The sequence below is a fragment of the Henckelia pumila genome, chromosome 3 (genome assembly GCF_033568475.1).
Source record: "Henckelia pumila isolate YLH828 chromosome 3, ASM3356847v2, whole genome shotgun sequence".
In the NCBI taxonomy this organism is placed as follows: Eukaryota; Viridiplantae; Streptophyta; class Magnoliopsida; order Lamiales; family Gesneriaceae; genus Henckelia; species Henckelia pumila.
In genome coordinates, this window is record NC_133122.1 from 26387995 (window position 1) to 26460083 (window position 72089).

At 35.2% G+C, this 72089-nt stretch overlaps 5 protein-coding genes across 6 annotated transcripts; 2 read left to right on the top strand and 3 right to left on the bottom strand.

The window, feature by feature from the left end:
• The first annotated feature begins 20008 nt into the window (after positions 1-20008).
• On the top strand, positions 20009-23175 carry LOC140886650 (nucleosome assembly protein 1;2-like). The gene is made up of 12 exons (XM_073293347.1): positions 20009-20119; positions 20203-20246; positions 20345-20428; positions 20802-20894; positions 20974-21061; positions 21140-21201; positions 21297-21481; positions 21570-21747; positions 21823-21866; positions 22317-22518; positions 22627-22644; positions 22741-23175. The coding sequence occupies exons 1-12, from the start codon at positions 20071-20073 to the stop codon at positions 22807-22809; spliced, it is 1116 nt and encodes a 371-aa protein (XP_073149448.1). The 5' UTR covers positions 20009-20070; the 3' UTR covers positions 22810-23175.
• Positions 23176-27360: 4185 nt separating this feature from the next.
• LOC140893440 (NAC transcription factor 32-like) lies at positions 27361-28943 on the top strand. Its single transcript, XM_073302512.1, has 3 exons — positions 27361-27604; positions 27930-28186; positions 28303-28943. The coding sequence occupies exons 1-3, from the start codon at positions 27439-27441 to the stop codon at positions 28804-28806; spliced, it is 927 nt and encodes a 308-aa protein (XP_073158613.1). The 5' UTR covers positions 27361-27438; the 3' UTR covers positions 28807-28943.
• Positions 28944-29123: 180 nt separating this feature from the next.
• Positions 29124-30702, bottom strand: LOC140891790 (biogenesis of lysosome-related organelles complex 1 subunit 2-like). Its single transcript, XM_073300437.1, has 3 exons — positions 30613-30702; positions 30048-30187; positions 29124-29525 (listed from the first exon to the last, which is right to left on the bottom strand). The coding sequence occupies exons 2-3, from the start codon at positions 30141-30143 to the stop codon at positions 29259-29261; spliced, it is 363 nt and encodes a 120-aa protein (XP_073156538.1). The 5' UTR covers positions 30144-30187; positions 30613-30702; the 3' UTR covers positions 29124-29258.
• Positions 30703-31038: 336 nt separating this feature from the next.
• LOC140891789 (biogenesis of lysosome-related organelles complex 1 subunit 2-like) lies at positions 31039-33178 on the bottom strand. Its single transcript, XM_073300436.1, has 3 exons — positions 33126-33178; positions 31946-32085; positions 31039-31423 (listed from the first exon to the last, which is right to left on the bottom strand). The coding sequence occupies exons 2-3, from the start codon at positions 32039-32041 to the stop codon at positions 31157-31159; spliced, it is 363 nt and encodes a 120-aa protein (XP_073156537.1). The 5' UTR covers positions 32042-32085; positions 33126-33178; the 3' UTR covers positions 31039-31156.
• Positions 33179-36643: 3465 nt separating this feature from the next.
• Positions 36644-40049, bottom strand: LOC140886672 (nucleosome assembly protein 1;2-like). Of its 2 annotated transcripts, none has more exons than XM_073293389.1 (12): positions 39940-40049; positions 39813-39856; positions 39563-39658; positions 39061-39153; positions 38893-38980; positions 38752-38813; positions 38475-38659; positions 38211-38388; positions 38092-38135; positions 37375-37576; positions 37248-37262; positions 36644-37150 (listed from the first exon to the last, which is right to left on the bottom strand). In XM_073293389.1, exons 1-12 carry the CDS (start codon positions 39986-39988, stop codon positions 37082-37084), a joined length of 1125 nt encoding a protein of 374 aa, XP_073149490.1. In that variant the 5' UTR covers positions 39989-40049; the 3' UTR covers positions 36644-37081. The 2 variants fall into 2 exon arrangements, with proteins under 2 accessions (XP_073149490.1, XP_073149489.1); XM_073293388.1 differs by having other exon boundaries at positions 37248-37265.
• Between the last annotated feature and the right edge of the window lie 32040 nt (positions 40050-72089).

Below are 72089 nucleotides of genomic sequence, written 5' to 3' on the forward strand. Positions count from 1 at the left end.
CTGATATAGGTTCTAGATACAAAATTTCACTCGATTTTCATTCATGTAAATCATATCAATTAATAATATTTTGTATTCTACTAGCTACTCCAAAGTCAAACCAATAATATCATCACAGAGGCAGAGGTAGGGGATGGCAAGCCTCGGCTGTAGCCCAGGCATGTATTGCCCAAAATATTATATATATATTTTTTATAAAAATATTTTTTTCTATATATATATATATATATAGTCAAAATTAATTGAATTTTAGCCTAGGAATATTTGATTCAAATCCAATTTTAATTTCTTGTGCTTGGATTTATAGACTTGAAATTCATTGATTTCGACTAGTTTTATGATTTACCTTAATGATGATTCGTATCTGTTATTCGTTCTTTGGCAATAAACGGGTAGGAGTCCGCCTAACCCCCCATCACAACAGGCGGCTTTGGAAAAAAAAAAGATTAATGAAACAATAAATCAAATCTTATATTCATTTAGTAATGTAAAATAGAATATATTTCAAATGACATCATTATTGGATGAACTTGAAATTTATCAGAATTAAAATGAAATATTATATAAGCATATAAGGTTAATTAAATTTGAAGTTTACGGATTTACTTATTTAAACAATAAACATACATTTTAATATATTTGAAATCTTTGGATTCAAGTGCAACTTTATATCTATATATAAATGCCACAGTTTACTTCATTGTTCTGAGTAAAATCTCCAGCAACAATTCAGTGGCGGAGCTAGCCCACCACCTCAATTGGTAAATTCATTGATCTCTTGATCAAATATTAACAATAAACTTAAATTAATTGAAGATGTAATATGAATTCATCAATACGTAAATATGTATTTTGTATAGTTTAAACCACAATATTTAAAATCACATATTTTAATACTTTATAATTTATTTGTCATAGATAATTATTTTAATTCAACATATCAATAATTATTCTAATTATTAATTTTTATTTACCGGATAATTAACTTCAAGATCTTACAGTGTGTCCTCTTTTATTTATGGGGAAATTGCATATATCACCCCTGTAAAATCGCGTGTTTGCTGATAACCCCCTATGAAACTTTTTTGAGCTAGAAGCCCCTTATGATTCTAAATCTGTAGCATACACCCCCTTCTGGCTAAAAAATGACTAAAATGTCCTTAATGTTATAATACAATTTAATATTAAAATATATTTCGGTATGACAAATATTATGATAAAATAATTTTATTTAATTTTCATAGTTATTTAAATAAAATTTGATTATTTTACTCAATTAAATATAGAATTATAAAAAAATTAATTTAATTATTTATTTAAGTAAGGGTATTTTTGTCAATTTTTAACTGGAAAGGGTGTGTATGCTACAAATTTTGAATCACATGGGGTTATTAGCTTAAAACAAATTTCACAGGGAGTTATTAGCAAACTCGGGATTTCACAGAGGTGATATATGCAATTTCCCCTTTATTTATTTTGGGTTAAACTTGACCCAATCTAAATTGTTTAAACTCATGTGTGTTATAAAACTAAATATGTATTTTAATCTTTGCTAATAAATATTTTTAACACACGATTTAATTATTTGACTTAATTATTTTAAATTAGCACTTTAAAAATATATATACAATTGGTTTTGACTTTTCTTTTGTTGCATGGTTTTCACTCGCAAGCGCAAAATGTCAAGTTTTAATATATGATGAATAAAGTATCGGTCTCACGAGGATTGAACATTTATATTCACAATAAATACTGTAGTTGAAACAATCTCAAATTTATTTAGAAATCAAAGTTAAAAATTTAATAAACTAAAATAAATTAACCAATGTCAATTTCGATATTCCTTTCAGAAATCATACATAAAAATAATTTAATCAAGTTCAATGGTTCGATTTCAATGACCTCAAAGGAAATTGTAGGTCTCTCAAACTCTACAAATCATAGGTTGTGTTTTCTTATGATGCTATTCAAAATCCTCTCTCTCGAATGTCAGATTTCAAATAAATTTAACATTCAATCTATGACAGATAAATTAAATGACAATGAAAAAAATAAAACACAAATAATTTTTAAAAACAAATAATAGTAAGAAAAATAATATTCAAATTATGATAATCAAATCAAGTTCCGCCAATCTCTAAGTGTTGTCACACCCTGAAACTGGGCCTAGTTGACATCGACGTTATTTAACGTTTTCACATTAAACAAAAAACCTCGGATTCCAGAAATTCAAGAAACCAGTCTTATTCATTCATAAAACTGAAATACGTTGTCTATCATAAACTTGAATTTAAATTCTCTTTACAATCCTTAACTGGAAACAACTAAACCTAATACTTTGCAGCTTAATACAATTAAATGGAAAAATAAACTAAATGTCAATTTATTGGTCTTCTTCACCAACCCCAGAACTGGTTTTGCTCCTCAACACTGGGCCTAGCTGACATCGGCGTTATTAACGTTTTCACATGAAACAAAAAACTTCAGATTTTAGAAATTCCAAAAACCATTCTATTTATTCATAAAATTGAAATACATTGTTTGTCACAAACTCGAATTTAAATTGTCTTTACAATCATTAATTGGAATCAACTAAACTTAATACGCAGTGGCTTAATACAATTAAAAGGAAACAAAAACTAAACATCATCAATTAACTGGTCTTCTTCACCAAACCCAGAACTGGTTTTGCCCGACATCCTCATCTCTTCTTCGTTCTTGTCTGAAACTGAGAGGGTGGTTTGGTGGGTGATTGATATGAGTGTCACTCAGTAAATGGGAGAAATATCTCACTTTTTTAAATCATTTCAGGAAACTTACATACACATACAGAAACAGAACGGAACTAAAAATTCATATACTTAGCAGAATATAGATTCAAGTTATGCACCAGTTTACTTAGGTGTTTCGTGACTAACTGATATCAGCCCCTTATATGTTTATCCTCTAAAGGGTGATGAATCAGAACATAACATAAACAGAGCAGAATATTCAAAATATATATTCCTATCACTAGTTCACAAGCATCAATGCATCAAAATAAATGATATCAGCTCATAATACTAGCTACTCAAAATTCAAACCAATAATATCATGAAGTGTTGATTTACAGAGGTAGAGGTAGGGGATTGCAAGCCTCGGCTATAGCCAAGGCTGTTTGCCCCAAAATAGTTGGGGTTTTTTTTTATAAAAATAAATTTTTTTTCCTATATATCTTTAGTCAAAATGAATTTTAGCCAAGGCATTGAATCAAATCCAATTTTAATTTCTTGAACTTGGATTTATAAACTTTAAATTCATGGATTTCGACTAGTTTTATGGTTTATAATGAAACAATAAATCAAATCTTAAACTCACAACTTAATTTTAATTTTTACACTTTATTAATACAAATTATAATATATTTCAATTGACATCATTATTGGGTGAACTAAAAATCCATCACAACTAAAATGAAATATTATATAAACATATGAGGGGTGAATATGAAGTTTACGGACTTACTTTTTTAAAAAATAAAAATATATTTTAATATATTTGTGAAAAGATTGGTTTAGTGTGTAGAGGGGGGAGGGTGAATACACCTCCAATCGGGTTAGCGACTGAATTATTTTCTTCTTGGCTGTCGATGTAAATTTAGAAACACGTGGAGTGTGTGGAAGATGCCAATAAAAATATTCTGAACACTAAGTAAAAATGAATGCGAGATTGAATGTATGAAGTAAACTGAAATGAAAGACATGCTTGGATATTTCTGGATGTTCGGAGATTTAAATACTCATAGTCACCCCTTCTTCCTCCTTAGAAGGATAGCACTATAATATTTTGAAGTTTACAACACTTAGCGAAATCCCACTCCAAAACTAGGACTTACCACAAGCCTATCTCAGAACATTTAGTAAATACAATCAACAAAAATAGTCCTAGACTGAATAAAAAGTTTTTACAACTCGATTACAAGTGCAAAAATTGATCCTTCAATGATCGGATAATATATGCAAATGTTTGCTTTGATTTCTTGAAAAGTTTAGCTTGATGAACTTTGAAAGCTTTTTGGTAGATTGCTTAAAATGCGAGTTCGTGTGTAATACTTGCTAGAGCTTTCCAAAACTAATCGAGCAGCCTATTTATAGGCTTGGGTGCCAACGATCGTAAATTTAAATATTATCTGATTTATTCAAGTTATTCCCGTTGCACTGTTTTTATATGCCACATCATCATTCTCTCCCACAGCAGTACAATCTGAGTGCGCATAGGTTGTTGGAGATTGTCAGTGTACGAAAGGCACTATTTGCTAAGGTAAATTGACAGTCAACTGAATATTCTCAGAATATTGGTAAACTATCTGCGCAAACTTCAGTTGAATGACGAGAGCAGTTTTGTGGCAAGACGGTAAACTGAGAGCAGTTTGGTGATAATAGTTGTTCAGCAACTTGAGTAATCAGCCTGGGTAAGTAAGGTGTTATAACCTTTAGCAGTTTGGGTGCAAGATCAGTTTACTTATCCTCTTCAGTTCAGTGATGCGAGCAATTCCGTAACATGGACATTTTACTAGTTGATTCAGCTTAGCAATGTAGGTTGGGTATGCGATTGACAAATATACGCAAAACATCGAAATTTAAAATCTCCAAAAATTTCCCCCTTTTTGGTGTTTGACAAAACTTAGCTTTAACAAAACTTAGCTTTTTTTTTGTCGAATTTAATCAATTCTTTTAGTTTTCAACTAAACTGTTAACTGAACTATTATATGTCAAGATATATGAAGAATATTCACTTGTCGGAGAAAAAAATGTCATTCAATAGTAGTAACAACGATAATTCAACGAACATGTGTGGATAAAATAAGCAAAGCTGAATTTCTATCGGGTACTTTTAACTTTTCATTTATTTCATGGTTTTCACTCGTAAACGCACGATGTCAAATTTTAATATATGATGAGTAAAATATCGTTTCCACTAGAATTGAAAATTTATATTCACACAAAATACGATAATTAAAATAATCTCAATTTTTCAGAAATCAAAGTTAAAATTAAATTTATTAAACTAAAATAAATTAACTTTACCAAAATTTAAAGAACAGTTTTGGGTACACGATCTGAGACAGGTTCTAGATACAAGATTTTACTCAATTTTCATTCATGTAAATCATATCAATTGATAATATTATGTATTAATTTATAAGCCAAGAACCCTTAATTTTGATTTACTTTCTCTCTCGAGTGTCGAGTAAATTTTTTATTTTAATTACAATTTCCATATCATTTTCAGCAATCAAGCATAAAAATAATTTAATCAATTTCTATGGTTCGATTTCAATGACCTCAAAGATAATTGTAGGCCTCTCGATCGAACTCTACAAAAATCATAGGTTGTGTTTTCCTATGATTCTATTCAAAATCCCTTCTCCAGTGTCAGATTTCAAATAAATTTAATATTCAATATATGATTGGTAAATTGAAAGACAATCAAAAGAAGAATACACAAACAATTTTTAAGAACAAATAATAGTAAGAAAAATTATATTCAAATCATGAAAATCTAATCAAGTTCCGTCAATCTCTAAGTGTTGTCACCCCCCGAAACTGAGCCTAGTTGACATCGACATTATTTAACGTTTTCACATCAAACAAAAAGCCTCGGATTTCAGAAATTCTAGAATCTCGAGTGATAATCTCGATCCAAAGGATGATTTGGGGATAGATCAATGAATCTCCTTTACTGTTCAGAGGAGGATCAGCAACCTCTGGGTGATCAATCCACAAAGAGAGGACGTGGCGGTCCACCTAAAAGAAATAAATCGGTTCCTCCGATGCGTTCTAAGAAGAATATTATTAAGCAAGATACTTCTCCGTCCAATATTTTTCAATGAATGGTCTCATATGGAATGTCAGGGGTATTGGAAATAAAGCAGCCCAGCGTAGGATTAAATTCCTGAAGAATACTAATTCCCTTATTTTTTTGGCTATTGTTGAACTTGAACCAAAAGGACAGCTTGAACAAGATTGGAAGCTTAAGAAGTTTGGTTTTTCTTTGGTGATGTCAAACTCCAGCAATAAAACTTGATTTTACAATACTATGGATGTTTCGATATCTGTAGAGAATGATCATGATCAGTTTTTACATCTTAAACTTGCCTCTGGTATTTTCCCGAGAGATATCTATTTATCGGTGGTGTATGCAAAATGTGATTGGAGTGAACGGCGATTGCTTTGGGAGGGATTATTGGATTGTAAACCGTTGGATGGGAGCCCTTATGTGGTTGGAGGAGATTTTAATATTATAGCAGAGGCTAGTGAATGCTCCCTTGGTACGGTTAGCCGCCCTGGAGTTATGCATGAGTTTTCAAAATTTATCACAGATGCTGGTTTGATCGATGCAAATTTTGTTGGATATAAGTTTACTTGGACCAATTCTCATATATGGAAGAGACTTGACAGAGTACTTATATCTTCTTCTTGTTCGAGCTACTTTGACTCCTTTAAGGTGGAGCGTCTTCATCGGGACACTTCGGATCAGTGTCCTCTACTGATTTTTGCCCCCACTTTGCTGCATCTTGCTGGTTTTTTCCGATTTTAGAATATGTGGAGACTCTATCCGGGGTTTCTTCAGACTGTTCGATTGAACTGGAAAAACCCATGTGCCGAGAGGGGTCTGTCCCATTTGGTGATTAAATTGAAACGACATAAGGGCCATCTTAAATGGTGGAATATGGATGTGTTTGACAACATTCTTGATAAAGTGAAGGATCTTGAGGCAGCGGCTGTTCAAGCCAAGATGGCCTTTGATTTTTTGCTCTCGGATCAACATAGAGCGTCTCTATCTTTAGCCCAAGAGAATCTGTCGCTTGGGTTAGCCATGGAGGATTATTTCTTGAAAAAAAGGCTTCTTCCAGATGGATTTTTGATGGGGAAAGGAATACCAGTTTTTTCCATAATTCGATTAGCAGACAGAGATTTAAAAATAAGATTTTTCGGGTTTGGGAGGATGGTTTTGCATTGGAGAAACAATTTGATATTCAAGAGTCTAGGGTTCGTTTCTTTGAAAATTTGTTGACAGGGGGAACACGCTCCATTAAATAAATCAGATTTCGGCCATATACCTTCTGTAGTGATTGCAGAGGAAAATTCTTCTCTTTCGAATCCTATTTCTGAGGAGGAGGTTCGACAGAGCATATTCTCTATTCATGAAGATAGTGCTGCTGGACCTGATGGGTTTTCAGCTGGTTTCTATCGCAGTTGTCGGGTGATTATTAAGGGTGATGTCATTGATGCAGTTCAGAAATTTTGGAACAATTATGCACTCCCGAGGTGCATAATTGACACGACTATTATCTTGATTCCCAAGAGTGTGGATGCGCAGAACTGGTCAGAGTTCAGGCCGATTAGCCTTTGTAATGTAAGCAACAAAATCATTACCAAAATTATCACTTTTCGGATGTGGCCTATTCTTTCTAGAATTATTTCTCCATCTCAAAGCGATTTTATTTCTAGGAGTGTAATTTCAGACAACATTTTGATGGCCCAGGAGATGGTCAATCATCTGAATTACAAGACCAGGGGAGGTAACATGATTGTGAAGATTGATATGGCCAAAGCTTATGATCGGGTTCAGTGGAGTTTTTTGATTCAGATGCTTCAAGTGTTGGGTTTTTCATATGGGCTCTGCAGTCAGTAATTTCTGGTTCTCAGTTAACATCAATGGGAATATTTTTGATTTCTTTGCTTCTAAGAGGGGTCTCAGGCAGGGTGACCCTTTATCTACCTTGCTATTTGTGATTGCGGTAGAGTATCTTTCACGCGGGCTGGACTCTCTTTTCCAATGATACAAAACTCTGGTGTACCAAACTGGACGGCCATTTGTATTATCTCATCTGGAGTATGCTGATGATCTGATCATCTTTTCCAATGGAGCGGTCCCGAGTGTGAAGCGTGTTCGAGAATTTCTTTACCATTATGAACAGTGTTCGGGGAAACTGATTAATAATTCCAAGAGCGTCATTATCACTGCTATTAATTGTGCAACGGCTAAAAGTTGTCAGTATTATTCTATTACTCGCTTTGGAGAAGGGGCATTTCCATTGCATTATCTTGGGGCACCTTTATTTTTGGTTCCTCGCAAGAGTCTTTATTTTGATCATATTATTGTCGGTGTCAACAGTAAATTGCAAGGATGGGAGTCTAAGATGTTATCATTTGGTAGTAGGCTGGTCCTGATAAAAAGTGTGTTGTGTTCCATGCCGATATACTTATTTCAGGTTTTACAACCCTCAGGAACTATTCTTCGTCGGTTGGAAATGATTTGTGCTAAGTTTCTGTGGGTTTCAAAGATTAGGGAACATAAAATTCACTGGATCGCTTGGAAAAAAGTGTGTTTGCCTATTTCCAAGGGAGGGCTTGGTATTCGGAGGTTTAAGGACACTATTACGACTTTTCTATCAAACTTTGGGTCCGGTTCAGAACAGTGAAGTCCCTATGGAGTGATTTCTTGCATCTCTGATATTGCAAGAGGTTGCCACCGGCTGAAGTGCGGCTAATGCAAAATGTTTCTCCTATATGGAGAAGAATGATGAAGATTAGACATAGAGAAGAGAAGGAAATCGGTTGGGTTATTGGAAAGAGGGATCTGAGTTTCTGGTTTGATTCCTGGTCTCCGAATGGTCCGTTGGCTTTGAGGGCTCCGATTCAGGGGCTTCCGTCCAGATTGGTTAAGTGGTTTTGTGATGGGAGAGAATGGAATTTTGTGCGGTTATGTTCGGTGGTTTCAGAGGAAATAGCTGCTCAGATTATGAAGGTTCCTAGTCATCATACAGATGCGGATAGAGCATTCTGGATTCCGTCTCTGGATGGTAGATTTTTTTCAAAATCTGCATGGGAACTGTTTAGGAACAAGTGTCAACCTGAGGGGTGGTTCACATGATGTTGGTCTAAACTTCTTAGGCCATCTATCTCGATGTTTTGTTGGTTTTGGTTCTATAAACGATTACCTAATGATGATATTTTGCAAGCTAGAGGACTGTCTTTGGCTTCTATGTGTCAATGTTGTTGGGGCCAGGAGACATTTGATCATATTTTTTTATAGTGTTCCGGCGTCGGTCGTTTGGAATCACTATGCTCGAAATTTTAATGTTCAGTTTCCTTATATTTTTAATCATTGGAGAGTTGGGTTGGATTGGAATAAGAAGGGACATATCAGGGAATTGATTTTGTTCATCATTATCTGGTTTCTTTGGAAGACAAGAAATGAACAAAAGCACAGAGGGATTTGGATTCTGGCCAACAAGATAATCCGTAACATTGATGAATTTATTTTTTCCATTGATCATGCAGGTTTATTGAGGCCGATTCATTGGAGGGGGTTCGGTCATACTGCTAATAAGTTGGGGTTGACGCCTCGCTTCATTCGAAAAATTTCTATTCGGATGGTGCATTGGATTCCGCCTGCAATTGGTTATTTCAAACTCAACTCAGATGGCTGTTCGAAAAGGGAAGGAGCTTTTGGGATTGGAGGCATTGTTAGAGACCATCTGGGGCAGCCCATCATTTCTTATCACGACTCTATAGGGATAGGGACGAACACTCGGGCGGAGCTGTTGGCGATCTTAAAGGGTCTACAAATTTGCAGGTTATTTAATTTGTTTCCTCTTTGGCTTGAGGTGGATTCAGTGGTTTCACTAAATATTATTGATGCTAACACTACTTGTTGGGAACTAAGTTCTACGCTCACTAGCATTCATCATATTCTTCATGGTTCAGAGGTGCGGAAGTCTCATGTTTTTAGAGAAGCTAATGCGGGCTGCAGATGAATTGGCAAACCTTGGGCTCGAATTCGGTTCGGCTGTGATTCACCCAACAGATTTTAAAGGGAAGCTGAAAGGAATTTCTAGGCTTGACAAAGCTGGTTTACCATATATTAGGACTAGTTCTAATTTTTGTAACTTTTAATTTTTGATTTAGGTTTGGTGGTTTTTTTTTTGGCTAGTTCTTGTAACTCGAGAGTTTTTGGCCTACTCCCCTCTCTTATTTTTTTTATTTTCATCTAATAAACAAGTAGGGGTCCGCCTAACCCCCGCCACAACAGGAGGCTTTCGAAAAAAATAAAAAAAATAAAATTGAAATACATTGTCTGTCATAAACTCGAATATAAATTCTCTTTACAATCCTTAACTGAAAACAATTAAACCTAATACGCAGCGGCTTAATACAATTAAATAGAAACATAAACTAAACATCATCAATTTATTGGTCTCTTCACAAACCCCAGAACTAATTTTGCTCATCAAAACTGGGCCTAGTTGAATTTTATTTAACGTTTTCACATTTAAAAAAAAACCTTGTATTTCAGAAATTTCAAAAACTAGTCTATTCATTCATAAAATTGTTGTCTGTCACGCCCCAAATCTGGGCCTACTTGACATCAGTGTTATTTGACGTTTTCAAATCAAACAACAAGCCTAAGAATACAGATTTCTAGAATAATCAGTCTTTTCATTCATAAACTGAAGATACATCGTCTTTTACAATGCTTGATCAAATAATAAACTAAAATGAAAAACATCAAGGTCTAATGCATCGACTTATTTGTAATCATAACTAAACATCAGGATCTTGAACAGTTTCACCAGCCCCAGAGTTGGTTTTGTTCATCTTCTTCTAGCTCATCTTCGTTCTTATCTAATATGGGTGATTCGGGTGGGTGAGTGATATGGGTGTCACTCAGTAAATGGGAGAATTTCCTAGAAATTGCTTAAAATCATTTTAATAAGATTTCTTATTTATACATATACAGATTATAACATAGTACTGAGACAGAGACGCATTATTCCAGAATTTCAGAAAATTATAAACTTCAGGCAATGTACCAAGTTTCTTGCAATGTTTGTAGCTAACTAATATTAATCTCTTATAAGGTATTCCTCTAAAGGGTGAGACTAGAGATTCAAAGATTTCAGAGTAACAGAATATATATTCCTATCACTAATTACAAGTTTTGGTAAACCCTATGAATATTTGGTATATGCTATATATATTTTAAAAGTAAACTTTATTATTAAATTAAATTAAATAATAAGTTTAATTATTTATTAAATAAACTTTAATATTAATTAAAGTGATTGTATAAATTAAATTAATTGAAAATATAAGTTCATGCATTGATGTTTTAATTGAAAATTTTAATAAAAGGTGAAAAAAGAGTTCATAAAATCATTTAAGAGAAGTTTAGTCATTTTTTAGCCGAAGGGGTGTGTATGCTACATATCTATAATCACAGAGGCTACTAGCTCAAAAAAATTTCATAGAAAGTTATCAGCAAACCTGGGATTTCACATGGGTGATATATGTCATTTTTAATTTTAATATGTATTTTAATATTTGCTAATAAATATTTTTACCACACGATTCAATTTTTTGACTTAATAATTTTAATTTATCACTTTAAAATAACCTTTATTTTAAAATATGCAACAGGTTTTTCTTTTCTTCGATTTCTTGGTTTTCACTTGCAAACGCACGATGTCAAGTGTTAATATATGATGAGTAAAATATCGTTCTCATGAGTATTCAAAATTTATATTCACACAAAATATTGTACTTAAAATAATCTCAATTCTATTTAGAAATCAAAGTTAAAAATTTAATAAACTAAAATAAATTAACTAAACCAAAATTTGAAGCACAGTTTTGGGTACACTGTCTGAGACAAATTCTGGATACCAGATTTCACTTAATTTTCAATCATGTACAGAATATCAATTGATAATATTATGTATTCTAATTTATATGCCAAGAAACCTTAATTTTGATTTCATATATCTCCCGAATGCCGAGTAAATTTTATTATTCTAATGTCAATTTCGATATTCCTTTCAGAAATCATACATAAAAATAATTTAGTCAAGTTCTATGGTTCGATTTCAATGACCTCAGATGAAATTGCAGGCCTCTCGAACTCTACAAAAATCATAAGTTGTGTTTTTTATGACGCTATTCAAAATTCCCTCTCCTGGGTGTCAGATTTCAAATAAATTTAACCAGTCCTCATTTTGATGCTTTCAAACTTCTGTACAGCTACTGAAAGTTTGTTTTCATTGGTTTTCTCGTTACCTTCACAGAGTTGCATCAACTTCTCCTATATCTCCTTATATGTGTTGCACATTTTTTATTTCGCTGAATGTAGTCTTATCCAACATCTTGTACATAATATTCTTGGTCACGTTGTTTATATCCGCATTTTTCTTATCTTCATTCGTCCATTCGCTCTTGGGTTTTTCAATCATTTGTGGAGCGTCGTCTGATATGGCTACGTCGTGTTGTCCTTCACAATTTTGAGTGGTCCATCAGTGATTACGTACCACATATCATCATCTTGTAGCAATATGATCTTGCATTCTGATTTTTCAATCATCGAAGTCTTCTCGGGAAAAGATAGGAATTTTGCTGAAGGACGCCATTGGTGTGAGCTTCTCAGAGACAAGATAAACCCGCTCTGATACCACTTGTTAGGACCGTTGAGGAGTGTTTAGAGGGAGGGTGAATGAACACTTCTGCTTTTTCTGCTTTTTTCAAGGAGCTGGAGTTAGCAGCAATCCAAGCGTATCTTGTCAGCTTGAAATAGAGGCACCAGTCTACTGATTTAGTGCGGAAACAGACTGCTTGACGTACCGAAGCTCAAGATAGTAATAAAGTTGACACCAAATTTGTTTATGAAAGTTAGAAAGATAAAACCTTCTACATCTCTCTTTCTTCTGTTTCTAGAAGGTATCCACTAGAAGCTTTGATTGGTACTCTAACTTAGTACAAACCCATTTCAGAAGGAATTATCCACTGCCTACTGAAACTCCTAGAATTCTTATAACTCTAAATGTTTTTGGATAGACTTCGTCCAAAAACTTACAATACTTAATATTTGATACTCAGTAGATGATTACAAATATAAAAGTATATTGATGATCTTGAAGATCTGATATATCGATAAGTGTGTGCAAGATTATTCTTTGAGTTAAGACTTTCGATTTCTAAACTAGAAAGCAGCAGAGCTTTCTTGTAAGTTTTTCTTTTTGAGTCTTTTTTTTCGAAGTAACGGAAGATCTTTATATAGCTGCTCGTTCCAACGTTCACAAACGGCTACATTAACTCTTTCAATGATTATCTCTAAAACACGAAATATATGTATCAGATTTGTGTGCTCAAAAGGGATATACATTAAATGTTCATTTAATGCTTGGTACGGTGCATTAAATGCGATATCATATCATATCAGAACGACTATTTAAAGCATGTTTTACTGAACCTTGCTTACTGATTCTGCTTTTTCGTAGGTCTACTGGTTCTGTTCTACTAGTTCTGAAGTTCTTAAAGGACAATTCTATATGAAATCTGTTACGCTTCAATTCTACTGGTTCGGGATATCTACTGTTTTATACCAGTCTACTATTTTTAGACTAAGCGTATTTTTCTTATCGTTTATATGGTTGTCTGTTCTGTTTGATCTACTGTTACTGGTTCGCTCATCGCCAAAATTAAAAACCTTAACACTCGGTATTTTCACAAGGATAGTGTATGCAATTAACCCTATATTTTAATTTATATAAACTAATTACTAAAGATAATATTTTTTTGATACTTCCACTTAATCTATATGCATATACTACATATAAATGATATTATTGTTGTGAAAAAGTAAAAATTTACGGTAAAAAGTAAATACTTCAAAACTCAAAATATATCAAACTCTACACTTTATAATATTTTTCTCTCAACTCAATTGTATTTTTCATCATAAATGAAGACCTATTTATAGATCCACATTTGAGATTAGTCCAAAAATTAATACATCATCATCTACATCATCACACACTAATTTTTCACATTTTACAACTCAATATTCAACATTCAACATTCAATATTCAATATTCAACATAATAATAATAATAATATATTTTTCAACACTCCCCCTTGTGATGATGATCGTGATATGATGACTGTCTTCATTACATGTTTTATACTGCCTCGTTAAAAACCTTACTAGGAAAAACGCAGTGGGATAAAAACCATAGTAAGGAAAAAAGAGTGCAGCCACGTAAACTCCCCCTCATGTTAACATGAGTGATTCTTCACATATTCCGTAGATTGCGCATCCCAATGTTGTATATATGCTTTCTGAATATCGTCGTGGGAAGTGCCTTTGTGAAGAGATCTGATGAGTTCTCACTTGATTGAATGTAACAGATATGCTCTTGAGTGTAGGTAAAGAATTTTGGGGGGATATGTTTGGTTCTGTCACTTTTGATGTATCCTTCTTTCATTTGAGCAATACATGCAGCATTATCTTCATATAGTGTCACAGGCTTCTTGTCTACTGTCAATCCACAGGATATTTGAATATGTTTGGTCATTGACTTTAACCATACACATTCACGACTTGCTTCATGTAATGCAATAATCTCGGCGTGATTTGATGAAGTTGTTACGAGTGTTTGTTTCTGTCAACGCCAAGAAATTGCGGTGCCTCCACGAGTAAATACATATCCGGTTTGGGAACGTGCCTTATGTAGATCAGATAAATATCCAGCATCAGCATAACCAATGATACTTTGATTGATGTCTTTTGAGTACAAAAGTCCCAAATCTGTTGTTCCTCGTAGATAACGGAATATATGTTTAATTCCGTTCCAGTGCCTCTTTGTTGGATATGAACTAAATCTTGCCAATAAATTTACAGCAAAGGATATATCAGGTCTAGTGCAATTTGCAAGATACATAAGGGCATCAATGGCACTTAGATATGGTACTTCTGGACCAAGAATAACTTCATCATCTTCACATGGACGGAATGGATCCTTTTCTATGTTTAATGATCTTATAACCATTGGAGTACTTAATGGATTTGATTTATCCATATTAAAACGTTTAAGGATATTTTCTGTATAATTTGTCTGGTGAACAAAAATTCCACATTCTTTTTGTTATATTTGCAAACCCAGACAGTACTTGATTTTTCCAAGATCCTTCATTTCAAATTCTTCCTTCAAGTACATCATAACCTCTTGAATTTCTTTATTCGTTCCAATGATGTTTAAATCATCAACATATATAGCAATAATTACACATCCGGATGTTGTTTTCTTGATGAAAACACAAGGGCATATTGGATCATTTACATATCTCTTTTTCATCAAGTGCTCACTTAGCCGATTATACCACATTCGGACGGATTGCTTTAACCCATATAATGATCTTTGCAATTTTACAGAATAAAATTCTCCGGGTTTTGAACTTTGTGCTTCAGACATCTTAAATCCTTCAGGGATTTTCATGTATATATCACTATCAAGTGATCTGTATAAGTAAGCTGTAACAACATCCATAAGACATATTTTCAAATTTTCAGACACTGCCAAACTAATTAAATATCGAAACGTAATTGCATCCATAACAGGAGAATACGTTTCTTCATAATCAATTCCAGGCCTTTGAGAAAAACCTTGTGCAACAAGTCTAGCTTTATATCTTACTATTTCATTTTTCTCATTTTGCTTTCGAATAAAAACTCATTTGTATCCAACAGGTTTTACACCTTCAGGTGTGAGGACTATAGGTCCAAAAACATTACGTTTATTCAGCGAATCCAATTCAACCTGGATGGTAGTTTTCCATTTTGCCCAATCATGACGAGTTTTACATTCACCAAAGGTTTTTGGTTCATGATCCTCGTTTTCATTTATGATGTCACATGCCACATTATAAGAAAATATCTCATCAATATCTTCTATATCTTTCCGGTTCCATATTTTTCCAGTATTAATATAATTGATAGAGATTTCACGATTCTCGTCAGTTTGTGGTTCTGACAGAACATTTTCATCATCAGGTGTTTCTTCTGGAACACCATTTTCTATTTTATGATCATCGTGTTTCTCTATGCCTTTTCTTTTCCGATGATTTTTATCCTTGGAACCGACTGGTCTTCCATGTTTCAAGCGTTTTATGACATCATGAGTGTCTTCAATTTGTTTCTTTGGAATTTCAATTCGAGCAGGGGCATTTACAGCATGAAAATATGATTTTGTTACCCCTTTTGTGTCTGCAAATGCATCTGGCATTTGATTTGCAATTCTTTGCAAGTGCACAATTTGCTGTACATCTTTCTCACATTGTTTGGTCATTGGATCCAAATGTAACAATGATGGTACATACCATGTGATTTCTTTTTCGATGTGTTTCTTTTCTCCCCTTAACATTGGGAAGATTTCTTCATTAAAATGACAATCAGCAAAACGTGCTGTAAACACATCGCCTGTCTGAGGCTCAAGATATCGAATGATTGATGGGCTATCATAACCGATATAAATACCGATTTTTCTTTGAGGACCCATTTTTGATCGTTGAGGTGGTGCAATAGGCACATACACCATACATCCAAAAATTCTCAGATGAGAAATATTTGGTTCTTTACCAAATGCAAGCTGCAATGGGGAGAATTTATAATATGCACTTGGTCTGATGCAAATTAATGCCGCAACATGTAAAATTGCATGTCCCCATATAGAAATAGGGAGTTTTGTTCTTATAATCATTGGTCTAGCAATCAGTTGTAGACGTTTAATCAATGATTCAGCTAATCCATTCTGTGTATGAACATGAGCAACAGGATGTTCAACAGTAATTCCCATTGACATACAATAGTCATTGAAAGTTTGGGAAGTAAATTCTCCAGCATTATCAAGTCTTATTTTCTTGATTGTATAATCGGGAAATTGATTCCGCAATTTTATTATTTGAGCCATTAGTTTTGTAAATGCCACATTCCGAGTTGACAATAAGCATACATATGACCATCTGCTGGAGGCATCGATCAATACCATAAAATATCAAAATGGTCCACATGGTGGATGAATTGGCCCACAAATATCACCCTGAATACGTTCAAGAAATATGGGTGATTCTGTTTGGATTTTAGCTGGCGATGGTCTTATAATAAGTTTTCCAAGAGAACATGATTTACATTGAAACTTATTATTCTGAAAGATCTTCTGGTCTTTCAATGGATGACCATGCGTATTTTCAATAATTCTTCGCATCATTATTGAACCAGGATGTCCCAATCGATCATGCCAATTGATTAATATTGAAGAACTATTAACCACCATATTTGATTCGATTGGACTTATATGTGTATAATGCAATTCAGTAGGGAGCATTGATAATTTTTCAACCACATATTTCTTTCCTGATTTATATGTGGTAAGACACATATATTTTTGATTTCCATCAGTTATCGTCTCAGTATCATATCCATGAGAATATATGTCATTAAAACTCAACAAATTTCTTTTCGATTGTGGTGAATATAAAGAATCATTTATCAGAAATTTTGTACCATTTGGTAACAAAAATTGTGCTTTACCACAACCTTCAATCATGTCTACAGGACCTGATATTGTATTCATCATTGTTTTTGTTGGTTTTATTTCCAAGAAATATCTTTCATCTCACAGAATAGTGTGCGTTGTACCACTATCCCGTATTCAAATTTCCATGATATTATTTTCATGTTTGCTCATAGCATTTTCCATATCAAACATCACAAAAATGCAATAAAAAAAAATTAAGTTCAATACAAATGCAAAATATAACATGCTTTATAATACAAGAATGCATGAAAAATACAAATTTGTTACAATCTAGTTCCACCAATCTTTAATCAATGTCTTCAAAATCATTCAAAAAATCTGCAGCATTGAAACTAGTTGAACCAATTAAATGGTCACTATTTTCAACAAAATTGGTCTCTTTTCCTTTCCCCTTTGTCGATTCTTTATAGAGCTTACATAGGTGCTCAGGGGTTCGACAAATATGTGACCAATTTCTTGGAGTGCCACATCTATAAAAAACACTCTCAGTTCTTTTTGAGTGATTTTCATTTTCACTCGTATTTTCATGCTACCTTTTTGGTGGGTGGTTCGTGACGTTCTTTTGAGATGAGTTATTGAAGTAACTATCTCGATTATTTTCATATCCACGGCCGCGACCACGACCGCGATCATTTTTACGTCCACGTCCACGCCCACGTCCTCGACCTCGTCCACGACCAAAATCTGGTCTATGCCTTTGATTTTGATTTTCATTTTTCATTACGACATTTGCTTCAGGAAATGCCGTTGATTCAGTGGGTCGGGATTGATGATTTCTTATTAACAATTCGTTGTTCTTTTTCGCCACAAGAAGACATGCAATGAGTTCAGAATATCTCGTAAAACCACGCACTCTATACTGTTGCTATAGAGTTATATTTGATGCGTGAAAAGTGGAAAATGTTTTCTCAAGCATTTCCATCTCTGTGACTTCAAGTCCACAGAATTTTAATTGCGAGACTATTCGATACATCGCAGAATTATAATCACTGACTTTTTTAAAGTCTTGGAATCTCAACGTATTACATTCATCACGGGCGGTCGGGAGTATCACTTCCCTTATATGCTCAAATCTTTCTTTCAACCCTTTTCATAAAATCATTGGGTCTTTTTCTTTGAGATACTCACATTTCAACCCTTCATCAAGATGTCGGCGTAAGAAAATCATTGCCTTTGCTTTATCTTTTGAGGTTGATATATTAATTTCTTTGATGGTATCACTTAGATCCAATGACTCAAGATGCATCTCAACATCAAGAGTCCATGGCATATAATTTTTTCCAGTGATATCGAGTGCAACGAATTCAAGCTTTGCCAAGTTTGACATGGTGGTGCTAGAAAAATAACAATGCATTTTATTAGTTAATTTTCATTAATATGACAATACAAAATAATGAAAAAATGAAAATTACAAGTGCGTATACAAATAGATAAAAAGTATGTGATGGAAAATCGCTGGTGAGTACAAGACTCGTGAGCATGATGATCATAATCGTTATGAAAAATAGCCTTATAAATGTCATCATCTCCATCTTCGAAAAATCGAGTAAAAATATTTTGAGAGAAAGAGTGAATTTTGGTGTGATTAAAAATAAGTTTGAGTGAACATATTTATAGGCCAAAAACTAGCCGTTTGTGATCGTTGAGGGTAAAGAAAAAATCGAGTTATGTTGAATAAAAATTCGTGATAATGATGCAATGCATATAATGATAATCATAATTAAATAATTATGTATATCATATCACATTATTATAAGGTCAGTGTCGTAGACAGCCTTTTATATAATATTGTGAAATTATACCAATATAGTTAGTATAAAGTCAGGTATAGTATATCATATCACATTATTATAAGGTCGGTGTCATAGACAACCTTTTATATAATAACATGAAATTATACAAATATGATTATATTGTTTAAGAACCTTAGAGGCTTTTATACTTGTCGTATCCCTTATCGGGAATGTGGGATGTCGTCTTAACATTATCCCAGGATTTATAACAAGTTTTGAAAAAAACTTTTTTTTTTCATAACATGATATAATATATTAATATATACACAATAAAAATATATAAACAGTAAAATAAAAATTCTTACTTGTTGAATATTTTTGACTTCTTCTTGTATTTTGGAGCGTCGAAAATTATAGAGAACCTTCGAGCGATCGTGCTGATAACGTGTTGTGAAAAAGAAAAAATTTACGGTAAAAAGTAAATACTCCAAAACTCAAAATATATCAAACTCTATACTTTATAATATTTTTCTCTCAACTCAATTGTATTTTTCATCACAAATAAAGACCTATTTATAGATCCATATTTGAGATTAGTCCAAAAATTAATACATCATCTACATCATCACACACTAATTTTCCACATTTTACAACTCAATATTCAACATTCAACATTCAATATTCAACATAATAATAATAATAATAATAATAATATATTTTTCAACAATTATATTTATATCACCGCCCATTTGTTTTATGATTAATTTATTATTTTTCCGTGGCCAAATGGAAGCCCAATTCGGGGAAATGGAAAAGCCCAAACACAACCAAGCCAAACAGCGGAATATATGTATAATTTAGGATTATCACATCTCCTGCCTACCAGGGGTTTATTGCTCTCTATCTTAGGGTTTTTGGTCGAAAATGAGCAATACCAACAAGAACTCCTTCAACGTCGCCGATCTCGACGCCGGTAATTCACGTCCGTTAAACCCTAATTTCAGTTTTGTGTTGATTGGTTTGAGAATTTGATTTGAATTCGATTGATGTTTGCAGCTCTGAATGCGGAGGGTAGAGCTGAACTTGTCAGTGTTCTCAAGGTGATTTTGCCTTTTTTTAGTTGTTTTCGTTTTTCTTGGTTCATTTCGGCGTGTGAAGTATGGTTTGGAATGATTCGGTGTTGTATATGTTACTTCAGGATCTTGCTAACAAGCACTCCGATGTGCTTGAGAATCTTTCCCCTAGTGTCAGGAAACGCGTGGACGTGCTAAGAGAAATTCAGGTTATATTTTTACCTGAGATCGTTATGGAATTCTGCTGTAATGCTCTTTGATGTTGCATTTTGAGGGCAGAAATGTGGCTAGTTAAACTATATTAAAATTAAGTTGCACTAGATCAGGCTATTCAAATGGCTTGATTCAGTTCTCAGTTCATAGGTTTGTGCCAGTCCTTATTTTTATTATACGCTTGTATAGCAGTGGAAGTGCGGAACTCATAGATGTGAACCCGTTTTATAATCAAAATCTGCTTGGTTACTTCTAGCAACTGTGAATTGCTGATATTTTAATTGTAGAATAAAAATCTGTGCTGCCATTCTTTGTTGCTGTTAATCCCTCTTTTTTTGGTTAAATATCATTCTTATCTTATGTTCTCAGACCCAACATGATGATTTGGAGGCAAAATTTCTTGAGGAAAGATCAGCTCTTGAAGCTAAATATCAAAAGTTGTATCAGCCGCTCTATGTCAAGGTGATATTTTTTGTTTTGGCTTTTTTGCTTTGTACGTTGATCTTTGTTTATCGTTTTCTCACTAATTAAATATTTGCAGAGATATGAAATTGTAAATGGTGTTGTTGAGATTGGAGGTGGCACAATTGATACAGAACCAACAAAATGTGCTGACAAAGCAGGCAAAGGTCTGTTTTGACATCAATTCAAATTTCATGTAAACATGGGAATCCCCTTTTTTCCTAAAATTTTATGAACTTCTGCAGAAAAAGGCATTCCTGATTTCTGGCTGAATGCTATGAAGAATAATGAAGTGCTCGCGGAAGAGGTCAGTTGTTTCTGAAAACCATTGTTCATTCTCTCTGAATCTTAATCACCTTTTTATTCACTACTTTTTTCTTTGATATTGTATTGTGGTGACAGATTTCTGAGCGTGACGAAGGAGCCCTCAAATTTCTCCAAGATATAAAGTGGTCCAGAGTGGATAATCTCAAAGGGTTCAAGCTTGAATTTTATTTTGATACTAATCCATTCTTCAAGAACTCTGTTCTTACAAAGACTTATCACATGATTGATGAAGCTGAGCCCATTTTGGAGAAAGCAATTGGGTAAAATTTCCTTTGCACCGCTATCGTGCAAGCCCTCCCTTAATTGGAAACATCTATTCAATGTTTTATGAATTATGATACGTTGTAGGACGGAGATAGAATGGTATCCTGGAAAATGTTTGACACAAAAGATTTTGAAAAAGAAGCCTAAGAAAGGGTCCAAAAATGCCAAACCAATTACTAAAACTGAACAGTGTGAAAGTTTCTTCAACTTCTTTAGTCCACCACAAGTCCCTGAGGAGGATGAAGATATCGATGAAGATGCGGTAAGAATGGCTTGTTTTGTTTTGGGTATTTCGTATTTGGTTGATTTATTGTCTAAGATTTCGTGTTTTTGACAGGCTGAGGAACTCCAAAGTCTGATGGAACAAGATTACGACATTGGGTGAGTTGACACTTGGGAATTCGTTTGAATCTTTTTCACTACCTTCCTTATAGAAAACTCTGGAACTCTCTAATAGGGAGATAAAACTTGTTGGCTAGTTATTATCTGATTGAAACTTTAAAAAATTGCTCTATTTTTTTGTTAAAATATGGAATGCGAAGATCTAAATCTTTGTAAACAATAGTCAATGTTTTTCTAAATTTTCTAAAAAAAAAATCCTCGTTTAAATCACAGAGATTTGATGAATTGAAACCACCTAACTGAAATAAAATAGCTTTTCCCACTTTCTTTTCCAATTTATTTCTCTAGATAAGTTGATGTCATGCTGTACAATATTCATGGCCTTTTCCTACAGTAAGTCTTTGGATTATTACTCTTTTGGTGTTCTTGGTGTCTATTTAACTAGTTACTATGGTGTAGTCTCCGTTTAAGTGTGTCAATTTTGTGTAGGTCAACTATTCGAGACAAAATTATTCCTCATGCAGTATCATGGTTCACTGGCGAGGCAGCAGATGAGTTTGATGATATTGAAGAAGACGAAGATCTTGATGAGGATGACGAAGAAGATGATGACGAAGAAGATGATGACGAAGAAGATGAAGAAGACGAGGATGATGAAGAAGAAGAAGAGGAAAGAAAGACCCGGAAAAAGGTTTTGTAACATTTATTCTTACAGTTATCATTTTGATAAAATTTATCCCCATCAAATTCTAACACGTTAATGATCCGTTGTCTTTGTTCTATTGTTTCCAATTTACAGCAATCAGCAGCACGAAAGGTGTGATTGTTCATTCTCCTCTCAGCACTAATCTTTTCCATTTTATTTGATGTGTCACAAATATATCATGATATTTTTTTATGTAACAACTTACAGAAGAGTGGAAGACCACCTGCTACTGATGCACAACAAGGTGAGAGACCTCCCGAATGCAAGCAGCAGTAGCTGTTGAGTTGTGTCTATCTGAATTCCATACCATTGTGGCCTCATTTGTGTGAGAACATGCGAGAGGTGGTTACAACTCACCATATATTTACGCAAATACAAGCAGCCTTGAGAAGTCCATTCCTCCATTTTCTTCGGATCAACCGAAATTTATTTCTTTGTTTCTTCTTCCTTGTTGTTCTGTGTGGAAATGATTGAGCAGTGGAGATGTCTTGTGCCCTGCTTGGTGCATTCTGAATCTTGATGAAGGCTGAAGCATAGTGTACTGTTATAATTTTATTTTCATGATGGTCGAGGTTTCAGTTTGGACTTCTATTATTGTATTGTGGTTCATATATGATATTGAGATAGCATATGTATGAGTTATTGTTGGTAGTTGTCGGGGTAAAGCCGAGAATTTGGCACAAAATTGGAAATTTAGAAAAACGAGTGTGTTTTCATTGCGGGTCAGTTCAAACTTAGACTCAGGGAAGTTTTGGCACTTACCAGTTAAGTTCTCACAGCTAATTAACATTTAGTTATTTTTATTATTATAGTTCAAAAAGTATGTGTATTTCTTTCTTTTATTACGCTATTACAATTTATATATAGCTAATTATGTATTTTAATATGATAATTTCTAGGGACAATATACTAAAAAAAATGGGCGGGGATATATTAGAATCTGGTAGTAGTAGCAATCTTTTTTTTTTTAGAGTGAATCTAGTAGCAATCTTAGTAAATCTATGTCTAGGAAAAATATCGATTCAAATATTTAGATAAAACATTGAAAGTGGACAAATAATTTAAAATTTTATAGATAACTCAAATTAAATTTACATTATCTATTTACATACGCATAAACATAATTAATATCCCAATATATATATATATATATATGTGTGTGTGTGTGTACGTATGTATATATGCAAACTAAAAGCATTCTAATTTTCTCATCTCACAAAAAAAAAAAAAAAAAAACTTTGCTTCACCAACTTTCAACTTCAACTGAGCAGCTAGCTAGCCATGCATACGATCGGATCAGGAGTGATGAATCGTGTACCGGTTGGCTTTAGATTTAATTCGACGGACGAATTATTGATAGCTTATTATTTGACACTCGAGGTTAACGATTTCTCGCTGCCCAGCGGAATGTACCATGTTATTCCTTAGGTCAATTTCTACGATCACAACCCTCAAGAACTCATCGTTATGTATTGATTCTTTTCAATCAATTAACTATTATTGTTGTTTATATGTTCACGCCTGTAAATCCGATTGATCTTGCTCATAAAATAATTGACTACTCGTGGATCATCGTGAACCATTATTAAAGCTTTAAATTTTTTTAAAGAAATTGGCTCCTCGGTGAAATACTTCTCAAAGAACGCGGTCCTGAAGTCCCTCCATGTCATCCTCGTCACATCAAGTCCAATCACGACACCCTCCCACCAAAGGGCTGCGTCATCTTTCATCATGCAGATGGCGCAACGAACCTGATCAGCATCATGGATCCCCATATACGCAAAGATCGTCTCCAACGATCGGATCCACTCCTCAGCAGCTAACGGATCACTTGGGTCCCTGCTTGCGGAACCTCTCAGCGATATCCTCCTCATGGGTCTTCCTAGGCTGACAAGCCTGATGCTCCAGTAGCCTGGTGATACCAGCTAGCATGTCCACGTTAGCCCTCTCGAAAGCTGTGAGTGGTGGAGCTGGTGGTGGAGGAGGTGGAGGTGGATCCCGACGATCTCCACACTGGCCAACATCCCCCTGATCGGCATCCTCGTGGTCACCCCGATGCAAAACACGTCTCGATACCATACTGCAATTCCCAAAAATCCTCACGTAACCATATTGTATAACTAAGTATTTTAATTTAAAATGTTTATAAAATAATTTCAGTGAAAATTTAACTCATGGGTCCCAATAAAAAACATCTACTTGAAAACATTTTAAACTCACAGACTGACACTGCGACTTCTGAGCTCCACGTAGCAGACTAGTTTACCCTCCAAGGACCTTGCACTGATAGCAAATGAAACAACCAACACTCAGAAGGATTTTTTTTAAAAAAAAAATAAATACATTTTATTTATTAATTACATATATGTCCATACATATATATATATGTGTGTGTGTGTCTATACTTAAAATAGATTTAATTTGGGTAATAAAATATATAATAATCTTTTTGTATTACGGCAATTCAAAATGTACGAATACTCAAGGAAAAAATCATGCACGAGAATACGATGACGCAAAATGCGGTAATACGTAGTTTAAATCCCAACCACAACCAAATCATAATGTAAATAGAAAACATGTGCGGAAAGTAATTTAATTACAACCCTCAAATAAAATCTCATAAAAAAAAGGCGGAAACATGAATACTGCAAGGCTACGGGTACGCTAGTTCACCACAGATGCTCAGAGGTCCTCGCTACCAGTCGGGACCACATCCTCATCACTAGCATCAAACTCACTTACACACTATTTAGATTTAATGAGCCTAGAAGCCCAGCATGATCTACCTTTAATAACGAGTACTACATAATAAACTGTATGCAAGCATGTAACGAATATAAAAATAACCTGAGGAGTCTAATGCATGCATGATCGTAAAATATATGCATAATACTGAGTTGTAAACATAATCATAACATAAATACGTAGCACAATTATGACATGTTGTAATCATAAAATCTTTTACGGTGTGGGTCATATTAGTGAAGTGTAATCATATTCAATTGATCAATATATAACCAACGTACGTGGCGGCGAGATCCACCCAACTTTTGTGGCTTTCCTACGCCTCTTAGGCCAAAAAATTCGGTTTTTTTCGGTTCAGTTTATTTTGCGACATCGTATTCTCGTGCATGAATTTTTCTTGTGTATTCGAATGTTTCGAATTACCGAAATACAATCAGATTATTATATATTTAATTACCCAAATTAAATCGATTTTTTGTATAAGCGCATATATGTATGGACATATATGTAATTAAATAAATAACATGTATATTTTTTTAAAAAAAAAATCCCTTGAGTTCAGTCGTTTCAATTTCCCACCCTCCAACACATTCCTTTTCTAATCAACTCTCGACTCCAAATTAAGGACCTCCAAACATAAGATGGGTTCGATCCTAGCTATATATACCTACATCCAAAATGTCTTTTTGCTTGAAATATCTGCCTTTTAGTACTTTTGCCATCAAAGAGTTAGGTGATTGAATAATACGCCACACTTGTTTAGTGTGAAGCGCTTTGTTGAAGGCAACTAAATCTCTGAAACCCATACCTCCAATAGATTTCGGCTTACAAAAGGCTGCCCATGCACTTCGTCCAATGCAATTCTTTTTTTCCCAGATTTGTCGTTTCACCAAAACTTGGCGCAGAGCTGTTCAACTCTCCTACACAACGTCACTGGTAGCTTGAAACAAGACATAGCATAAGAAGAGATAAGTGTTTTCTTGCATATCTTTTTTCTTATGTAATCAAACTTTAGTCTTTTCTTGCGCAAAGAGAAAGTAGAAATACCCAAGTAAATATCATGACTCTTTACCACGTACGGGAATCATGAGGACCTCCTTTATCTCTTCAATCGACCGAGGTGATCTATTGCCCAGAGGCAGAGGCCTTTTCATACTTCTGGAGGCAGTTATATATGCTCTTCGTGTACATTGTGAAACCTTAAATTATTTCATATTTGATAAAATATAAATGTGTTATTTCGTAAAACGTAAATTACACATATTTTATAAAATATAATATAATGTATATTTATCGTCAATTACAATCCTAAAAGTTTTAATTTCTTTTATTATTTTCAAATAATATTAATTGTTAAGAAGAATAATATATAGTAAGTAATATTACCGTAAATTTTTAAAATTAATTGTAGGGATTTTTTTTAATGTCATGACCGACACAGCATATCAAATACATAAAAAATTTTGAACATAAATCTTGAAAATAATAAATGTAAAAAAAAAAAATTTAAAATCTCATTCTAAAACTTGTGCACCAAGAATGACATAAATATATCTTTTCAAAATGGAAATCCTATCCAATAAATTAAGATATTCAAAAATCGAAATTAAACGATTTAAACATAGCATATAATACACCGAAAATTTCTTAAATAATATTTACAGTTTATAGACGTAGAAAAAAAAAACCTCTTCACAAATTTTAATCAACCAATAAAATTGATGGGCCTAAATCATTTTCCATGAAAACACAAATACGTCATCCATGAATAAAGAAAAATTTAAGGCTCGGATAAGTTTTGGAATAAAAATCCGTAGAATTTTTATGGGATGGAAAATTAAAATAATAATACACTAATCATAAAACAAATGGGCCGGGATATTAGAATCTTTTAGCAATCTTACTAAAATCTTTATCCCGTAAAAATCGATTCAAAAAATCCAAAAAAAGTGGATAAATTAATAATTTAAATTGGATTATGGTCACCTTTACGTTTTTTATTGAAAGGAGGACTCTCTAACTCAAATTTACATTATATTATTATATATACATCAACGCCATATGCGTAAGAATTAAAATCATTCATTGTAGCTTAGCTTTCTCAAAAAAATCTTCACCAACTTTCAACTTGCTAGCCATACGATTGGATCTGCAGGAATGATGAATCGTCGTGTACCGGTTGGTTTTAGATTCAATCCGACGGACCAAGTATTGGTAGCATATTATTTAACGCTCAAGGTTAAGGATTTCCCGCTGCCGAACGGAATGGAACATGTTATTTCTTGTGTCAACTTCTACGATCACAACCCTCAAGAACTCATCGGTATGTATTCATTCATGATTCTAATTTTCAATCAATATAATTAACTATTATTGTTGTTGTTTATATATATGTTCACGGCCTGTAAATCCGATTGATCTTGTTCATGAAATTAATAATATTTGGCTCGTGGATCATCGATCGCCGCCCATGCATGTAATTTTAATTAAATAATTAATACTCACCGATATTTACTTTCTTTCTTTGACATTCGATATCTTGAATACAATATGCAATTTTAATACCAATTATATATATATATATATATAATTCTATAATTTAACTGATCATATATAATTAATAATATTGCTTTTGATGATATATCCAGGGATGGCAGAAATCAAGGAATCGGAAGAATATTACTTCTTTACGGAGATGGAGGGCAACGGGAAGCGGTCTTCCCGCAAGACCAAGGGCGGGTTTTGGAAAGCAACGGCTAAGGATAAACCGGTGTACGATCGTGCGGGCTCATTGATAGGATACAAAAGATCCCTTGATTTTTACCAAGACAAGAACAAGAGAACGGAATTTAAGATGAATGAATATACAACCACTTCTGTCAAAATTAGTAGTTCAAACAACAAGGTACGTAAGTTAAATCATAATTAATTTTCATGTCTTGGAATAAATTTCCTAGCTTGTCAAACACATGCAATGCATATATAATCTAACTTTTGCAACTTTTTTTTTTTTTTTTGCAGATCATGAAATATTGGGTTATCAACAAAATATACAGAAACAAACAGACGGTGGGCATGAAGAGATCAATCAAAGATGATGCCGACTGCGTGTGGCCGATTTCTGTCAAGAGAGCGAAGAAAGATGATGAAGTAAATGATCACATTCACTTGGAGGATGGCCAATCATTTGAAGAATTTAAATATCTCGAAGATATTACAGATGATAAGATTTTTGAAGATGATCGAGTGAATCACTCTAATGGCCAAGCAACTAATTTTAATATGGATGATATTACAGTTGCAGCAAATACTAGTATTGGTCATCATGATCAGAATTATATGTTTGATGGATATACGCCCAACAACAGCAACGTGTTCGTAATTCTTCCAGACGATCACTGGCAAGTCGACCCATTTCACGATGTGAATCATTCTCAATACGGATTCTATTTTGGCCGACCCGAAAGCAGCTTCGTAGTGCCACAACAGTACTCACTTTTAAGCAGCAGCGGGAGTAGTTGTTAGGGCTGCAGGTATTATATTACTTGTTACGTAGATGGGATATATCTCAAAGTTTATGAATCAGCAATATTAGTATATTGATTTTATTGTTAAGATTTAAACATTTCTGAAATGTAGTTGAGTACTTATATATAGTTGAAGGTGTTTATTTTGCCTCTAAATCATTATGATAATTAAACCCCCAAAAAAAAAATAGAAAGGAAAAGGATTAAAGGAATGACGGCACAGATTTTTAGTCAACGACCAAAATATCAAATCCAAATCAATTATGATTATTTATTCACAAACTATAATTAATGTATTCGATAACACAAGAGAACCAAAGACTGACTTGCGACATTTTGCTCAACTCTAATGTCTCTAAAATCTAAAATAAGTGCTTAGGTAGAACTTCTGTTTTTTTTTAAAAAAAAAAAATGATGATATGATCATTATTTTGAAAGAATGAACAAAATCTATGAAGGTGGAATCTGGTAGATAGATTTCATCTTTGTTTCTAACAGAGAAACGTATTTATCAAGCATAGAAACTACAGCTTCAAACTTGGTGACTTGTTGCTCTATCGAATCGATCTGTTGAACATATTGGTCGAAGCCATTACTTTTTGATTTCAGTTGCTCCACATATACTCTTAAACCAGAAGCCACATCGCCAAAGCTTGTGTATTCTTCCGAGACCCTTATATTCATTTTCTCCAAAAGTTTGAGCAAGTCATTTGTTCCCTGAGACATTTGAACAGTTTCAGGCTTTCAGCTCGCAGGATGAGTCATACATAGCAACAAGAGCATTGGGAAAAAGGTTCGAGGAAATAAGAATAAGAAACCATTTAAAAGTCGTTATGCATGTATATTAAGCTAAGCATGATCCCACAACATTGCCAGAATTTCCCCAAAAAATCTTTACCTAGACCAAAGGGAATAAGCATCATTTGCATTGATTTCAAACTCGCTAGAGACACTAACCTAAGGAGCAAGGGCTGATCCAATAATTTGGGAGAAGATCGACTGGGCAGGCAAGATGGATTGACTGGATTTATTTGGAATAACAAAAGTACTGATCAAGGTTTTGAAAATAATTACCCATTGAAATATCATAATTCTTGAACAGGATGGAGCAATTGTCCCACGCAAACGAAGTATACGCATATATATCACCAATTCACCATATAGCACTTCTCCATGAACTCATTCACTCCTTCGTATTATTTAAATTTAAACCAACAAAACATCTCATGAAGCTATTACCTGAAGGTCGCCTTTAATCATATTAGAGACACTGGTGAAGAGATCATTGAGGGACTCGGCCAGATAATCTTGCTCCATCTCCTTCCCAGAAGCCATTAGGAGACACACTCAGGTTCCCACTAGTCGCTAGACTAGTTAGCCTATATCGATCAGCATGTAGAGGTAAATGTTTGTTAATGAAATTGTCAAATATTTCCCACCTTTTCACACCTTGCTATCCTTAAACTCATTCTTAACAAGAAGAAAAAGTTGAGTCAGATCACAAAATAATTTGGGTGCTGCAATCATACAATTTCCTTTCATGCAGTGATCACTTTCCCATTAGCCAGATAAGAAAACTACTGGAGTCACCAAGTGCAACACTTATTTTTGGATTACAGATAAGATATGCACAACTAAAAGATACCTTTCATCTATGTACCAATTTTTTTCCAAAGAAAGATACAATCAATATGGTTAGGCATCCAAGGCAATCTGATAAGTGCGATCAAAGATCCAAAGTAATCTTGCAATACCATGTAAGTCAACACAAACTACGCACCCAAATTTCTTGTAAGAATTTTACCAGGTGAAAGAAGTTGAATATCTATTCTTAAGTACGCTTCAGCATCGGAGTATGTCAGTAAATATTCTATCAACCTAAGAGACATGGGAACTTCTCCTGTGAATCAAAATAAACTTCTGATATAAAATCACCCGGGTAATAGCCTATGCCATTTCACCAGGCAGACCTGAAAATGCTGAGTAGATCTCTCTAATCAAACATATATGGAAAGATTTGATTTGATTTGATTTGATAGATATTTTCAACAAAATACTAAAACTTTCCTCAAACTGACATATCAAACCCAATTGTCAAGTTGAGAAAATTCAGCAAATTTTTTAATAAATCGTCAATAAAAAAGAAAACCAAAAAAATAAGTGCCAAGGTAGAACTTCAAGTTTTTTGCTCAACTCTAATGTATTCGATAACACAAGAGAGAACCAAAGACTTGCGACATTTTGCTCAACTCTAATGTCTCTAAATTCTAAAATAAGTGCCAAGGTAGAACTTCAAGTTTTTTAAAAAAATGATGGCATGATCATTATTTTGAAAGAATGAACAAAATCTATGAAGGTGGAATCTGGTAGATAGATTTCATCTTTGTTTCTAACAGAGAAACGTATTTATCAAGCATAGAAACTACAGCTTCAAACTCGGTGACTTGTTGCTCTATCGAATCGATCTGTTGAACATATTGGTCGAAGCCATTACTTTTTGATTTCAGTTGCTCCACATATACTCTTAAACCAGAAGCCACATCGCCAAAGCCTGTGTATTCTTCCGAGACCCTTATATTCATTTTCTCCAAAAGTTTGAGCAAGTCATTTGTTCCCTGAGACATTTGAACAGTTTCAGGCTTTCAGCTCGCAGGATGAGTCATACATAGCAACAAGAGCATTGGGAAAAAGGTTCGAGGAAATAAGAATAAGAAACCATTTAAAAGTCGTTATGCATGTATATTAAGCTAAGCATGATCCCACAACATTGCCAGAATTTCCCCAAAAAATCTTTACCTAGACCAAAGGGAATAAGCATCATTTGCATTGATTTCAAACTCGCTAGAGACACTAACCTAAGGAGCAAGGGCTGATCCAATAATTTGGGAGAAGATCGACTGGGCAGGCAAGATGGATTGACTGGATTTATTTGGAATAACAAAAGTACTGATCAAGGTTTTGAAAATAATTACCCATTGAAATATCATAATTCTTGAACAGGATGGAGCAATTGTCCCACGCAAACGAAGTATACGCATATATATCACCAATTCACCATATAGCACTTCTCCATGAACTCATTCACTCCTTCGTATTATTTAAATTTAAACCAACAAAACATCTCATGAAGCTATTACCTGAAGGTCGCCTTTAATCATATTAGAAACACTGGTGAAGAGATCATTGAGGGACTCGGCCAGATAATCTTGCTCCATCTCCTTCCCAGAAGCCATTAGGAGACACACTCAGGTTCCCGCTAGTCGCTAGACTAGTTAGCCTATATCATCATGTAGAGGTAAATGTTTGTTAATGAAATTGTCAAATATTTCCCACCTTTTCACACCTTGCTATCCTTAAACTCATTCTTAACAAGAAGAAAAAGTTGAGTCGGATCACAAAATAATTTGGGTGCAATCATACAATTTCCTTTCATGCAGTGATCACTTTCCCATTAGCCAGATAAGAAAACTACTGGAGTCACCAAGTGCAACACTTATTTTTGGATTACATATAAGATATGCACAACTAAAAGATACCTTTCATCTATGTACCAATTTTTTTCCAAAGAAAGATACAATCAATATGGTTAGGCATCCAAGGCAATCTATCATTCTTAGGCTGATAGATAAGTGCGACAGCGAGAAGCAAGATCAAAGATCCAAAGTAATCTTGCAATACCATGTAAGTCAACACAAACTACGCACCAATAGTGGATAGGTTCCTCAACAAAAACAGTTCTGTACATCCATGCAATATTGTATTTCCAGACATGAACTTGGCATGATTGACCCAAATTTCTTGTAAGAATTTTACCAGGTGAAAGAAGTTGAATATCTATTCTTAAGTTGAATAGCCTATGCCATTTCACCAGGCAGACCTGAAAATGCTGAGTAGCTCTCTCTAATCAAACATATATGGATAGAGTTGATTTGATAGATGGATATTTCGACCAATGAGATTTTAGCAGTTCAAATAAATCATAAAATTACTTTCCTGAAGAATCTTGAGGTACATTCATGATAATCCTCTACTAAGACTCCGATGAATTCACAGTTTAGAACTATAAATTTCCAGGAAATGAATCGGGTAAGCATTCCAAACTGAAAATCATGCATCACCGGTATTTGCGTAAATATTCTAGCCAATTCAGAATTTTTGGACAAAATACTAAAACTTTCCTCAAACTGACATATCAAACCCAATTGTCAAGTTGAGAAAATTCGGCAAATTTTTAATAAATCGTCAATAAAAAAGAAAACCAAAAAAATCCGAAACTTCAATGCCCATAGATGAGTAGAATGAAAGAAAGAGCTGTACCTGTAATGGCAGATTCGTGTTTGAAAGAGAAGCGAGGCGGTGATGGCGAAATGGTCTTCAATGGAAAACTAAAAGTAGAAATACTGCATTGGGCTCCCACAAATTTCTAGTTAAAAATTTATCATAAAAATTAAAAACTTCGTAATTCAAAATATTTCAAACTATACTCTTAATAAAATCTTTTCTCTTAAATTATGTTTTTATACATATGAAGATTAGTCCAAAAATTCATACATCATCAGCTACATCATCACACACTAATTTTCAAAATTTTACAACTCAATTTTCAACATTCAAATAATAATAATAATAATAATAATAATATATTTTCAACACTCTATCTTGTGATAATGACATCACAGATTTTTAGTCAACTACCAAAATATCAAATCCAAATCAAATTCGCAAACTAATCAACACAAATGAACTTTATGGCCATTTGAGATTTGTACAGGCAGAAATAATATCAAGGAATAAAAATGGCAATTTAATTACTTTCAAGTGCGTACCAATGATCATTATATTTTGAATTAAAAATAGTGTTCTGAAAAATGCTAACTTGATTTTATTTTGGTTTCTACCTCTTTTTTACATTAAGACGAAGCATCAACGGGTTTGATTTTTTAATTACTTTCATGTTTCAAGTGCGTACCAATGATCATTATATTTTGAATTAAAAATAGTGTTCTGAAAAATGCTAACTTGATTTTATTTTGGTTTATACCTCTTTCTTACATTAAGACGAATCATGAACGAGTTTGATTTTATTTTGGTTTATACATCTTTCTTACTACGTTTCGATTGTTATATCGAGTAGAGATAATTATTGCACTTAAAAACTATAGTTATTGGCAAACATATGGCTCAAATATTTTAAAAGACGCAATAGTTCAAGCGTCATGTTTTAATTGATTTACCCAATAGAGACAATTATTGTACATCAACAAAAAATCGATAAAATCCAAAAGTAGATTATTTAAATTACAATTTACAATTTTATAGAGGTCATTAATCCAAAAATGTTTGGATGTCCCCTTTCCGTTCACTTCAAGTTGAATTCATAACAGAGTCCTACAACATAGGATGAGGAAGAAGAAATGAGAAATGTTACATATTCTTTAACATCTGGAAGTTTGATACATGCATGGTATGTATTCAGTCGGATTTAGCTCACCTCTAAACACAAAGTGAGTTTTGAAGGATCTAGAATTGAGCTCGTAGGCAGTAGGCAGACATGACATGAGATATTGACTCCCGAAAGTCAAGTCAGGGGTAATTATTTATATTTCACAAAAACTCATGTGAGATAGTCTTACAAATTAGTTTGTTGAGACATGTCTCTAATTATTTGTATTATCCATGTAAAATATTACACTTTAGGCCATAAATATTATTTTTTTTACTGTATGTATGATATAATAGACTCGTTTTACTGATAAAAATCCGTGAAACGGTCTTTTAAGAAATGTAACTCATATTTCTTTTATTATATAATATGATATAATAATATTTTTTTAATAAACGAGAAGAATAAAGTCTCCAATATTATTAGGATACTTAATCTCAATGAATGGTGAAAAAATAAATTCATCGAATTAATATTAAATACTTAAATTTTTACCCCGATAAAAGATACCCAAACTAACAAAACCCGACGACACCCACCACTACGTACCTACCTATTGTCTCAATCTTTTTCGAAGCTTGGAGATGTTCTACGTCATGTTTCAAAATCGGATCGGATCGGTTGATTCGACCAAAAACCGATCACTAGTCTGATCCAAATATACTCCCAAACACCGTTTTAATGGTTGAATCGGTTAAAAACCGCCCAAAAACCGATTCAACTGGTTTTTTGAATTTTTTATTTTTTATTTTTTTGAAAATTTAGTTTTTTAATATTAAAACCTTAATTTAATATTTTATTTTATATATACATGATTATTTGGAATTTATATTTCATTAAAATTATTATTTTAGTAATATTAGAGTTTTTTAATTAATTAATTAATTTTTAAAATATACATAACTATAATTAATATTTTTGAATATATTTAGGGTTTTAAAAAATTTTAAAAATATTATTAATTATATTATATTATATAATAGTTTTTCGCTCTAACCGTCCGGTTAAAACGGTCTGATCGGTTGGACCGTTTTTTAAGATAAATCGGTTCGATCACTGGTTCTATTATGAAAATATTGATTCTACGAAAATATATTAAATACTAGGGAAATTTAGGTATTTAATATTAATTCGATGAATTTAAATTTTTTTACTATTAATTGATGAACTTTTGATATATGATATTGTCGAATTTTACGCTGTTACAAACATAGATTTACATATATCTCTATGCTATATGAGTCTTTGGTATGTTGGTACATCTCATGTTTTTTACAATATTTTTATAATTGGACCGATTCTCGAACCGGTTTACTTTAAAAAAACGGTTCAATCGGTCGGACCGTTTAACCGGACGGCCGGATCGAAAAACCGTTTATATAATATAATATAATTAATAATATATTTTAAATTTTTAAAACCTAAAAAGATGTATATAAATAGAAAAATATATAGATTTATCATAGTTTGAAAACTAAATAACCATATAAATATATTCAAAATATTAATTTTAGTTATATATTTTTTTAAAATAAATAAATTAATTAAAAAAATCTAATATTACTAAAATAATATTTTTAATGAAGTACAAATTCCAAATAATGTTGTATATATATATATATTAAAATATTAAATTAAAGTTATAAAATTAAAAAAATATTTTTTCAAAAAAAAAATTCGGACCGGACTAGGCTGGTTGTTTGATCGGTTCGAAGCCGGTTCGACCGATTTTTGACCGGTTTTGACCGTTTCTTATCGTAAAAACGGTTTTTAGGAGCAATCCGAACCGGACTAGTGACCGGTTTCCGGTTGAACCGGCCGGTCGAATCCGATTCTAAAAACATGTGTTTATTATGCTTTGATAGCTATGTAATGACAAAAATGTCACTTTCATTTTTTTTTTTTTGCCCTTTTATTGATATTTATATTTACAATTTTTTTTATTTCACTATTTCTTATTATTTTTTATTTTTAGTTTAAAAAAATAAACAATAGAATGCACACGTCACACGACCGGATGCTAGTATGATATAATATATGATCCATCTAGGCTTAAAACATGTATATCCGTGGAACGGTAATGTCGACGCCACCTTGAGGGTATTGTCACTTTGTGATTGACTACTCATGTGGGTCCCACACACGCCACCTTGAGGGATAGTACCCTCAAGGTGGCACCGTGGAACATCGTAATAATATAATATATAATAATTATAAAACATTGAAAATGGGAAAAAAATTGAAGTGAAATTATTGATTGAACTAATAATGATTTGAAAAAATATTTATTATTGCATTTATTGTCTTTAAAAATGAAAGTGTATTTTTATTTTATCATAAATGCACTTTTATTTTAAAAACGAAAATAAATAAATAAATAAATAAAAATACATGGTTCTAACTTGTCACCCCATGTAGCATAGAAAAAACCAACGTCACCAGCTCAACTTAGCTCCTATACAGTCCAAAAACAAACTTGCTACAAAAACTCATCTGCAATGAAAACAATCTCGTCTTTCAAAATTTCAATTTCGCGCACTGCCAACCATAACTCATACATATGCTTTCCCAATATCATACATGCACGACGATATAATCATAGCATGATGATTATATTTAAATGGCACAAGATATCTCCACTACTCGATCATTTCCACACACAAGGAAGAAGAAACAAAGATATAAATTTCGGTTGCTAGAAAGAAAATGGAAGAATAGACTCTTAAGGCTGCTTGTATACGCACAAGTTATATGGCGAGTTGTATCCACCTCTCGCATGTTCTCACACAAATGACACGATGGTATGAAATTCAGAAACACAACTCAACAGCTACTGTTGCTTGCATTCGGGAGGTCTCTCACCTTGTTGTGCATCGCTAGCAGGTGGCCTTCCACTCTTCTGTATGTTATCAAATAAAAAATTATCATGATATATTTGCAACGCATCAAACAGAATGTATAACATCGAGTCCTGAGAGGAGATTAAACAATCACACCTTTCGTGCTGCTGACTGCTGTAAATTTGAAACAAAAGAACAAAGACAATCGATCATTAACATGCTAGAATTTGATGGGGATAAATTTTATCAAACCGACACCTGGTAAGAATAAATGTTACAAAACCTTTTTCTGGGGCTTTCTTTCCTCTTCTTCTTCCTCGTCCTCCTCGTCTTCCTCATCCTCATCCTCTTCCTCTTCTTCGTCTTCTTCTTCATCGTCCTCGTCAAGATCTTCATCTTCTTCTTCAATATCATCAAACTCATCTGCTGCCTCACCAGTGAACCATGATACTGCATGAGGAATAATTTTGTCTCGAATAGTTGACCTACACAAAATCACCACTTTAAAAGGAGAGTACCACATTAACTTAAATAGACACCAAGAACACCTAAAGAGTAAAAATCCAAAGAGAGGCATGGACAACATAGCATGACTACAAAGAATAATAATTTCAAAAAGGTCAAGAATATTCCCTTTCACACCAGAACCAAGAAAACTCCCCCCTACATTTCGAGTCCACCCAAATAACATTGTACAGCATGAGATCAACTCATCTAGATAAATAAATTGGAAAAGGTGGGGAAAAGCAATTAAATTTCAGTTAGGGCATTCCCATTCATCAATCTCTCTGATTTTAAACATTGATTTTTTTTTTAAGAACATTGAATTTTTGGGGGAAAAAATTTAGATCTTAGCATTCCATATTTTGATGGAAAAAAAGTAATTTTTAAAAGTTTCAATCAGATAATAACTAGGTTATCTCCCTATTAGAGAGGTCCACAGGTTTCCACAAGGAATGTCGAGAAAAGGATTCAAACGAATTTCCAAGTGTCAACTCACCCAATGTCGTAATCTTGTTCCATCAGATTTTGGAGTTCTTCAGCCTGTCAAAAACACGAAATATCAGACAATATATTAACTGAATAAGAAATACACAAAACAAAACATGCCATTCTTACAGCATCTTCATCGATATCTTCATCCTCCTCAGGGACTTGTGGTGGACTAAAGAAGTTGAAGAAACTTTCACATTGTTCAGTTTTAGTAATTGGTTTGGCATTTTTGGACCCTTTCTTAGGCTTCTTTTTCAAAATCTTTTGTGTCAAACATTTTCCGGGATACCATTCTATCTCCGTCCTACAAAGTATCGTAATTCATAAAACATTGAATAGATCTTTCCAATTAAGGGAGGGCTTGCACGATTGGTGGGAAGAAATAATTACCCAATTGCTTTCTCCAAAATAGGCTCATCTTCATCAATCATGTGATAAGTCTTCATTAGAACAGAGTTCTTGAAGAATGGATTAGTATCAAAATAAAATTCAATCTTGAACCCTTTTGGATTATCCACTCTGGACCACTTTATATCTTGGAGAAATTTGAGGGCTCCTTCGTCACGCTCAGAAATCTGTCACCACAACACAATAACAAATATAATAGTTAAGAAAAAGGTGACTAAGATACAGAGAGAATGAACAATGGATTTTTGAAACAACTGACCTCTTCGACGAGCACTTCATTATTCTTCATCGCAGTCAGCCAAAAATCAGGAATGCCTTTTTCTGCATGAGTTCATAAGCTTTTAGGAAAAAAGGGGATTCCGATGTTTAAAATGAAATTTGAATTGATGTCAAAACAGACCTTCGCCTGCTTTGTCAGCATATTTTGTTGGTTCTGTATCAATTGTGCCACCTCCAACCTCAACAACACCATTTACAATTTCGTATCTCTGTATATATTTAAATTAGTGAAATGAGAACAATAAACAAAGATAAATGTACAGAGCAAAAAGCAAAAAAAGATACACACCTTGACATAGAGTGGCTGATACAGCTTTTGATATTTAGCTTCAAGAGCTGCTCTTTCCTCGAGAAATTTTGCCTCAAAAGCATCATGTTGGGTCTGAGAACAGAAAACAAGAAAGATATTTAACCAAGAAAGGGAAGGGATTAACGGCCACAAAGAATTACAGCATAGATTTCTATTGAACAACTAAAATATCAACCATTCACAGACGCTAGAAGTAACCAAGCGGATTTTGATTATAAAACAGGTTCACATACATGAGTTCCACATTTGCACTTCTATACGGGCATATAACAAAACTAAGGACTGGTACTTAGTACACATCAACTGAAACAAGCCAAAATTTAAACATTTTAATACACTTAACCTAATGCAAACGTGATTTCAATACATTTTTTTAACTAGCCACGCTTCTGCCCTCAAAATCAAACATCAAACAGCATCTACACGAATTCCATCACGATCTCAGGTTAAAATAAAGATGCAACTGCAGACGAGAGCAAACCTGAATTTCCCTTAGCTCGTCCACACGTTTTCTGACACTGGGGGAAAGATTCTCAAGCACATCCGAGTGTTTGCCAGCAAGATCCTGAAGTTTGTTCTGCAAATCCAAAAAACATTTACAACACTGAATCATTCCAAAATCCAAACCATACTTCACACTTACAACCTCACCAAATGAACCGAAAAAACAAAAAATAAAAATAATGGTTGACGACAGTTTACGAGCCAAAAGTTAAAAGGAAAAGCATTACCTTGAGAACATTGACAAGGTCAGCTCTACCCTCCGCATTCAAAGCTACAAATATAAATTGAATTCAAATCAAATTCGCAAACTAATCAGTACAAAACTCAAATTAGGGTTTAACGGAGGTGAATTACCGGAGTCTAGATCGGCGACGTTGAAGGAGTCCTTGTTGGTATTGCTCATTTTCGGTCAAAAACCCTAAGATGTAGAGGAAAAAAACCCTGGGAGAGAGGAGGAAAGATAATCCTGATTATATAATTATATATATATATATACGATAAACAAGCCGAAGAGAAAATAAAAAAATCCCTAGCCGAATTTGGGCTTCATATGTTTGGACTTTTCCAATTCCCCGACATTGGGCTTCAACTTCGCCGAGTTTTATGTGGATTTTTATCGGATGCCCATAGACGTAGATGAACTAAATCGTTACAGTTATTTGAAATTTGTTTCGGTAAAAGTTTGTTTGAGTTTTTTAATTAAGTTTAAGATAAACAAACCGAATTCGAGCATCATGATATTCGACTCGTTAGCTCGTGAACAAGTTCGTTAGTAGCAGGGGCGGTCCAAAAAAAAAAAAAAAAGGCCCGAAGCATAGTTTAAAACAAGAGTTTCTTGCATTAATTTAAAAAATCAAATATAATTGAACTATACGAAATTATTCTTCACATTTTGTAAATATGATTATGAAATTATACAAAAAAAAATCACAATGAACTATCAGAAGTTACAATTTAAGGTGTTAATATAGTTTAGAAGCAGTTAATTTAGGTATTCAAAGTTAAATTAATTTATCTCAAATTTCAAAATAAGATTTCAAGATTCGTACCTCCAATTCATAAAAATAACAATTAATATTAACATCTAACATGAAATTAATATTAAAATAAATGAGTCATAAGCCAAATTTTAATTCACACAGAGGCAGAAAAAAAATTGGTTGAACAAGTATAAAACTCAAAACTAAGAAAATCGATGATAAAAAAGAGACAATGTAAAGTGATGATCGATGACAAACAACACCAAATTAGGATGTGAAAAATTAAGCGAAAATTAAAATTATCAGATTTGACCATAGCTTTGTTGAAAACTGTGCATATGTATTCTTATTTTCTTAGTAATATTATAATATATTAAAAATTAATTAAACTCAATTAATACATAATATTTATAATATATATGTACATTAAAAAAATTAAAAAATTTGAGGCCCCACCCTGGGCATGGGCCCTACCGGCCCTGGGGCAGGGCCGCCCCTGGTTAATAAACTCATAAGTCAGTTTTTAGATTAAAAATAATAATAATTTTGATATTTGATATGATGTAGATTTTACATTTTTACCCATGACAAATATTTAAAAAAATAAATTTATTAAAATAAAGTGCAAAGTTTAATATTATATTATATTTTTCTCTAAATGTAAAATTTAATTTTTAATGAATAGTAAAATTAATAATTTATATTTATTAAGTTTGTTTACGTTCGATAAAAATTTAAATAAATTCATGAGTTGTGAATATATTTATTAAATAAGATCTGACCCGAATCACCTAGTAGATATAACTTAGAAATGCAATTAACTTAAACATAAATAAAATCAAAGTAAACAGCGAAAACTTAAAACAAATATGAACCCAACATAATACAAACAGAAAGAACTAAAATCACAAACCATTAATTATACAACTCAATCAAATCAAGATAAATACAAAATATGAACTTAATCTAAACCATCGGCGACCTCTGCACTCCAGCCCTGGTCACCGACCAAACAATGATCCAGCTCTTGGTCAACCTGCAAATATGTCTCGTCGCATGGGGTGTTCGAGATAAAAGAATGGGCATGTAACATGAATGATCTCGTACACTGCTATCGAAATCTGGAATAACATGCACATAACGTAGGCATCACCAATATGTGCTCTCTGCTCCCGCATGATCCAGTGGTGCCACACGTACTGAAATTGATCTTGGACTGTCATCATCCTAGGTATAACTGCACACTATGTTCCATCGATCCAGTTGATGTCACATGGTCACAACAACAAATATGCTAATTAACCACACTAAAAATACAATGATTTTATACACAAACTGTTGTCTTTTGACCTTTAAAACCGATTTTTACGAAAACAATTGTTGATGGCCCCTTTTTAATGAAAAACAACAACGGTTTTTAAAAAACTGTTGTCTTATATATGTCAAAGACAATGATTTTTTAAAGTCGTTGTCTATGAGCGGATTTTTTATGGCCTACGACAATAGTTTTTAATTAATTGTTGTCTATGAATGGGTTTTTATGGTCTATGACAACAGTTTTGATTAACCATTGTCGTTTTCTATTGTTTTATGTAGTTTAAGACAACACTTTTCTTAAAATGTTGTCATTGATTTTTTTTAAAAAAAACATACATATATATATATATACATATAACGCTAAAAAAATGAAAAATAAAAAGAGAAGGGAACCCAACCCCTAGCCCAACCTGTCGCCCTTCGACCTAGCTCATCTCGTCGCCCTATTCTTAGATCAAACACCGGGAACATGTCGCTCTTTCTTTTTCTTCTTTGTTTGGTTCTCCGAATTTCGGATTTTGTGTCCAAAAAATAGTGATTCCAGCTTCTCATGATTGTTGGAGTCTTCACATTTTTTAGAGATGAACCCTAGTTCTCCATTCTCTTTGAATGGCTGATTGGGAGTAAGCTGATGTGGTTTTGGGATCATTCTATTTCACAGTGGGTTGTGTGTTTTTGAATCCTAGGATGATTTTGCATCGTTTTGTTACTGGATTTCGAATCATTTAGCTTTGGGTTTTTTGCTCGCGTTGTTCTTCATCTGCGAAGGAAGCTCTTTGTGTGATTTGCTATTTTATCTTCCTTGGATGATCTGGTGGGTCTTGAGCTTGTGGGTGTGGTGTTTTGTTGATTTCCTCTTGTTGCAGTGGCTAGGATGCCTACGAGATAGGGCAATTTGAGGGGTGCTTACTTCTGCCCCTCACCTATTTGTGCAATTGCTTTAGTGGTTCAATGCTTGCACGTCCACTATTTGTAATTAGTATTTGGCTATCTCTGATTATTTTGTATTGTATATTGGTGCTTGAATCACTAACCAAATATAAGTTGTACTAAATCGTGAAATCATTTATTTCATGAAGAATAGTTCTGGTGGAGCACTGGAGAAGACCGAGTCATCGGAAAGGCAAGCAAGATTCATCACTCAATGCCTTATTTTAACTTCAAGATCTTTCACTAATATGCATCGCGATCTTGGCTATTACTGGGCTGGAAGAATATATGTCCAACAAAGTTTTCACAATTCTTCCAAATTAAATGATCTTTAATGCCAAGTATCTAGCATAGTCGACCAGGCCATTTTGGTATTATATTAGTTGTACATGTGATTTCAACCTTCTATGAATCAATATAATGCATGTTATATTCAATTAATTCATTCAATGTTACGGATATATATATCATGGAAATTAAAGTTGGTTTCATTTTGTGAAATTGTGCAAGACTTGAACTTTTGGCCTATAATTATGTTTCGGTCGTTGTTTAAACCACAAACCTATTTATGATCAGTACTAGACTTTTCCTGTAGCATTGTTGTAGTTTTGGTCGGAGCTTCCGATCATGCTTCTCATTGTTCTCCTCCAACCACGTGTCTCCTATTTGACCACTCGGCTACCAACTGTAGTTCGGAATTATTGATCCTAGTTTGGAGTTTTCGTACACTTTCTTGTCCAATCACCCAATCAAAGCTCATGCCCTGCCCGACTGTCACTTGATCGGAGCTTCTGATCTCATGTTCGGAACATTAGAACTGTTCGTAGCTTCAAATCAACAATGCTAGCTTTTGAACATGATCAAAACTTCCGATCCTCCTTCGGAGTTCCTGATCTGTCTCGAATATTCGAAGTCTTAGAAACCATTTTTTTTTTATCGTTTTGAATCTGATTTTCAACTTCTTGGGTTCAATTTAGTATCCCTTAATTATGTTTAAAGCAATATATTAGCTCAAGTAGGAGTCGGGCTACTACAAAAATGCCTAAAACTAAACACATGGTAAGTACTTACAATTGATTTACTCAAACAATCTACGAGTCACAATAGTTGAAAAATAAAAATCAACTAAAAACAATCACTGAGATCGATTAAATAATCCGATACTGAAACAATAAATCACTGAACCAAGTGTAATGAAATTCTCATTACAATTACTTAGTTAAAACCACTAAGAAATTTCCAAAAATCTAGTATCAATAATATTAAAATGACTCAATCGCTTGCAACAAAATATCTTACAATCTAACTGAATGCGAAAGTCTTACATTCTATCTATGATACCTCGTACAAATAGTTTTCGTATTCATCCTGTATCTGCTGATTTGAACTTGCAGTTTCCCGTTTGCTTCTTCCAAGTATCAATACAAGCATGTTGAAAAAACTCTTTCCGCACGAGATTTTACTAATCTACCTGGATCCTTCCAATATTTTGAAGTTCATTATCTAGTAGATAAGGCAAGATTTTTATGATAATCTCTCCAACTACTTGTGGAGAATCTTCATAAATGCTCTCCCAGGTTATAGCATAATGGACAGTAGAATCCCATGTGTTCCAAAAAATCTTCTACTACTCCTGGAATCTCGAACACAATTCTTCACTCAGGTCCCATCCTATTGGAACCTACATAAATCGAGTCTCTGATGATCATCTTGATGACGACAACCTTGAGAAACCCTAGGTGTCTCGTCATCCCCACATCTGACATCCAATCGTCACTCTACAAAGATAACCCAATAATTCAAGCACTATCTCCCAAAGACTCATATTGCATGCTGTAACGCCCTGCTTTTATCTTAAATGAGTTTAATTGAGTTAATCAGAGATTACAGAGTTCTCGAGCCGGTTTGATTTTGATCAGGGTCCTTTTTGCAAATTTTGGAAATTTCAGGGACTAAAACGCAAATATGGGATTTTATATATTATCTACACTTGTATTGACTTGGTCATTCATTTTTCATCTTCCTCCCAACCGAGAAACTCCATTGAAGTGCCCCTTTTGAGCTTTTGAGCTTTGTGATTTCATTCCGAGCTCGATCCGTCCGTTGGAATTTATTTCTGAAGGCAGATTAGTGATCACTGCAGTGAGAGCTCCGTTATACCGTAAGTATTTCTCCGATCGGATATGTTTTGTTTTTTGGAGGTTGTTAGAATCGATTTAGATTCTAGTATGTTGTTCTTAGCAGAGTTCTGATCGTTTATTATCTGTTGGTTTTGAATTAGAGCGACGTTCGAAATTGTTACGATTTTTGGAAGCTATTTTCGAAAATCATGATATTGAGATTTGATGGGTTTTTCTTGTTGTTGTTGTATTAGCATTGAATTGAGTTGATATCGGTATTGAACTTCTGTCTGCGTTGCCGGTTTGTTCAGTTATAGCCGTTATGCCGTCGGTTTGAGTTTTGGAGTTTCGAACCGTTTTGAGTTATGAACTTGGCTTGAAAGTTGATCGTGGCTATTGATCAATCATCTCTTGTATTCGTACAGATTCGTTGAAGTTGTCGAGCCCTGTGTTAGCAGCATTGGATCATCGAGAGTTGGACGAAGAACGGTAAAGAGATTTCCATGAACCGTTGATTGTTGTTTAGGTTGTATAGTTATTGATACAATCTTTTGTTGTAGCTTTCCAGAAGTTGGAACTACTGCCTTGAAAGGTAAAAGCAGTCATCGTAGCGGGATAGCATACTCGAGACTGTTGGTTCTCGAGTTTCCATTTTTAAATCACATATTGCATCGATACTTGTTCTAGCATGAGGAACTTGTATTTTGTTGATTGATTGAGTTTTGTTATGTGGCTTATGTTTATGTTTCTGTTATGCATTCATCTTGAGCCTACTTTGATTTCAGCGGGCAGAACTGCTCTTTTTGTTTAGACGTTTGGGAACTAAGATTGAGTGGCCTAGGTTGTAGTATTTCGCCTAGTGCTAGCATACTCGTTATGGTTGCTCAAAGTCTAGAGGAGTGGGATACGTGGCACCACCTCGATTGGGAGAGTCGGTGGGTTGTTTCGTGATCTCATCCTCGGGATCCCAAAAGCACAGCAGCAATCCCTTGTTTATCAGAATCGATATCCTGGTTTTTAAAGACATGCATATCATTAACCTTGACTTGAATATGTTGTCTTGATAGCATGATGTTTATTCAATATTTGATATGTTTCTTTTACTGAGATTATCATTCTCACCGGTTATCCGGCTGTTGCTTTGTTTTATATGTGTACTTGGCAACAGGTGGGGCAGGATCAAGTCAGAAGAGGCATGGTTAGCTCCGAGGGAAAGTTGTAGAAGTGAGACTCGGTATAGAAGTCGTGTCAGCATGTTCATCTAGTTTAGATTGGAACATGTTTAGATATCGAACTTCATCGTTATGTTGTTGTTGCATATCCTCTACTTTGAACAGTTGTTGAACTCCAGAATTTTATGTACTAGTTGGAAGAATTGATTTTGTATCAAGTAGTCGATATTATGTTGAATTTGGATGGATGCATGTTGTTATGAATATTGTTGGTTTGAGTTGGTTAGCTTGCCCTGTTCTGATTTGTTTCTGCTGCCCAGGGTGTGCTCGATCCTAGGAAAAGCCAGGATCGAGCGCAGCCCCTGTTTTGTTTGAGGCAGAGGTTTCAAAAAAATGGTGCGCTCGATCCTGGCTTTTTGCCGGATCGAGCGCGGCACCTTAATTTTTATCGGCAGAGAGTTGAGAGAAGTGGTGCGCTCGATCCTGGCTTTTTGCCGGATCGAGCGCGACACTGTTCTCTTTTAAAAAAAAAAATTCTTTTATTGCTTTAACCTTTGGTTATTGTATGTCTTAGTGTTGTCTAATCCCAAGATTAGTTGTTTAGAACCGAGGTCTCACATTAAGTGATATCAGAGAGTTAAGATTCTTGGTCGAACTAGAGTGAGCGGGTAGATCGAGTCTGCATGTATTGGCTCCTCGCATGTGTTTGAATTATTTTATTGTGTAGTTAATTCCATGCGAGCATGCTTTATTGTTTGAGCATTATTTGAATTACATGGTTGTGTGATTTAAATTAATAAAGCATGATCTACTTGAGATATATCTGTTTCTGTTATCGACTGGTATCCGGTATTCCAAGCGGTTGTAAGGGCACTGATTGTAGCGATTGAGATATATCGCGTCCTAACCTTTGATTATCAGATGGGTCCTCGTCGAGTGATAAACAGAAACACACCGCCAGTTATCCCTGCAACTGAGCAAGCTAGCACTGAAGTTGATCAGTTGGATGCTTCAGCAACGCCTATGGAAACCTTGCTGAAGAGGTTTCAGTTTTTCAATCCGCCGTTGTTGTTAGGTTCAGAAAATCCAGTTGAATGTGAAAGTTGGTTGGATGATATTGATCAGCTGTTTGATTCCATTGATTACACAGATGACCGCAGAATCAGGTTAGTCATTCATCAGCTACGTGGGGTTGCTAAGAGCTGGTGGATCATGACAAAGAAAGCAATAGAGAATAGAGGTACGGAAGTTACTTGGACTCTTTTTAAATCTGAATTCTATAAGCAGTTTTTCCCTATCTCGTACCGTAAGGACAAGGGAGCAGAATTTGCCAATTTGAGACAAGAGAATCTGAACATCGAAGAGTACGTTGCCAAGTTTGATAGTCTGTTGCGTTTTGCACCACTAATTGCCGGAGATGAAGAAGCTAAGGCAGATCACTTCATAAATGGCTTGAATCCTGACATCTTCACTTTGGTGAACACTGCTAGGCCAGACAACTTTGCGGACGCCATGAATCACGCAAAGGGAGCAGAAGCAGGCTTGTGGAGGCAAAGAGGTAATCAGGTAGCACCTCAGCAGCAGAGGCAGTATCAGAACCAACCATCTCAGTATCAGAATCAGCCACCGCAGCATCAGAACCAGCAGCAAAGGTATGAAGGTGGAAACAGTGGGGGAAACAGAAAGGATCAGTACAAGGCAAGAGGTAAACAGTTCAAAAGACAGGGGAACAGTTCGTCCAGTTCCAGTGGTTCGAAGCAATTTGGTTCAGGACCGAGTTCTGGGTCATCATCCTTGTACTGCAGCAAGTGTGGAGGAAGACACTCATCGGATCAGTGTGTGGGAGTCTTTGGCAATTGTAACACATGTCAGCAACCGGGACACTTCTCTAAGGTGTGCCCTCAACGTAACAGAGATAGAGCTCAGAGTGGGAGTTCGTCTAGACCTGCAGCTCAGCCTGAGAGGCAGTCTTCTGCAGTGCACTATTTCCAGCCTCAGCAGCAGAACAGACAGGGAGGTAACTCTAGTGAAAATCAGCCTCCGAGACAGCAGGCACGAGTCTTTGCATTGACAGAGGATCAGGCTCAGGCAGCACTTGACGATGTCATAGCAGGTAACTGTTCGATTTTCGGTTATTCTGCTCATTTCTTGATAGATACAGGTGCTTCCCATTCCTTTATCTTTGAGAAATTTGTGTTATTACATGCTTTGCCTATTGAATTGTTGCCTACAGTAGTAGCTATTACTTCACCTTTGGGTGGAGGAATTGTTTCTGTCAGATTAGTCAGGAGCTGTGAACTGTGTTTTGAAGGAAATTTGTTAGAATTCGACTGTATTGTACTTGTACTGTTAGATTTTGATTGTATTGTTGGGATAGATTCTTTAACCAAGTACAGGGCGACAGTCGATTGTTTCCAGAAAGTTGTCAGGTTCAGACCTGAAATGGCAGACGAGTGGAAGTTCTTTGGTAAGGGTTCTCGATCTAGAATTCCTTTGATTTCAGTGTTATCTATGACTCGTTTGCTACAGAGAGGTGCAGAAGGATTTCTGGTTTATGCGGTTGATGTACTGAAATCTATCCCAGCTCTGGTATATTTACCGGTGGTTAGAGAATTTGCGGATGTATTCCCGAAAGATGTTCCTGGTTTGCCACCTATTCGAGAAATCGAATTCAGCATTGACTTAGTGCCAGGTACTCAACCTATTTCAAAAGCTCCTTATCGTATGACACTTGTTAAATTGAGAGAGTTGAAGGAGCAGCTTGAGGATTTGATTGCCAAGGGATACATAAGACCTAGTGTATCGCTTTGGGGTGCTCCTGTTCTATTCGTTCGGAAGAAGGATGGTTCTACGCGACTCTGTATTGACTACCGCCAATTGAATCAGGCTACAGTCAAGAACAGGTATCCTTTACCCAGAATAGATGACCTTTTTGATCAACTGCAGGGTTCTTCTATCTACTCTAAGATTGATCTGAGGTCAGGTTATCACCAGTTGAGAGTGCGAGAGGAAGACGTTCCTAAGACCGCATTCAGGACGAGGTATGGTCACTTTGAGTTTATAGTCATGCCGTTCGGTTTGACCAATGCTCCAACGGTTTTTATGGGTTTGATGAACCGTATCTTTCAGTGCTATTTAGATGAGTTCGTCATTATCTTTATCGATGATATTCTTATCTACTCGAAGAACCGTACTGACCATGCAAAGCACTTGAGGACCGTACTGCAGATTTTGCGAGTTGAGCAGTTGTTTGCCAAGCTGTCTAAGTGTGAATTCTGGTTGGATCGAGTTGTCTTTCTCGGTCACATTATTTCTGAAGATGGGATTTCTGTCGATCCCAGCAAGATTGAAGCGGTTATGAATTTGCCTAGACCTACATCAGTACCTGAGATCCGAAGCTTCATGGGTTTAGCTGGTTATTACCGTCGTTTCATCGAGGTTTTCTCGTCTATTGCCAAGCCAATTACCAAGCTAACTCAGAAGAATGCGCCTTTTGTTTGGACTCCAGATTGTGAGGCTAGCTTTGTTGATCTGAAGAGGAGACTGACCAGTGCTCCAATTTTTTCTATTTCGAAGGATACTAGAGGTTTCACAGTCTATTGTGATGCTTCTAACCGAGGCTTGGGTTGTGTTCTTATGCAGCATAAGCATGTGATAGCGTATGCATCGAGACAGCTGAAACCGCATGAGACCCGTTATCCGGTTCACGATCTTGAACTAGCTACGATCGTCTTTGCTCTGAAGATATGGCGTCACTATCTTTATGGTGAGTCTTTCGAGATCTTTTCTGACCATAAGAGCCTTAAGTACTTGTTTTCACAGGCGGAGCTGAATATGAGATAGAGAAGATGGTTAGATCTGTTGAAAGATTTTGACTGTGAAATCAAGTATTATCCCGGGAAGTCAAACGCAGTTGTAGATGCGTTGAGTCGAAAGCTGTGTTCTTTATCTCTTTCTACTATTGATGTTTCTCAGTTGATCGATGATTGTTGCACTTCTGGTTTAGAGTTTGAAACAGATAGGGAGACTATCAGAGTGTTTGCTATTCAGGCCGAACCGGAGTTGTTTGTTGCAATCAGAGAAGCACAGAAGTCTGAGCCGAGCATTCAGGTTTCAGTAGAGAAAGTCAGATCTGGGCATCAGTCTGAATTCCAGGTTAGAGATGACGTCTTGTTTGTGAATAACCGTCTCGTTGTGCCAGATATTGCGGAGTTGAGACAGCGTATTCTCCGAGAGGCTCATTGCAGTCGGTTCAGTATTCATCCTGGAGGTCGTAAGATGTACAACGATCTGAAGAGTCAGTTCTGGTGGAAGAGAATGAAGAGCGACGTAGCAAGGTTTGTATCTCGGTGTTTGAATTGTCAGCAGGTGAAAGCAGAGCGGAAGCGACCAGGAGGTCTTTTGCACAGCCTATCTGTTCCTGAATGGAAATGGGATCACATTTCTATGGATTTCGTCACGAAGCTACCACGATCCGTTCGAGGATGCGATGCTATTTGGGTAGTGATCGACCGATTGACGAAGTCTGCTTGTTTTATTCCGTACAAGATGACGTATCGTCATGATCAGATGGCTGAGTTGTATGTTAGCAATGTTGTGAGATTGCATGGTGTGCCGAAGTCGATCGTTTCAGACAGAGATCCTAGATTCACTTCGCACTTCTGGCATAGTCTTCAGGAGGCACTTGGTACTCGATTGCATCTGAGTACAGCTTATCATCCTCAGACAGATGGACAGTCAGAGCGAACTATTCAGACGTTAGAGGATATGCTGCGAGCGGTGGTGCTAGACTTTGGCACTAGTTGGCAGGATTCTTTGCCTCTTGTCGAGTTTTCTTACAACAACAGCTTCCAAGCGAGTATCGGTATGGCGCCTTTTGAGGCTTTGTACGGCAAGAAGTGCCGATCTTCGCTGTTTTGGGATGATTTGTCCGAGTCACCAAATTTGGGACCGGAAATGCTTCGAGATATGGCAGAGCAAGTTAAGATCATTCAGAACAAAATGAAGTCAGCTCAAGATAGACAGGCGAAGTATGCAAATGTCAGACGTAGACCTCTGAGTTTTGAGCAGGGAGACCGTGTTTTTCTTAAGATTTCTCCGTTCAGAGGCACTGTCAGATTCGGTAAGAGAGGGAAGTTATCTCCGAGATTCATCGGGCCGTACGAGATTCTCGAGAAGATAGGCGATCTTGCTTACAGACTTGCACTTCCTCCGTCTTTATCTGGTATTCACGACGTTTTTCACGTCTCTATGCTGCGAAAGTATCATCCAGATCCTTCTCATATCCTTCAGCCCGACGAAGCCGAGTTAGACGAGACTCTGAGCTACTTTGAGCGACCGATTCAGATCCTTGATCGGAAGGAGAAGCAACTCAGAACCAAGTTGATTCCGTTGGTGAAAGTGCAGTGGAGCAGTCACGGAGTCGAGGAAGCGACTTGGGAGACAGAATCTGACATGAGACAGCGTTTTCCAGAGTTATTCGGATGACGTGAGTTCTTCTTACTGTCTTTAGTTCTTTATTCTATCTTATGAGTTGTGGTTCTCGTTGATTTCGAGGACGAAATCTCTTCTTAGTGGGGGAGAATTGTTACGCCCTGCTTTTATCTTAAATGAGTTTAATTGAGTTAATCAGAGATTACAGAGTTTCGAGCCGGTTTGATTTTGATCAGGGTCCTTTTTGCAAATTTTGGAAATTTTAGGGACTAAAACGCAAATATGAGATTTTATATATTATCTACACTTGTATTGACTTGGTCATTCATTCTTCATCTTCCTCCCAACCGAGAGACTCCATTGAAGCGCCCCTTTTGAGCTTTTGAGCTTTGTGATTTCATTCCGAGCTCGATCCGTCCGTTGGAATTTATTTCTGAAGGCAGATTAGTGATCACTGCAGTGAGAGCTCCGTTATACCGTAAGTATTTCTCCGATCGGATATGTTTTGTTTTTCGGAGGTTGTTAGAATCGATTTAGATTCTAGTATGTTGTTCTTAGCGGAGTTCTGATCGTTTATTATCTGTCGGTTTTGAATTAGAGCGACGTTCGAAATTGTTACGATTTTTGGAAGCTATTTTCGAAAATCATGATTTTGAGATTTGATGGGTTTGTCTTGTTGTTGTTGTATTAGCATTGAATTGAGTTGATATCGGTATTGAATTGCTGTCTGCATTGCCGGTTTGTTCAGTTATAGCCGTTATGCCGTCGGTTTGAGTTTTGGAGTTTCGAACCGTTTTGAGTTATGAACTTGGCTTGAAAGTTGATCGTGGCTATTGATCAATCATCTCTTGTATTCGTACAGATTTGTTGAAGTTGTCGAGCCCTGTGTTAGCAGCATTGAATCGTCGAGAGTTGGACGAAGAACGGTAAAGAGATTTCCATGAACCGTTGATTGTTGTTTAGGTTGTATAGTTATTGATACAATCTTTTGTTGTAGCTTTCCAGAAGTTGGAACTACTGCCTTGAAAGGTAAAAGAAGTCATCGTAGCGGGATAGCATACTCGGGACTGTTGGTTCTCGAGTTTCCCTTTTTAAATCACATATTGCATCGATACTTGTTCTAGCATGAGGAACTTGTATTTTGTTGATTGATTGAGTTTTGTTATGTGGCTTATGTTTATGTTTCTGTTATGCATTCATCTTGAGCCTACTTTGATTTCAACGGGCAGAACCGCCCTTTTTGTTTAGACGTTTGAGAACTATGATTGAGTGGCCTAGGTTGTAGTATTTCTCCTAGTGCTAGCATACTCGTTATGGTTGCTCAAAGTCTAGAGGAGTGGGATACGTGGCACCACCTCGATTGGGAGAGTCGGTGGGTTGTTACGTGATCTCATCCTCGGGATCCCAAAAGCACGGCAGCAATCCCTTGTTCATCAGAATCGATATCCTGGTTTTTAAAGACATGCATATCATAACCTTGACTTGAATATGTTGTCTTGATAGCATGATGTTTATTCAATATTTGATATGTTTCTTTTACTGGGATTATCATTCTCACCGGTTATCCGGCTGTTGCTTTGTTTTGTATGTGTACTTGGCAACAGGTGGGGCAGGATCAAGTCAGAAGAGGCATGGTTAGCTCCGAGGGAAAGTTGTAGAAGTGAGACTCGGTATAGAAGTCGTGTCAGCATGTTCATCTAGTTTAGATTGGAACATGTTTAGATATCGAACTTCATCGTTATGTTGTTGTTGCATATCCTCTACTTTGAACAGTTGTTGAACTCCAGAATTTTATGTACTAGTTGGAAGAATTGATTTTGTATCAAGTAGTCGAGATTATGTTGAATTTGGATGGATGCATGTTGTTATGAATATTGTTGGTTTGAGTTGGTTAGCTTGCCCTGTTCTGATTTGTTTCTGCTGCCCAGGGTGCGCTCGATCCTAGGAAAAGCCAGGATCGAGCGCAGCCCCTGTTTTGTTTGAGGCAGAGGTTTCAGAAAAAATGGTGCGCTCGATCCTGGCTTTTTGCCGGATCGAGCGCGGCACCTTAATTTTTCTCGGCAGAGAGTTGAGAGAAGTGGTGCGCTCGATCCTGGCTTTTTGCCGGATCGAGCGCGACACTGTTCTCTTTTAAAAAAAAAAAAATTTCTTTTATTGCTTTAACCTTTGGTTATTGTATGTCTTAGTGTTGTCTAATCCCAAGATTAGTTGTTTAGAACCGAGGTCTCACACATGCTCTGATACCATAAATGTAGTGACTCATCTCGGAATCACTAAGTAACCAAATCTTAAGTATTTAATTAAAACTTAAATAACAAAATTAGAGAAAAACTACGAAAACTTAAATAAAATACTAAAGTGTCAGAATACAACCGGTAAATAATTAAAACCCATAATAATACAACTCAATAAAAAATCAAATATAAAATTATCGAGCTTAACTAATACCGCTGGCACCAACTGAGTTTTCAAATCTTCGGTTGCCAACTACTCACTGGTCCCCGAACCTGGAAAACCTGCAACTGCCCCCATCGAATGGGGTATCCAATAAAACACACGGACGTGAGCAAATAATGCTCAGCACGAAGGTATGAGTATACACATACTATGAATGCAAATACAAATACATATAAATGGGTACCGGGAACCTATCATAGAAAGAATACTGCTAAGTCAAAGGAGACATAGTATGTAGCACGCTGGGCCATCACATCAAGAAGTGGCTCCCATATCATAAACCGTGAACACAACTGAATCCAAAATTATGATATTCATCCACAAAATATCATGGGGTTGAGCGACCACCCCATTACTGGTTATCTCAATGAAAAGTAAAGGCTCAACGTGTCAATGCAAGCAACATAATATCTGTGACAAAATAAATGAACACATAATCAATGCCACATAAAACATGCAACATAGAATAAGCACACTCAACTAGGGTATCTTGGATAGTATGTCTGTACCTCAAATCATGCAACTCAAACAACCTAGTCATCCGGTACTCAAGTCCAAGCCTATAAACATATAATCACTATATCACTTGCAGCTTACTAAAAGCCTTAACTAGACTAACAGATACTCACTTAAGCTAATTTGAGTCTAGTAATATACTTGCATCCGTCGTCAGTCCACTGATGGAGATAGCCCCAAAACTTGGGCACAATTTCTCTACAAACCCGTCAGCGCTCTGTCACCTCCTTGACCTTGAGAAGAACGCCTAAAAGACCTTGAAAGCTAATTAGAATGGAAGGAAGAGGAAACAGTGCACTTTGAAATGAGGCTCTTGGCCCCTATATATAGACCAAAGATCAGATGGTCCGATCCCTAGTTTGGATAGTCCGATCTTCTCCAATGAACCCCCCTCCAAACACGTGTCTTATCTTCGGACAGCTGACTGTTGATAGAGTTTAGATCGTTCGAACTCCTAATCATGTCCAATAAAATCTCTTATCCCTTATCCAAACGAGATCAGATCTTCCGAATGCCTCGGAGCTTCCAAATTCAAATCATGCTTCCGAATAGTTTGGATGGTCCAATCCCTTTGCATGTCTTAGTTCGAATCGTCTGAAATCCTCTCTAATTGGGATCTATCCTGGACCATTTTCAAACATCGTGAATCCAATTTTTCACTCTTTTAACCTATTAGAGAAGCCCATTGTAGTGACACAAATCCGAAATCACTACTAATCAGATATTAAACATGCAAACAAGACTTAAATAAAATTTACAATAATCCAGCGGAAACTTTAACCAAACGATACAACATATACCAACAGAACAACCGGGCCAAATTAAAATATTATACAACCCCATCAAAACGGTAATTACTAAAAGTACAACCTAGCAACCTGAATAGAGGATAAGAACACCACGTGACCACTGTAGCTGAACAACCACTGCCTCCGGTCCGTCCAACCTCAGCCCTGCCCCATGGAATATGGTGTCCAACATAAAATACTTGGACGTGAGCATAACGCTCAGTACAAAATTACGAATATACATATATCATGCATGCATATGCAGCATGAAGGATATTGGAAAACCTATCTAGGAAAACTGCTCAGTACAAGGTGTCATGGTATGTAGCACGCTGGGCCTTCGCATCAGGAGGTGGCTCTCATACCATAAACCCGTGGATATACTCGGTTCCCATGGAAAACCATCCACGAAAATATGGGGCTGAGCGACCCCAACTATCGACCATGCTAAACAAGGCATAAAGCTCAATGTGTACATGCATGCCGCATAATATCAATGCACATAATAATGTCACATAAAACATGCAAACACAATACATGTATATTCAACCTGGTATCTTGGATAATACATCCATACCTCTAAGAAGAAACCTCGAACACCCTAGCAACCTATCAGTCCAAGCCTATAAGCAATAATTACCATATCACTTATAATATTTTAAAAGTCTTAACTAAGCTATCTCATACTCCTTAATCTCTTTGGGGATCCAAAATTATACCTGCGTCCGTAGTCAGCCCTTTGATGATGATTGCCTCAAAACTTTGGCATAGCTCTGCGGATGCCTCCAAAGCGCTTTGCCACTTCCGGCTTCCCAATACGCCGTCTGGAAACCTCTAAAATTGCCTAAAAGGATCTAAGAAGTAAGAGGAGAGGGTTGGATGAGGTGCACTCCAAATGAGCCTCGGACCCTCTATTTATAGACGGCGATCGGAACCTCCGATCGCAGGATTGGAGCTTCCAATCGCACGATCAGATCTTTTGATCCAATTGGAGCGACCTATCCTATGTTTTCGATCATTCCTAGCCAACCACGTGTCAACCTCTGGCTGGCTGTCGACACTCGATTGGAGCTTCCGATCACTCTTCGGAGCTTTCGATCCAATGATGTCATCAAAGTTGACTTCATGCATGAAGTATTAATTTAGACACCGATCGGAGCCTCTGATCCCAAATCAGAGCTTCCGATCTCACCGGAACGTTCAATCCTTCAATCGAAGCTTTCGATCTGCTAAAACCCCATTTAATTTAATTAATTGTGATTTAAGCCCTTAATCACCTTATTTTGGGAATGAGTTTGTAGTAGCCCGGTTCCTTTTTACAAGATTAGGTGATTTTAAACATTTTAGAAAATGACATATAATTTTAAAAGTGTCAAAACATGTTTAAGGAGTCCTTATTTGGTTAAAATAAGTGAAAAATCAGATCCAGAACGTCCGAAAATGGTAGGATAGGTCCCGAGGGTCCAAAACCAGTTCGGAAGCACCCGGAAACAGTTCGGAAGAAGCGGTTCGATCGGAGCTTCCGATCCCCGTTCGGAGCTTCCGATCCCTGTCCAGTGCCAAGTGTCTTCGAGGATTGAACATGTAGCTGCAGGTGGAGATCGGAGCTTCCGATCGTGGCCTATAAATATGGGTTTCGAGGGCCAACATTTCACACCAATTCCTATCTTTCTCTCTCGGTTTAAGCCTAGTTTTAGGAGTTTAGGAGTGATTCCATCCTTCCTAGGCTTGGTCCGGAGGTTGGCGAGGCGCTCCAGGGTTGCTGCGGAGTGGTGCCCAAGTTCTGGGGCAATCGTCATCAGCGGGCTGACGACGGACGCAGGTATAGCTTTGAATCCTTATAGTAAATAGGGAGTATGCTATAGCGCAATTAAGGTTTTATAATATTGTTATAATGCATGAGTATTTTTGCATTGTAGTGCGGATTATAGGCTTGGACTTTAGAGCTGGTATAGCTTGCCTAGTAGAACTAAGGTACGTAAGTACAGACTGAGATAGCCAGCTGAATATACATGTTTATGTGTTGCATTATTATCTGTCATAATATGCATGCTTAAGTTATGATTAGTATGTGATCACGGCACGGGTCACTACATTTATGGTATCAGAGCATGCATAGTAATCTTGGGAACTAGATTGTTGGAATTGGGTTTAACCTTTAATCATCGTGTAGATGGCGGGTCATGGTAACGAGAGTAGTCAAGGCAGCATAGGTGGACGTTGGGGTGATCAGGATGATCGAGAGCATCGTCGGGGCCGTCATCACCATCGCCATGATGATCACAGGCGTTTCAGCATGCGTAGGTTTATGCAGATGGGTCCGAAGCCTTTAGTCAGAGGATAGTCATCGAAGGATGCGGGAAACTGGCTATGAGATATGGAAGTTTGTTTTCGGGAGTTCCGATGCACTGAGGAGCAGCGGATGGAGACTCTTGATTTCCTGGTCGAAGGACGAGCTCGGAAGTGGTGGGATTCTACTTCTGCACCTTTTATTGTAGCCCGAGGAGTTGCTACCTGGGATGAGTTCCGCACGGCTTTTCATATGCTGTATTTTCCTCCCGCTCTCCGACAGACAAAGACAAGTGAGTTGCTGGGTTTGCGGCAGGGATCAATGTCGATTGAGGAGTACCAGTTGAAGTTATTTGAGTTGTTGCCTTATTGCCCCCAGATTTCCGATAGTTCAGAGGCGAAGTATAATTTGTTTCTCCAAGGCCTTAATCCGGAGATTCATGACCGAGTTGCTGTGGGAGATGACATGACTTACGAGGGTTTAGTGAGTCGATGTCACCAGGCAGAGGACAACATTTGACGCAATAGGTCATTCATCTCGTCAAGACCCATGAGTTCTTTGGGTCCCCGTACTCAGTCGTTTAAGAAATCCGGATCTTCTTCATCTACAGAATCTGGTGAGACTTGTCAGTCGGGCAAGAAAAAGTTGCAGTGTGATCATTGTGGGAGAGATCATCCCACTGAGAATTGTAGAGCCGCTGCTGGAGCTTGTTTCATCTGTGGAAGTGTTGATCACTTCAAGAGAGATTTTCCCAAGCGTAGCAGACAGAGTGGACAAGCATCTAGGATGGGATCTCAGGTGAGTAGACAGTCTGAGGCATCAGTGCAGCAGAGGACCCAAAGTAGACATCATGGAGATGGTCAACAGTCTCGGATGCAGGGTCAGATTTATGCTTTGCAGGGATCTTAGATGCAGTCAGAAAAGAATGATGACACTCAGAATGATTTTGACGGATGATGTATTTGAGTATTCCATTTGATAATTCTGTTTTGTGATAACAGAATGTTAATAAGTTGTATTCTGACAATCATGTGGATTTATGATTTGGGAATTTTCTAAATTTAAATTCCAAGTATTTTCTGATCAATATTCAACTGTGTTGAATTAGTTGATATTTGCATAACCAAGGATTAGAGTTGTGCTAGTTTTCAGATGATCAGTTCTAGGATTTTTTCTTTGATTCAAAAAGTCAGTGATTTAACATAGTGCCAGAGTTGACTTGTTTCCTCAGATACTCAGTGTTTGAGTAATTGTTTATTGATGATGGATTTTCATCATACTTTTAGTGATGCATTATACCAAGTGCTGAGGACTGTGCTGGATTGTTCAAGACGGGATAGGAAGCGTGACCTACGCCGGTGTTTTCTGGGAGGTTTATTCCAGATAGGCTATTGGGGGAGGCTACTTGAGTCTTGATATTTTGCACAGTTATAGCAAGGGGTATAATTACCAAAAGGAATATTCTTATGAATTTTATATTGGTACTGGATTAGTGCCAAGATAATTGAAAGTTATCGTCTGACTTTATCAGAGATACAGATTTTAGTTTTCGTTGACAGAATGGTCTTGGAAAGGATTCTTTGACAAGAGTACATTCTGGATGGAAAGTTTTCGCAGGTGGTACTGGGGGAGAACCAGGAGATTCGATCAGTATAGTCTGGCCTTAGCAGAGTTTTAGATAGTGATCGGGGATAGGATCAGCATGGTGATTTGGTTTTTTTATTAAGTGATTGTAAGACTTATTTGGGTGGTTTTCCCATGAGATTAGAGATATGATTTTGAGTTGTCAAGTGATTACAATTTTTCATCAGGACACAGTGATGATTGATAATGAGAGAATAAAGAACTTGTTGTTCTTATTCAAGTCCATATCGGTACTTAATATGTTTATTCAGTATTTTACTGCATTCAGTACTTAAGATTGTTCGAGGACGAAATATCTTAAGTAGGGAGAGAATGTAGTAGCCCGGTTCCTTTTTACAAGATTAGGTGATTTTAAACATGTTAGAAAATGATATATAATTTTAAAAGTGTCAAAACATGTTTTAGGAGTCCTTATTTGGTTAAAATAAGTGGAAAATCAGATCTGGAATATCCGAAAATGGTAGGGTAGGTCCCGGGGGTCCAAAACCAGTTCGGAAGCACCCGAAAACAGTTCGGAAGAAGCCGTTCGATCGGAGCTTCCGATCAGTTCGGAGCTTCCGATCCCCGTTCGGAGCTTCCGATCCCTGTCCAGTGCCAAGTGTCTTCGAGGATTGAACATGTAGCTGCAGGTGGAAATCGGAGCTTCCGATCTTACGATCGGAGCTTCCGATCGTGGCCTATAAATATGGGTTCCGAGGGCCACAATTTCACACCAATTCATATCTTTCTCTCTCGGTTTCAGCCTAGTTTTAGGAGTTTAGGAGTGATTCCATCCTTCCTAGGCTTGGTCCGGAGGTTGGCGAGGCGCTCCAGGGTTGCTACGGAGTGGTGCCCAAGTTCTGGGGCAATCGTCATCAGCGGGCTGACGACGGACGCAGGTATAACTTTGACTCCTTATAGTAAATAGGGAGTATGCTATAGCGCAGTTAAGGTTTTAGAATATTGTTATAATGCATGAGTATTTTTGCATTGTAGTGCGGATTATAGGCTTGGACTTTAGAGCTGGTATAGCTTGCCTAGTAGAACTAAGGTACATAAGTACAGACTGAGATAGCCAACTGAATATACATGTTTATGTGTTGCATTATTATCTGTCATAATATGCATGCTTAAGTTCTGATTAGTAGGTGATCACGGCGCGGGTCACTACAAGTTACTACACCCATAAATATGTTTTAACCATTCTGAACATGCTTAGTATTTATAATTACTAGAATGGAAATCGTGTTTCTACACACCATTTCTTCCTCCTCGAAAAGATTAACTCTAGAAAACTTTGAATATTACAATACACTTGCAACAGCCCACTCCAGGACTAGGATTTACACACATCGCCTATCCCAAAACTCCGAGAAACACTCTAGAACATAGTTCACGACTACTTCTTGTTACAATAAGTTTCACATCACCTCACTGATCACACTGATACAATACTTGTTATTACACAACACTTAGCACTAGTTGATCTTCAATACCTAGATACGTGCTTGTGTTCTTAGACACTCAGATGATAGGCTTCAAGATACTTGATTTCTCGATTGAGTGGGTAAACTAGATGAGTTTAGTTGACCTCTGATTACTTGAGTATGTGTGCAAAAATTCTTATTGAGTTTGATGCTTTGAAGTGTCCCAAAGATGGGTATTTATACTCGACATGTGATCTCTTATTTCGGTGTTTACTAGCAAGTGCACTAGGTCAAATAATAGTAAATGGACAATGAGTCCAAGTATCGATCCCACATAGACTGTTTTCAATTCTCAATATTTGATTATTTTACTTAATCTAGATAACATAATAGAAAAGAGTATAAATTGAATAAAACAAGAATTTAAATAATAAATAAGAATGAAATTAAATAGAAACTAGAACTCAATAATAATTCTAATTAAAATAAGCCAACCAAGACACACGTAGGTACCGAACAAATCATGTAACATGTAGTCAATTCGGGACTCAGATTTAAATCTTAAATTAAAGTGAATTCTCTTAAATTTTTTAAATAAATGTCTATTTCTAGAACAATTAAACCTATTCAAATATTTACGGATTAATTTTCAAAATTATAATCAAATTCAAATGCATTAGGAACTGTGAGAATTCAGTTAACACCTAAAACTGCATGATGAAATAGAATACTATTTATAGTCAATTTAACCTCGTGTTAATTATTAGAGTGATCGAAATCAATTCCTCATATGTCGACTTGGAATCGATTAACAATCAAGCAAATCATTGGTCAGATCATTCAAAAAACAAATATAAATATAATAATCAGTAATATAAAATCAAATATAAAAAATTCCAAACAAACATTCAAGTTTTCTACATAAATTTGTTCGTCACAATCACGTCGTCTTGGTTGAAAAAAAACTCATCAATAATTAAAAATATAGTTCAAACAAAAGTTTTAATCATAAAAAAATAGAGAGAAAAAGAAAAATGCTGAAGAAAATGGAGAAAATCTCCGCCTCTTCGAGCCCTTGCTGCCGCCTTATTCTGTGTTGTCGTGTGATCTCCCTTCTTTTTCTACTCTCTAATCTCGTATTTCTATGTCTTATAAAGCCCAAGAAATAAAGCCCAAAAATTTGAAATTTTAATTCCTGAATTTTTTATTTTTTTGTGATCGTGATCTCTCACTCGAGCGATAAAATATATCGCTCGAGCAAGCAACTTTATGCCCAAGATCTTAATTTTTTGCGATATGCACGGACCCCGTGCCAGGTCCGTGCCAGATTCTTTTCCAGCGCGCAGGTTTCTTGAAACAATCATATCTCAAGTTTTAGCCGGCGTATCGAGCTAAAATTTGGATAGCAACTTCAAAACATCTTAATCTTTATTTTGAACGGTGAAAATTGGATTTGAATTTCTCTAAAATAAAATTATTTTTGTATCATTGCAGCTCCGTAATTCATTCTTAAAAAAATCCATTTTCCTACAAAATTAACCTGGAGAGTGAAATGCACACATATGCAATAAATCACATAAAAAGACATAAAAACACAATGATCGATACAAATGTATGCAAAATAAACGTAAAAATAACATAAAATAATGAATACAAAATGCACTTATCAATACCCCCATACTTAAATCTTGCTTGCCCTCAAGCAAGACAAACAATACAATAAACACAAAGACAGAGACAAAAATAAGAACAATTCATGGGAATTTTCCTTAGAAAATTTACATACCAAATTAAAACACCCTCGACTCTCCACAATACACCATCAGTTTAGCGTGAACTTGTGTGTGTGTCATGTTATTCCCGCTACATGTAACTTTAAAAGAATATGTTCTATGACTGCTTAGCGACCTATGAAAAATCAGTGCAAGTATCACAATCAAGTGCTCATTCATCCCAACAAAATCTAACAAAAACACAACTATCTCGAGATAGATTACGCACCTCCGGATTTTATACCCAGTTTTCTTAAGCTCCAATAATTACCCACAAACTTAGTTATAACTATGATAAGATTAGAATTTCAATCCCCTCGTCTATAGCTCGGATGTAGCTACAATCCCATTGAACCCACAAACTTAGCCATGGATTGATGATTAGAATTTCAATCTATTTCCAGGCACGGATGGAATTGTTATTGCTTTTATTTCAAAATTTTCAAATTCTTAACCTCATTTAGTCTCCATACTTAGTCAAGAACAAGATGATTAGGATTTCAATCCTTTTGGTCACAACCCGGATGGAGTTAAATCTTTTCACACAAAAAATTTGTAGTAGGTGCACCCAAGATCGTACATGCCATGTATAAAATTATTGAAACTCAAAAAATACTATCGAGATCAACAAACACCTATTTTCATAAAATTATAAAACAAACACAATCATCATCAATTATATCGCTACATTTCACTAGTTTAACATGTGTGCTTAAAAATTATTCACGGTTCAACCAACAGTTTCTCATGTCAAGTCAGAGAAAAAAAATTTTTTTTCCACAAAAATCATAACTTCAGATCATCATTGACTCATATTCATAATCCTACTCAACACACATGCAAACAATTTACAAAAACGAATGAGATTCAAACAAACTAAAACATGACAGATGCAACACAAGCACAACACAAATAAAAACATAAACACTAGACTACCCCGCTATACTTATCCAAAGTATTGCCCTCAATTCTTCAGAAACAATGAATAGAATGCAGACACGAACAAACACATGCAAGATGAACAAAACACAAGAAACAAAATAAAAATAACACTCTCTTGGTCTATGATTCGTCCTTTTCCTCCATCTTCAAAATTTCAAAGAAACTTCTCTTATCGAGGCAACCTATTGAACACGAAAATCGACGAGTAAGGCGGTGTATTAGAAAAAGATAATAAAAAAAATAACAATAAAAAAATAATGAAAATAGAACACCGGGTTGCCTCCCATTCAACGCTAAAGTTATAGTCTATAGCATGACTATGTAAAAGCAACCATCAAAGAACAGTTGCCGCCCATTGTAAGAATTATACGACTCTATGTATGAGTCTTGATTTCCTACGCCCTAAATATTGATGTGATATTGACGTAGGAAGCTCGTTGGTCCAGCAATACTCTACATGAACTATTTAGTTTGGAAGGAGACTCGGAATTCAGGCTGAAGCTCATGGAGGATGTCATATTGTGGAGTTGGCGTCAATGACAAGAACATATCTTCTAATGGTGTACATGTAAAGACCATTGACGAGGTCAAATCTGTCTCCATGTATATTTCTTCCTCCTCCAAGTTTACTTTTGGCTCCTCTTCAATTAAAAATTCTTCAAAAATTAGTTCCTCATGATCTGGCGCAATTACTTCATTTTCTTGATAGATCTCAGAAAATGGTTCTATAAAAAGCGCAATCTGTTCATCCAAAAGACTCAAAGAGTTGATGCGGCTTTCTAATAACTTATATATCTCTGCCAGTTGTCGCACCATGTTCTCCAACTGAGCCACATGATCCTTAAAATGCCCTTTACACTCTTCTTGATGCTCAGGTGGTTGGTTCGAAAAAATTTTGGAGTTGATTTCTGGAGGATATTTGTGACTTCAACCCTGTAGTGAAGGATCACAATGTCAGTGATAGTCAAAATCTGCTATATCATTTAACAAGTGCATCACACTGTCACAATATCTGCTGAACAAGTTTAGTGGCCAAGCTTCATAATCTACCAAACTTATTGTTGGCTCATCCAAACCACCATAGAAAATCTGAGTTAGCGTGTAGTTTGACAAATAATGGTATCGAAATTTGTTTGTCAAATTATTGAATATCCCCCAAGAAATATAGAATGACTCCGAGTATTGTTTGCCAAACCTTGTGAACACCTGTCGATGATCCATCTCTAAGCACTTCACAAGTAAAAAAATTAAAATTAAAATAAAGAATTAAACAAATGCAAGAAAAAAAGTCTAGTCTCAAGAAAATAATCTATCCTAACATTAACTAAACAGTCCCCGGCAACGGCGCCAAAAACTTGACCACTTAATTCGGTATAAACTAACAAGTGCACTAGGTCAAGTAATAGTAAATGGACAATGAGTCCAAGTATTGATCACAAAGGGACTGTTGTCAATTCTCAAAATTTGATTATTTTACTTAATTTAGAGAAAATAATAGAAAGGAGTATGAATTGAATGAAATAATAATTTAAAATAATAATGAAATTAACTGGAAACTAGAACTCAATAATAATTAAAATTAAAATAAGCCAACAAGACACACGTAGGTACAGAACAAATCATATAACATGTAGTAAATTCAGGACTCAGATTTAAATCTTAAATCACGGTGAAGTCTCCTAACTTGTTTAAAAGTCTACTTTTAGAAAAATTAAACATATTGAAATATTTACGGATTAATTTTCATAAATATAATCAAATTCAAATGCATTAGGAACTGTAAGAATTCAGTTAACACAAAAAACTGCACGATGAAATCGAATACTATTTCTAGTCAATTTAACCTCGTGTTAATTATTAGAGTGATCGAAATCAATTCCTCCTCGACTTAGAATTGATTAACAAGCAATCAAATAATTGGCCAGATCATTCACAAAATAATATAAATATAATAACCAATAATATAAAATCAAATCTAAAAAATCTCAAAAAAACATTCAAGTTTTCTACATAAATTTGATCGACTCAATCACGTGGTCTTGGTTGAAAGAAAACTAATCAATATTTGAAAATATAGTTCAAACAAAAGTTTTAATCATAAAAATAAAAGAGAGAAAAAGAAAAACGCTGAAGAAGATGGAGCATATCTCTGCATCTTCAAGCCCTTGCCGCAACCTCCTTCTGTCTTGTCGTGCGATCTCCCCTCGTTTTCTACTCTCCAATCTCGTATTTATATGTCTTATAAATCCCAAGAAATAAAGCCCGAAAATTTCAGAGTTTTAATTTCCGAAATCTTTATTTTTTTTTGATCGCGATCTCTTTCTCGAGCGGAAAAAAATCCTGCCCGAGCGAGCAACTTTCTGCCCAATATCTTAATTTTCTGCGATATGCACAGATCCCATGCCAGGTCCATCCCTGGGTCCTTTCCAGCACGCATTTTTCTTGAAAAAAATCATATATCGAATTCTAATCGTCGGATCGAGCTGAAATTTGGAAAGCAATTCAAAACATCTTGATCTTCATTTTGAATGGTGGAGATCGGATTTAGATTTTTCTAAAATAAAAAATGTTTTTTGTATCATGGATGCTCCATAATTCATTCTTAAAAAAAATGCATATTCCTACAAAATTAACATGGAGAGTAAAATGAACACATATGCAATAAATCACATAAAAACAAAAAGAGTGATACGAATGTATGCAAAATAAATATTAAAATAACATAAAATAATGCATACAAAATGCACTTGTTAACGGACAACGATTCAATTGAATTCAAATTAATGACGTTAACTTGTCTTTTTCGCAAACATTCCCTAACCGGATGGTACACTGTTGTGTCTCTACTTTCGGCACTTTGTCTTGTAAGGAAAAGTATACACAAGAGTTTTATTGATTCAGTCTAAGTAGCGTTCATTCATTTGCTTTTGAAAACCCGATTCAGTTTAGTTCTGAATGCAGTTTTCCTGTGTAAAGGCTGTTCATTTGCTCTACTTCTTGATGCTCTTTGATGACCATTGTGATAGTTTCAATTTAGTTCTTGGTCAAAGTCAAGTCATTTGATATCTTTAGCTTAGCTCATTAGTTTAGCTACGTAGCATCAGTTGAGTTCGAAAACTCGTTCAGTTTACTTTTTTTGATCGTGATATTTGTTACTAACAGTTGACCTATGATTTTTGCTTAGTTTTGTCAATCATAAAAACCTCAAAATTTCATATAATCTCCCCCTTTTGATATCGATAAAACTCAATCTATTTCTCCTTTTTCACTTCATCATATCCAATTACGCAACTGCTCTTGTTCTGGTGTTTTTTTGCCATCCCTCTTTTTGATAAATTCGAAACTTCTTCAAAAATTTTCCATCTTTCTAATATTGTCATATTTATTTGCTAGGTAACTCTTCCATAAAAACTTTTTCTTCATATTTAATATATCATGAAATGTCTTGACTGCTTTGGCTATTATCTTGAGTACAACTTTCCCTCTCAATTAATGATATCTTTGGATCAGCAAGAATTGATGAGATCAGTTGATTTCATCAACTGACATTTGCTTGTGGAGATTCACGTTGCTCTTAATTTCATTATCATTTGTCCTCTAAAACATTTTTTCAATCTATTTCATCAATGAAAATGGTTGTAAGATAATCTCATTGGGAATTAAGTTGTCTCTTCGTATTCTCATTATTACATAAAACATTCATGGAAAATCGTGAGCGTGTGAGTAACTCTTCGAATTCTTAATTATGTCTATAAAAGAGAAACGCATATGCTTTAGTTTAGCTATCACAAGAAATCAGAAGAATCAAATATGGAGGCTCTACTGAAGAAATACGAAGAAGGGGTTGAAGCTAAAGTGATGAAAATTTATTGAGTAATGTTTCTAACTTGGTGTGACAGGAAATCAGAAACCCAAATCAACCATAACTTCATGACTCCGAAATAACACATAACTAAATCTTACGTGTATGCAAAGTATCAGGTGAAGGAGATCGGCGAGCACGGGACATGCGCCAACCCATGGTGAAATCCAAAGAACTGTGCAAAAATCTCATCTCTATGAGGAAAGAAAGAACAAAGAATGAGAGAAGAAAATCTGAAATGTTTGATCTTGGTTGACGATTCGGCCCCTTTGGTATAAAAAGTCAGACCAGAAAAATGCTTTTTTAATTAGTTTATAAGGTGTTTGGATGGTTATTTAAGTGCTTAAAAAAATTTGAAGTCAAATTTAGAGCTTTTTCAAAAGTCCAAAGTTAGAGCTTAAAAAAATATTTTTTTTAAAAAAAGTCTATCAAATCCAAACGGGCTAAAAATATCTGCAAAACTCACAAGGCTTGCGATGCGTCTAGCTTCTTGCGAAGAGTTTAGCGAGAGGACCCAACGATTTGACATTTACTTCATTAAGGTCCTATTATTCTTGACCCGGTATTTGTTTTTCAATTGGGTTGTTTAAATCTTTGAGACGGTCTCACAGGAAAGTTACTCATATTTGAATCGATATTTTTTTTGAACATAGATTTACTAAGATTACTACTAGATTCAATCTAAAAACAAAAACAAAAACAAAAACAAAAAAGATTGCTACAACTACTAGATTATAATATATCCCGACCCATTTTTTAATGATTAATTTATTATATATTTTCCCAATTCGGAGCCATGAGATAAATTAAAATCCATAAAAAGCTCTTGCAGCCATGAAGATGGGTTTTTTTTTTAAAATAATATAAAAAATTTATAAAAATAAAACATTTGTTACATGGTTACTAAACTATAATTATAGTTTAAAGTCCCGGATTCAATCAGAGCTCTGCCATCTTGGCAGAGACTCTGAATCTAATTTTTTTTTTAATTTTTTATTTAAAAATTTGTTTCCTAAAAATAAATTTTAAAACTCAATTTAATTTTTTGGTCCATTGGCCAGCCGATTTTTCTATAAAAACAAAGAAAAAATGATATGTTTTACATGATTTTTTTGTATATAATTATATGTTAAATTCTTGTTTTATATAATGTTAAATCATAATTAATTCGTTGGATTATATTAATTTCACATACGATTGGAAGGTATTAGCAATAATAATTGAAAAAAATAATTTGTAAGATAATAAGAAAATCTAATCTTATATATAATTTAAATCTAAAAGTGTAGTTGTAAAAAATTTAAAATGTACTATACAATACATAAAAAAATAATTTTTAAAAATAAAATTGTAGAAAATAAACATTAAATAACAAAAAATTATTATATTATATATAATAAAAATTTTCAAATATACAAGGTATAAAACTGTAGCAAATTTTTCTTAATTTTATATAATAATAATAATAAGACAAATTTTTGGGTAATCTCGGGTCGACAAAAGACGATTAATTTTTTCGGGTTAATTTTCGATCAGCTCAATTCGACATTAACCCAAAATTATAATCCGAAAAAATTAATAGGCTTTAGTCAAGTTCAAGTTGACAATTTTCGGTTGATTCTGGTTGGGTTCAGATTTAGAAAATTTTAAAACCAATTTTTGCTAACTTGACAGAACCCACCCGACACATCCGAGTTGACACCCCTAAGAAGAAATACGATATTAAATAAAAAGTCAACGAATTAAGTAATAACCTGAAATAAGATTTGAAATATATGATTATAATTATAAAATACAAATTAATTTGAGAAAAAGATGTTATTACATGTGAAATATTTATATAAATCGAAATACATATAACACAATCAAATAATTTTTTCGTTTTTATAATAAACAAAACAATATTATTGCCAATACCTTCCATTCGTGTGTGAAATTAATATAATCCGACGAATTAATTATGATTTAACATTATATAAAACAAGATTTTAACATATAATTATATACAAAAAATCATGTACAACATATCATTTTTTCTTTGTATTTATCGAAAAATCGGCTGACCAATAGACCAAAAAGATTTAATTGATTTTTAAAATTTATTTTTAGGAAAAAAATTTAAAATAAAAAATTTTAAAAAAATGGATTCAGAGTCTCTGCCATCATGGCACTGCCATCTCTGCCAATATGGCAGAACTCTGATTGAATCCGGGACTCAAAGTTCCGGATTGTTATAGTTTTGTAAACTTTTAATAAATGTTTTATTTTTATAAATTTTTTATATTTTTATATTATTTTTAAAAAAAACCCCTATGAAGATACTAATAAAAAAAATAAAAAGAAGACAATATTTCAGTTTAATTAAAATTATCAATTTTTTTTAGTAAATTGTCCCTTGAAGACAGTATAAAAAGAAGATAGTTATTTTAATATTATAAATTTTTTTAAGTGGATGTATATTTCTTATATTTAATTATTATTATGAGCATTATTGGTGATAATTTATTTGTCTCGAAAAATGTAGAGACAAGAAATAAATTAAGATGTATAAACAATTCTTTTGATTGTGATAATATGGTATTAAGATACTTATAAAAAACAAAATATTTAAATAAAATTGATAATTATATTTAGTTTGAAATTATCATATTAAAATCAAAATATTAACAATATGAAAATATCACTATAAGAAAAAAGTTCATTGTGATGTCTGGGGCTGAGGAGGCGGGAAGTGATCACCGGTGCCAAGAGGTTGCATGGTGACCCCCTGGGAAGTTTTTCAAAGTGCGTGTGAGTGATGATATAAATACGCTAGAAAAACTCGTCTTGATATAGTGGGTCGTTACAATATTTACGCGTTGTCTATGAGGCTGAAAAAACATTGTTAAAAATACTATTGTTAAAAAGTCTGCTTAAAGACAACACATAAAAACGTTGTCTTTGCTAAAAAATACAACGCCAACGCTTTTTCTGCGTTGTCTTTTTTAGCAAAGACAACTTTTTTTTATGTGTTGTCTTTAAGCAGACTTTTTACAATAGTTTTTAGCAACACTTTTTTTATAACATTTTAAAAGCGTTGTATTTTGCCTAGCTCAATGGTACCAGGATTGAGAGAACTTTGTACTTATCCTGTAGGTACAAGGTTCGAGTCCTGGAGAGGGCATGAAACTTCCCACCAGGGAGAAAAAGGCCATGAGTAGTAAAATGGCTGGGCAGTAGAGAGGCCCAGTCCATTACATAAAAGGGCGCCCTCTTTTGTAATGGACTGAGCTTTTCTCTCTGCTGGCCCAGCCATTATGCTACACATGGCCTTCTTCCACCTGGTGGAAAGTTTCATGCCCTCCCCAGACTCGAACCTTGTACCTCCAGGCTAAGTACAAAGTCTTATCAAGTCTGGTACCATTGAGCTAGACTAGCTCAATGGTACCAGACTTGATAAGACTTTGTACTTAGCCTGGAGGTACAAGGTTCGAGTCTGGGGAGGGCATGAAACTTTCCACCAGGGGAAAGAAGACCATGAGTAGCAAAAATGGTTGCGGGCCCCCGAGAGAGATGAGACGCACCCGGACCATTACAAAAAAGGGCGCCCTTTTTTGTAAGGGACTGGGCTTTTCTCTCTGCTGGCCCAGCCATTATGCTACTCATGGCCTTCTTCCCCACTGGTGGGAAGTTTCATGCCCTCCCCAGACTCAAAACTTTTACCTCCAGGCTAAGTACAAAGTCTTATCAAGTCTGGTACCATTGAGCTAGTCTGGGGAGGGCATGAAACTTCCCACCAAGGGGAAGAAGGCCATGAGTAGCATAATGGTTGGGCCAGCAGAGAGAAAATCCCAGTCCATTACAGAGGAGCTTACTGCCACGTGTCATTAAAGAGGAAAGGACATCTCGATCAACAAATACAAGCGATGAGGATGTTGCGGCTTACATTACACAATAAACTTTAGAATCAATTAAATATGGAAAGTGTTAGAGCAAAGAAGTGTTGAAAAAATTATATGTTGGTTGAATGAGATTGATGCTGATTGTCCCACATTGATAAAATGTGGGAATAAATGTCTTTATATATTGCTCAATTTGAGCAAATGAATTGGGGCCCCAAGGGGTACTCATGTTTGTTAAGGGGAGCTGACCTAGATTATGTTAGGTTTGAATAATGACCATGCGCGCGCGAGCTGCCGTTCATCCGACCGGCCGGCTCGGCACGGAACGGGGCTTGGTGGTTGTTCTGACTCTTATATATCTTTTTTTTGGACAAAATTTATTTAGTGTCATAATTAATTTTGCTTCCAGATTAATCTATTTTAATTCGTTTGAGTCAGTTCTTCTGAAAAGTTGATTCTCTTCGGTTGAACGCGCGTCCTTCCAAAGCGTCATGTCTCTCGGATGAACCAGTGCATCTGAGGTGATGCGACTCCTCTCTGTATCCATTTGCACTCGCTCATTTCTCATTCTTTTCTTTATCCGCATACTCTCATACGAGTTTCTCAAACACTTTTCAATGTTCAAAGTTTTTCGATTTTGTTGTGCTACTAATCGAAGTTGATAAATATCTTTTTATTTTGGGTGACAGTTTGATCAATCCCATGAGCACCTAGGCGGGCAAATTTGTCTTAAAGATAGAGATTCAAACTCTCGGCTCACTATTTTTTCTGTTGCTGTGTGCATATTGATTCAAAAAGTTTATTACAAGTTTAAGACATATTTTTATGATGGCTATTGTTCCACAAACCAGTGTCACGCCTCCCCCTGTTACGCCGCCCCCTGTTACACCACCCCCTGTTATGCCTTCTGTTGTCACGTCCCCTGTTGCTTCTTCTGCGCATGCCGAGAAACCAGATAAGTTTTCTGGTATTGCTTTCAAGACATGGCAGCAGA

Excerpts from the sequence above, each read along its gene's own strand:
- LOC140886650 (XM_073293347.1), top strand. The coding sequence starts at position 20,071 with ATGAGCAATACCAACAAGAACTCCTTCAACGTCGCCGATCTCGACGCC. Across the intron at positions 20,247-20,344 it reads AACTTGTCAGTGTTCTCAAG|GATCTTGCTAACAAGCACTC; the intron begins GTGATTTTGCCT and ends ATGTTACTTCAG. Across the intron at positions 20,429-20,801 it reads ACGTGCTAAGAGAAATTCAG|ACCCAACATGATGATTTGGA; the intron begins GTTATATTTTTA and ends TTATGTTCTCAG.
- LOC140893440 (XM_073302512.1), top strand. The coding sequence starts at position 27,439 with ATGATGAATCGTCGTGTACCGGTTGGTTTTAGATTCAATCCGACGGAC. Across the intron at positions 27,605-27,929 it reads CAACCCTCAAGAACTCATCG|GGATGGCAGAAATCAAGGAA; the intron begins GTATGTATTCAT and ends TGATATATCCAG. Across the intron at positions 28,187-28,302 it reads TTAGTAGTTCAAACAACAAG|ATCATGAAATATTGGGTTAT; the intron begins GTACGTAAGTTA and ends TTTTTTTTGCAG.
- LOC140891790 (XM_073300437.1), bottom strand. The coding sequence starts at position 30,143 with ATGGCTTCTGGGAAGGAGATGGAGCAAGATTATCTGGCCGAGTCCCTC. Across the intron at positions 29,526-30,047 it reads TGATTAAAGGCGACCTTCAG|GGAACAAATGACTTGCTCAA; the intron begins GTAATAGCTTCA and ends CAAATGTCTCAG.
- LOC140891789 (XM_073300436.1), bottom strand. The coding sequence starts at position 32,041 with ATGGCTTCTGGGAAGGAGATGGAGCAAGATTATCTGGCCGAGTCCCTC. Across the intron at positions 31,424-31,945 it reads TGATTAAAGGCGACCTTCAG|GGAACAAATGACTTGCTCAA; the intron begins GTAATAGCTTCA and ends CAAATGTCTCAG.
- LOC140886672 (XM_073293388.1), bottom strand. The coding sequence starts at position 39,988 with ATGAGCAATACCAACAAGGACTCCTTCAACGTCGCCGATCTAGACTCC. Across the intron at positions 39,659-39,812 it reads ACCTTGTCAATGTTCTCAAG|AACAAACTTCAGGATCTTGC; the intron begins GTAATGCTTTTC and ends TTGGATTTGCAG. Across the intron at positions 38,981-39,060 it reads ATCAGCCACTCTATGTCAAG|AGATACGAAATTGTAAATGG; the intron begins GTGTGTATCTTT and ends AAATATATACAG.